Raw genomic sequence first — 60948 nt, 5'->3', positions numbered from 1 at the left:
GTTTAGTCATTACAGTCCAATAATTGTGAGGTTAAGGTGAAAAGTCTAGGTTGTAACATCAAATATGAAAATCCTTGCTGCAGTCCAAACACCCCTCTCTAAACATCTGAACAGTGTTAAGCTCAGTTAACACTGTTCATTTTTTAAATGTCTTAGAAGTCAGTGGAACTACACAGATCCATTGTCTTCAAGATGTCACTTTCCTTGTTCTTTCTGAATAAAACGAATACCTTGTGGTCACAAAACAAGGCTATTACAGCAGCATTTGGATAAAGCAGCTACAGTTTTTGGCCATTTTGGTCTCCTATTATTTTCCACTACATAGAATTTTAATAAACATTTGGTAAAACTAAAAACACACTTTATTTTATTGCTGATTGAAGTCAACAGAATTGTTTGCAGCTATGTTTCTGTTACAATTTATCTGATTTTGCCAGAGTTAAGACCCACAGTCGTGACTGTATTACCCTCTAGCTGGAATAAATTTGCATAGCATATATGCAAACTGGCCCTAAATAATATCGAATATTATTTCAGTGAAGTCAGTTTCTTTCTGTTGTGTCCCGTCACAGCATTTCTCTCTGTGTGCAGTAAGCCTATCGCTGAGAGTCCCTTTTTCTATGGAGCTCAGCAACAGCGGACTTGGACAATGTGTGGACAGTCAGCCAAGCAGTCAGCTTAAAAAAAAAAAATGAAAAAAGTTGGCTCCGGCTGAAGTTTTCAAGGTCACTGACCATCAACAGCCTTTCCAAATTGTGTCCCCCCTGGCTGCTCTACTGATGAGATTTCAGTCTGTGAAAAGCATTGCAGCAACAGCTCCTGCAATAGAGTCTAAGTCTGAGCAGCAGTCCCCTCTTTTCATTTTTCAAAGACAAAATTCTCAATGATTATTAGCTGTACATGTGTAGTTGTCATTTTAATATTGATACAAAATCTTTTTTTGTCCATAAATGAAACTAGTGTTATCAGAACATCTTCTATTGTGATGATGAACCTGTGAGGTTAAGAGCCGCCTTCATTTTTGACCCTAATTATGCCTAATTAAAAGGATGCTAATGCACTGTACTTCAGCACCGTGCTTTACATAGAAGAGCCTCAGGATCTTCTCCCTTCATGTTATAATTCTTTTAATCTTCAAACTATGTGAAGGTTCTTGGGGAAATGAGCAAATGTTTGGCTTTTTATGTCTCCCACAAAAGCTTTTCTTATTACCACTTGCCAGCCACTTTCTGTGATGATGGTACATATTAGATTTACCTTTTTATGTGTTTTATGATTGTAGCCCTTGCAGTGATGCAAACAGGCACTCTAACTACCCAAAAATATTACTTTGCTACTTGCAGGTTTTCTTACACCAGGATCAAGGTTTGGAAAATCGTGTTTGTCGCCCACATTGCTCCTCTAGGAGGTGTTACATCCCAGCTGCTTCAGATTCAGCCTTGAATTCACATTTGGATCCTCATTACACTAAGTGTGCAGATGTAAGACAATAACTCTCTGCCTACGATATTTTGTAAAGAAATTAGATTACCATTAATGTTAAAATTTGTACTTCTGTCTAAGCATTCATCTGGTTATATGTCAGCTGGGTTTTAAAGGAAAACTTTCAATAGATTTAGAAAATTAATTGGTTTCCTGAGCAGAATTAGCTGAGAAGATTTAATACCAATCCATTACATTTGTAACAGACATTAGCATAGCATTGGATCGCTAAAATATGCCAAACCTGCCCAATAGTTTAAAAAAACATGTTACGTTTGGTGTTAACTTTGTAAAAAGAGAAAGAGATGTAAAAATTACACATTTAATTATTATCTGATCAGATGACTGATGTTTTCCAGAGAAATTCAAACATTCAGTTATTTATGTGAAGGCTAATGCTAACAAAAATGGGACTAAAGCTGACGTTTGGCAATATTTTTATATATCCATAAAATAAAAAGCATATAGCCTGCACGTCTAATAGTGTATTATTACTATACAATTAAATAAGGTAAGGTTCGGATACTTTGTATCAATATTTTGAGTATAGCTGGGAAGCCCTAAATTCAGAAGAATCACATGGTAATGGTTGGGAAATCACGGGCTGTATACCGTGCTGCCTTACATTCATTCTTTCCACATATCCAGTAGATATAAATATTATCCTGCAGTCAATACTGTATCCACAGCACTCTGTTGTTGTATGCAGTTGTATACCTACTGAACAGCCACTTTGTTAGGTCTCATGCAAGGGCTTAACCAATCTTATATGTCTATAAAAACTGCATTTTACCCTCTTCCTCAGTTTTTCTGCTTTTGCAAGAACTAGCACTTTGTCAGTGTAGACTGTGTTGTCTTTTGACAGTAGAAAGGCTTTATTTGAAATTTTACACGCCTCCTCTTTCATCTTAGCTCATCACTCAACTTGGCGAGCAGACTTTTTGAGCAGTAGCGCTGTCGTCTTCAGCTGTCATTTGATCCGTATGTGCCCTAATGAGTAAGAGGCAAATGTGTCTGTGATGCCTTTCCCCCTCCATCACACCTCAGTTTAACGAGTGTGAAAAAAAATCACCAGTCAATTATCTAAATGTGTCATAATAAACTCACAACATGGACCACTCTATTTCACAGTTTCACACATTATTAGCAGCAAAGTTGTTTATCCAACCGTTCAAAATGCTCTGACCCTTGTGCTGATGATAGTGTCAGCATCCCACATTTGACCGGGCATTTATTTAAAGATAAAGCGCCACTACATTAATCATTATGAACATAAAGGCAGGTGAAAAAAATGAAGGCAAAACAAACAAGTAAGGTCACTGAAAACCATTTGAGAGCTACACACCATTTTTCAAATCATATTCCCTCCTTTTGTGTTTCAGCGATGGTGGTGGAAAGCAAAGTCTCTCTAAAATGCTGGCCCAAAATCTCCAATTCAACTCAGTTAAAATGTGGTCACTGTAAAGGCCGTAGGATGTGAATCACATTGTTTTTGTACTATAGAACTACTCACTGGCACCTCGCACGCTGTGAATGGGGGCATTGTCATCCTGGACGAGATCACTCCCATCAGGAAAGAAATCTGATAAACGTGATAATGTGATTTGCACTGATGCTTCCCGCCAGGTTCAGACTGCACATTGTCCTGATCTCAAAGACATAGGGCACTGGCTTTGGACTGGGACCAAAAATGGATGTCATGCACAACAGTCGGTCATTTGATCTCATAAAGAGTGTAATGGATGAAAATCACTTCATTCTGACAGCAAGACTAGCATTTTAGATTTTTTCCCCCAAGTTTTTGCAGTGGTTGGATCCCTTTTGTGAGGTGACCCAGTAACTGTGTACAACTGTAGACATGACTATGTATGAATTTAAAATGAGGGAACAGTAGACAGACAGTATATATGTGATAGAGACCTCTTCAGTTGCCAGAGTACTCTAGAACCAAGTCTCATCTTAGTAGCCCTCTTGAAATGCCTCCTAGTACGTTTTAAAGGAGTTACATTTTATGGGCTTATCATCTATATTAGCATTATTGCAAGGATTGCATCAACATAAAACAGACACTTTTTTAGGTACATGTGTTCAAATATCACATCAGTCAATTTATGTGTAGATAAGGTCAAAGCATCCTGTTGAAGTTTGAAATGGTGAAAAAAGGTGATTTAAGTGACTTTAAATGTGGCATGGTTATTGGTGCAAAATAGGCTATGGCTGGCCTGAGTATTTGAGAAACTGTTGATTTACTGGGATTTGCCCACAAAACAGCCTCCGGGGTTTACTGAGAATGAAATATCCATTGTGCAGCCGTTGTCTCGCGGGTAAAGCCTTGTTGATGGCAGAGGTCTGAGGAGAATGGCCAGAGTTTTTTGAACTGATAGAAGTGCAACAGTCACTCAAATAACCACCTTACAACCAAGGTTTCCCAAAGAGCATCTTGGAACACACAGCACATCAAGCCTTGAAGCAGATGAGCTACTGCAGCAGAAGACCACAGCGGGAGCCACTCCTGTCAGCTAAGAACAGGAAACCGATGCTACAGTTCACACATGCTTACTAAAATTTGACAGCGAAAGATTGGAAAAATGTTGCCAGCTGTTATGAGTCTTGATTTCTGGTGCAACATTCAGATGATATGGTCAGAAATTGTGAAAAACAAAATAAAAGCTTTGATCCATTCTGCTTGGTGTCAACAGTTGAGGCTATCCCCGCCCATCCCTTTATGAACACAGTGTGCCCATGTTCTGAAGGTCGCTTTCAGCAGGATAATGAATCATATTAAAAAAATCATTAAAAACCAAACCAGTTTCTTGAGCATGACAGAAAGTTCAGATGGTGTCCACAATCACCAGATCTCAATCAAACAGAACACCTCTGAGATGTCTTTTTAACTGCAGCCTCATTTAAAAAGGTCTTGTGAAAACACTAAATAGAGCATTTTATTTTCACTGTCATTTCAAATTTAAACAAATGACTTGTACTTACTGTCAAGTGAGCCTTAAGGTAAAAGTGTTCATTTTCTAGCCTTGATGAAGGTAATCTAGTCTCTTAATGGCGTCTCAGTAAGTCACTGTTAGGCACAGTAAATACCTCATGAATTGCTAATACAATTAATTGAGGACTTACCATAACTGAGGAATGATCAGTTCTAAAGCTCTGAGGTTATGGGGGTCTGTGGTTGTGTCTGTGTATCTGTGGTTCACTTCATTAGTGTCACTGTTTTTGCTCAGGGAGACGTGATTGAGAGTAGTGACAGCACAGCATCTCTTTTCATTTGACATTAGACAGACAGATGGGCTCCTCTTGCTGTCTGGGCTGGCAGCCTGATGCCGACCGCCAGCATCCATCAGGATCGGTTTAACATCAGCCCTTTCCTCGCTAACCTATATGGCCATGAGAAATGGGCCAAAACTGCCCTCAGAGCAGCCTCTGGGGCCTCCATGAATCCCAGCTTTCCTAATTCTGAAACCCAGCTCTTCTATCTTTCCCTGGGATGCACTGGGTTAAATCTGAAAAAGAAGGAAAAAAAAAGTATGTACATTGAGTGAAGCCTAGACATATTTAGTGAATGCAGTGTTGTGCACAGTGACATATATCTGATCAGATAACATGAAACACTGACACGAACATAGATTGCAACTATGGGCAGAAGAAGAAAAATAACAGGGATGAATCATATGGATTTGATCACGAGGATCTGTTATATTTATTAAAGGGTGACCCTGTCAATTCATATTACTTTGCTCTTTTTTTTTAAAAAATTGAAAAGTATGGACAGGCCGCTGGGCTATAATAAGCGCAATCTCTTTGTATGGTTTCAATGCAGGCTCCAGGTTTGAAACAAGACACAACAACAATGATCTGTGTTGCCATTCAAAAGAGGGAACTTCAAAGAGACTCATTTTCTCTTGCCCAGCTGCACTGTGGCTCGCTGCCACAGGCCAATCGTTATAATGAGTCTGAAAAAAAAGAAACATTTTGGAATAGACAGCTAGGCAGACTCGCACTGCAAGCTACTGTACAGTGTCTCAAACTGATCATGAGATGCTATGATGAACAAAACACAGGGGCTTTAAATACTGCCAGTAATAACTGGATTAATAATAGGCTACTAAATGTCACATGAACATCAAATTTTTAACAGTTAAAGAAAATGAGCTTGTTTAGACAATTTTTGCAAGTAAAACCTTTTCTGTTCTTTCTTGGTATAACAAGATGTTTGATTTATGAGAAATTAACATAGTGTGAAGATAAGAAAAAGCTCCATTGGTGTCTCTTTGGGAAGATTCGCAGCCGTTCATGAGAAACAAAATGATGATGATGTGTTGTAGCTGGAGAGGAAATGGTATAGCAAGAAATGTGGAATATTATCAGGGAAAGTCATTTCAAGAGTCTGGGAAGCTTCACGGGAGTGGACTAAGGCTAGAGTCAGTGCATCAAGAGCCACCATGCAAAGACGTCTACACAAAAGATGCTACAGCTGTTACATTCCTAATATTGAGCCACTGCTGAGCCAGAGAGAACATCGCAAGTCCAAAGTTCTTTTTCAGATGAAAGTAAATTTTGCATTTTATTAGGAACTCAAGGTCCTGGAGTGTGGAGAGGCACAGAGTCCAAGGTGTTTGAAGTCCAGGGTGAAGTTTCTGCAGTGATTTGGGATGCCATGTCATCTGCTGGTGTTGCTGGTGCATCAGTGTTTTATCACGTACAAAGTCAACACAGTGTCTACCAGGAGATTTTAGAGCACTCTATGCTCCCATCTGCTGAAAGCTTGCCAACACTACTACCAAATAGTTTGACCAACTAATAATGTTACTAGGCTTGATTGGCCAGCCCACCCGCCTGATCTGGACCCTGCAGGGAATTAGGTATTCTCAAGAGGAAGATCAGAACCTCCCAACCCCAAAATACAGATGAGATGAAGGCCACTATCAAATCAATAACACCCCAGCACTGCTGCAAGATGCCTCCATGGCTGATGCAGTAACTCATGATGAGAGAGCCAAAACCAAGCACCGACTGTATAAATAAACATACTTTTCAGAAGTTACAGATTTCCTTTTTTTTGGTTGAGCTTAGGTAATTATTTGAGACTCTTAATTTGTACTTTTCATCAATTATAAGTTATTTGAATCAAAATTAAACAAACAAAGCTTGAGTTATTTGACTAATATGTAATGCACATACATTTTAAAAAATTTACCTATTTGGATTAAATAACAAGCATAACTTGTTCACAATGTTTTTTTGTTTTTTTGTTTTTTTTTAATGCAGTCGTAAACAGGGGCAGATCTACTGGTGGCATGGGGTGGCACGTGCCACCCTGAATTAATCTCTTGCCATCCCCCATCATGACACACAGCTCTCCCTTAATTTTAACCTTTATAGGTTAAAAGCATCAGCAGTACTGTCTCTGTATTTACTTGGTATTGGCTCACTAGCAACATTTGCAGTATTGCACACCACTACAAGGGAAGGAAAGAAACAAAAGCAGGAAGTAAAATCTCAATAAGGCTCATAAGAAAAGTAACTTTCAGAGTAAAACAGGTCACCAAATGACAAATTAAGATGGTCCAGACAATGAACACAGAAAGCTCATGTATTATAGTATGAAAATAGGGAATAGAGAGACAACTGAAATCTTGAAACAGACAAATATTGAAAGCAAACAAAAATGAAAAGCACTGGCATATTTACCTAAAATTCAAACGATGAAAGACGATAAAATGTCAACAAAGTCTGGATAATAAATCTGAGCTCAAGGCTTCTGTTAATGTGAAAGCCTTTAAAGAAAATTTGTTCCACTTCAGGTGAATAAAAGAGAATTTCAGCCAAAGTTTGCAGAAGTGTGAACGTTGAAAGTTGTTGGAAGTGCAATTTATATAAAAAGTTATGGAGAGGAGGTTTGACAGGCATTCATTTCTGACATCATCTTGCTATGAAAAACTTGATTTCACTCATGATATTCTGCCAGAACTTCCAAAACTTTGAATGAGATCAATACAAAGGCCAGCACCAGAAAAGTATTTAGAAGAATCAAATCAATAAGTGTTTCTCTAAATGGCGACTTCTGAGATGAATTACATTTTAAGACGTCTCAGGCAAGTTCAGGGGGTTAAAATTAAAAGCCATGAACAGCTTGTGTACCTCTTTGAGTTTAAATGCATCACTTCAGGTTTCACAGATGTTTACTGCGGGGGAAAGATTTTTATGAATCTTATCTTAGCTGCACTTTTGTCTGGCATAAAGGCAGCTCCCTCTTCTCCATGTTTGTGTTGGGATTTCATGCCTCGCATGTGCTCATTAAGCTTTATTTGTCATGCCGCGAGCTGTGAGCCCTTTAAACACCTGCCCCTTGCTCTACCATTTTGCTGTGATCACAAAATTTGTTGATACTCCTGCTTTCTGGACAGCCTCAGTTACAAACATGCATTTGCGTAGGAGTTGACCGACTGCTGCTTACATGCTTATTCTGTCTCGCTGGGTGGTGGGATGATGCATGATGTGAAGGGCATGTATGTGCCTCTTTAAGCAGATTTTGAAGCTCTCTTCTCTGACCGTCATTCTCCAACCCAGCAGCAGCCAATAGGAAACTGGAAATGAACCTTCTTCTTGTGGCTAGTTCCTTTAGGGTTTGCCACAGTGGATCATCTGCCTCCATCTCACCCTGTTCTTCTGCATGTCCTCATTGATTACATCCATGAACCTCCTCTGTGGTCTTCCTCTTTTCCTTCAGTTGGCAGCCATTCAGCACTCTTTGTCAAATACATTCATGATCCCTCCTTTGGAGACCACGTTTGGATGTGTGCAAACGGATAAACCTGAGCTGTCATTCTGAAATATTCCTTTCTAATCTTATTAAAACTGGCCATGAATGAGGACTGCAAATTTATAGTACCAAAAATTTAATGGGAAATATTTTGTGTTCTACAGTACTTTAACCAACTTTCTCCCTTTCATGTTGCTTTTAATATAGCTTCCTGTGACACCCAGAGCTCTGTAACAAAGCACTGTTTCCCAGTTCAACACGTCTATACTTGAAAATCTATTTCAGCTGCACCCTTCCTGAATATACTGCTTCTCCTTGCACCCCGCTGGTTTTCAAGGGTGTTTGTCCCATGCAGATTTTCTGGGGTCAAGACCAAAGCTTCCCCAATGGCTTTGAACTTGTTCCCAATTCCCTCTAAGTGGCAGTGGTACTTGGAGTTGCTTTACTCAGAATGAAGACGTCAGCAGTAGAGCATAAACAGAACTGACAACAATAGCAGCATTCAACTGTTGTGTATAATGCACTAGGTAGACACAGAATTGCGTATCTTTTGGATAATTATACATCCCCTACTTCACTTTCAATTTGTGTCCAATCCCAACACAAAAAGAGTTGCTTCCTTTTTGTATGTTTATTTGCCATTTTCTTTAAAATTTAGCTGTCAGGTAGAACAGACGGCCCGCTAAAGGGAAGGTTTTTGAATGAGGATAGAACCTACATCAGATTCTGGTCACAAAAGGCTAGGAGAGTGGTTAATAACTACCAACTACTGGGGAAAAAATGGTAGCTTTAGTAAAAATGGGTCACAAAAAGTGTGCAACACTAAAAACCTTGCAGTTGTTTTGGTCACGATAGCAGATAGCCAGAGGCACCTGTGGTTTGCATGCAATCACAGCAATCTACCAGCAACGAAAGGAATCGCAAAAATGGCTTCAGTGCAGCACCCTGTGCCAAGCTTGCTGTATCACACAGGTGTGTGATTTGGCATGCGGCTCAGGTGTGTGATAAGCAGGGTGGAGACCTCAAACATGCTCCGCCTCTCGAAAATAAAAACACACCCACCCACCAAGACACACACACACACACACACACACACACACACACACACACACACACACGCACACACACACACACACACACACACACACACACACACCAATACATACCAATACAGAGGGGAGGAAAGAAAGAGACTCTGAGCAGCCGAACAACTACCAACTGGTTGGGAAATACAGATTTTTCCTCAAATCAATTCAATTAAATTCAGTTTAAACTGCCATGTAAAGTAAACCCAACAGTAATAAAGCGAAAATCCCAATGATCACATGACCCCATATGAGCAAGCACTTGGCTACAGTGGGAAGAAAAAAATCCCTTCTAACAGGAAGAATCCTCTGGCAGAATATCTATGTCTCTATCTATCTATACAGATTTATTCAGTTTATTTCATGATGCAATAAATCTCAGACTAATTTAAATCACAAACTCTTTAACTGTTTATACAAGTGTTTTAGCTCTCAAATTGATTCGTGTGTTATGTGTTTTTAATTTTTATTTTGTAATCTTTTAGGGTTTTGTTCATCCCCTGTTGCTTCTATCACCATTGTGCCTGCAGACACTAGTGTCAGCTCTACTCTTCTTCAGATTTAAATTCCTCCAGACATCCTTGCTATACACTGCTCAGACATTAAGGGACTCCCAGTAGATTCCAAACAACGGCGTTTTTTTGGAAGCAAGCCAAGCGGAGGCAGCCGTCTGGGTTTCCTGTGCGTCTTTTATCCCGGATCAAACAATCAGACATGAAACATGTGGGAGCGGTATGTCTTCTGGTTATTGCTCCCTTTCTGGGAAAAAGCTGAACAGGCTATAATGATTATTCAGACTGTTTCTGCAGACATGCTTGAAGTGACAGTCCGACTCATCTTGCAGCACCTGCTGAGGCAGGGTTGTATATATTTAGGAGCAGGTGATCCTTGTTACCCCGATGCGCTGCAGCTTTTTGGCTTATCATTTCATTTAGCAAGCGGGCAATTTTCACATAGTTATTGCAGCTGTCATATTGTCCATAAATTCCCTGACAGAAAGGAAGCATATTCATCCCTGCAACTTACTCTGATGGACTAACTATCATTGGAGCGTGTTCAGTGTGGTAATGAGCCAAGAGCTGTTTGTGCTGCAAGCTTCCTGCTTTCTCAACTCTGCGGACAAAGAAAGCACATATATTTGAGTTTAACTTCAGGTGGGTGAGGGTTTATAAAATGTTAGCATTTATAAGCAGAAATCTCTGTCGTCCAATCTATTGATAATTGCATTTACCCCCTCAGGTCCCCTGTCATTCATTCAGTCTAATTAGCTCTCCTGAACCTCTAAGCATGGCTGTGACCTCTTCATCCTGAAGAGGCTGACTTCTGCCTCATCATTTTGACTGCTGGCTGACAACCAGCGCCGACCAGTGTGGATCCTTCCTGGGCAAATACGTGCCCCCGATGTTTGTTGCAGTTTAAAGAGATTTTTCTCAGGAAAATTAATGACTTATCAGATCTATTCTTAGTATCCCAGGAAAAGTCCATGTAACCTGCATGTAGTCCACATATTTGTGCTTAAACAGACCTGTAAAACTAGCTGCCACTGGCCAGCCCTCCAGAATGCACCCAATTAATTGGTGACTCATTGACAAGCACGCTGCTATGGAAAGACAGTTGTGTCTAGTGATTTCAGTTGAACAATGGGCCTATTTAAAGCTGACTGCAAGGGTTGTTGTAAAGGAGAATTAATGTTTGAATTAATCAGCGCCTAGCTTTGCTTTTCTTCCTCTGTGATTTAGTGTCAGCGGGAAGAAGCAGGGCACAGAGTCATAACTCACAAATTAATCATTTATAATCATTCGTTTCACTTTCTGGCAAAGTGCAGTAAAAAAAAAAAGTGAACATGCGTTGATAAGATTTGTAAATGGCATGTTTTCGGACCATCCTTTATCTTTTAAAATAAAGTTATGGCTTAGGCTTTACTGCAATACTGCGGTATAAGCCAGCTCGAGCACTCACAGTAGCTGCCTACAGTGCTGGTGTTCACACAGGTTACAAGTGAAGCCCAGAGGACATCTCTAATGTGACTGTAATCCTCCATGGCCTCAGCGCAAATCTCACTGTATGCCTACAGGCACCCAGTGGTGATTTTTATATACACATGTAACATCCTGCAGGGCAGGTGTCCCATTCATAAGCGCCCCTACCTGCTTTTAAACAACTCAGGGGAGAAAGTCTTTTAAATGACGTCACACTGAACATTTCCTACCCCCCAGAGCTTTGGGCGACGTATCAATTTAGTCCACACCCTGGAGGGTTGACTACTGATGCAATGTGATGAGCTTCTCTTCTGTTATTGCTCTCATCTTTCACAGTGCACCTCTCGCTGACACTTGCCACAAGCTGTGTTTTAATGGGGCAGTTCCACCGAGATGAGATGAGTGGTGCTCGACTCTGACCAGAGCGGGGTTAAACGAGAGTAGGCCGGTGCTAAGCGTGATTTCACCATCACTGACAGTTTGAGTGAAAATGCACTCATCTCAAGCATGAAGCATAATTACGTTTTCACAAAAAACGGTGGCACTTGTATCACATACTTGTTTTTAATTTGAGTTTTGAAAAAAATCAAATCATGGAATAAAAAAGAATGCAATAATTACTGTGGCTGAGGTTAAAAAGATTGATCATTTTAAGGAAATGTGAGAAAGTGCGCTAGAAAAAGACTCGTTAAATAAATCACAATGTGCATGTTCTCGTCACAAATTACAGGAAACAACGTAAAAACCACGTCCATCGCGTATTCTGTTCTTCACGATTTAACTTGACGTCATTTCCTCTAGAATGTTTTAACATGTTTATCTCCATGAACAGAAATAATTTAAATGACATTTACTTTTCATGACTTTTTTTGATGACTGCTTTTGATAAGTAGTGTAAAACGGCAAATTAGTTTTTGCTCTGACATCATGTTAGCAACTGAGAAACTCAAAGCAATAGACGTGTAAAAACATCTGTATTATGGAGATTTACTGGGATAGTTTTTGATAGCTAGCAACTGGCCAGTTGCGATATTGATCCAGGCCCAACATTATTACGATGATATAGGAACAACACCACACTGAGACATCAGCTGAGAGATATATGTGCTCCAGCAGATCCTGGGTCTTTCAGGGTTCTACCTGCCTCCTCCTGGTAGAACATTCCTGCCTCACATCACACCGGAGGATCCAGGAGGTATCATACTCAGATGCCTGAACCACCTCAAGAGCCTGCTTTCGATGGTGAGGAGTAGTGACTCTACTCTGAACCCCTCTCGAATGCCTAGTCTCACTAGGGTAAGGATAATGTTATACGCCCATTGCAAGCTTGAAGTAGTCTTTAGGTTTTAGCTATTTTGTAACCAACAAGTTGCAACCATGAGAGTGTGCAGTAAACCAGATTTCTTAATCAGATCCACCACTCACTTGTAAAGTCAGATTTCAAAATACCAGCATGGTATTTGTCAAAATCATCAAGATAGAGCTTTAAAACATGACTTCATATACCAGTGAGTGTTGCCATGGCAGCCACATCCATTTTTATATACAGTCTTTGTGTGTAATGTGGTCTAGGACTACAACCTTTGACAAAATAGTATCTGCAAAACAGAAATGCATTAAGATAAACTAAAATTATGGTCCACTAGCCAGTGAATTACAGGTCATACACAATCACCAGCTGCAGTAGTAAACTCTGAAGTGTATTAAGGTAAGCAAATCTTATGAAATTAAGATTAGTTTGTTAAAATATGAATGTGTTATTTGTTCTTTAAAAGGTCACAGAAACAGCATGTGAATGTTTTCATCCTCTTATCAGATAATATTCACTTCCTTCTGCTATCTTCCTCTGCAGAGATACATGGACACCTCAAATTAAAACGTAGCCAACTCATTCAAAGATGCCAAGCTACAGCTTTAGGAGCTGTAAACACAATTATAAATCTAGGGCTCCATCTGTTTTATGTAGCTAAGTTTTACTCAGTTAAATGAACAATTTCTTCTGGTCTGAACATCCTGAAAAGTATCAGTTTTCCAACCGTTTCCATCTCTTTTTTCTTTGCTGTGTTAGTTGGATTCTTTCAGCTACAGGGCTTAGCTTCTATTACACGAGTTCAACACTAGTCCCATCAAAACTATAACGTTATACTTTTACATTTTGTCTCAGAGGGTCCTCTGGGGTCCGACGTGGCACGAACTTGCCATCTCTGCGGACCGGCTCGATTAGCGGCTGACCTTTCATTATCGTCTGTACATCATCAGCGAGCTTCGGGGCACTGGGGAGAGCTGGTGCACCAAACTCCAGATTTCTTATTGATCTGCGTTACTGTGAAGCATGCATCAAAACGGCACAGGAGGAACTGACTGGAGGAACCAGACAGTGAAGAGTAGCAGGGATAATGATTGGTTACACAACCGAGGCAGGGACAATTTAAAAAATAAATAAGTAAAAAAAAAAAAAAAATCTGTATCCTGTCAAGTTTGGTTACAAGTTAAAACTGAATGAAAACAAAATGTACTTTTTCAGAGTGTGGAAGCAATTCTCCCCAGAGTTATGGCTCATTAAGTCAGCCCAAGCCATTTACAGCTACATAAGCAACAAAGATAAAGTTTGGAAAGTTTAAATTAAACATTTTTCAAGTGCCTGACAATCTGCTTCCATATCTGCTTCTCAACTACTAAAATACAAAACAAAAAAAGCTATGAGTGAGGGACAAATGGTTTTATTTCAATTACTGGCTAACAGGTCAGAGATTGTACAATAATTTGGATCGTCCACTCTTGAAAACTTCTATTTCATTCATTCTTATTGGTACAGCTGCAGGTGGTGACACACTCTTTATAAAGAGCCTTTATGATGTGCGAAGTTATTCATTTAAGAGTGCATTACTCTGCGTGTGAAAACCTCTACTTGAGTGGCACCAAACACTCTGTAAGTGTTTTAATCCACTTAAAATGCTGGCATCGTACATTTACTGCAGAAAATGATGGCCCTGGTTTTAATCAGAGGCGTAAAACGGAGCTAATAACATTGTGTTTCTTTGACTGATCACTAAGCAAGAGAATCTTTTACAATATAAATTACACCGTTAACAGCTCGTAATGAGCTCAGATCATTAAAGAACTGATTTGGAAATCCTCTACTGAGCAGAAGAAAAGAGGGAAGGAGTAACAGATTTATTGCATTTTCGTGGCATTGTTTACAGCAATCCTTCAGTGAAAGGAAAACTCCAATGGAAACAATGAAAGCCTGTTGGAGCCACTTTGATCCTGCCTTCATAAGGACTCAGCGCAGCCTGAATATTCTGTGTGAGCTTTCACACACAGAGACAGCCGCTCTTTTTACCATTAGCATCAAACCATCAAGTGCTGTTAGAAGCTTTCTATTGGAGCAGCATAACTGGCATTACTTTGTACATTTTGCCCATTTTTCATTGTGAGGATGTGTACATTCAGCTGTTGTTATCAACAAAGCAGCGATATGACCTTATGTATGTTATCGCCTTACCTTAGAGTCAGGTCATGTAATGTGGCGTGTTCCCAGAATTTACAGGCTTTTTTAGGATACATACACGCTACAGCTCAAAGTGTCCCAGTTCTGATGTTTTTCTTTCATGTGGCCCAGTTTTAATGTTTTCTGATCAGTGTAAACAGCAAAATAACTGCATGGAGTCGCAGTTTTCCAGCTCCAGTCTGGACCACACGGAGGTGTGCTGCACAACCAGATCAGCTTGAATATGAAAACACAATCAAATGTCAGCATGGTCATGTGCAGGGGTTTCTTCAGATTCACTCTGCAGCAGAACACATCCAAGGTGAACTATGTGAGAATGAAATTTAATAGCAGAGTTGAATTTTATTTTCTTTTTTTGGAAGCATTTTATTTAGTATATTTGTTTAAAATATTTTGGGGTCACAGAAATATTACTTTGTTAGCACTGTAGCTAGCTGGTGATTGATGATAAGGACTAGTGATTTAAATTTAGTCAATACCCAGCAATCCGAGAAAGATTGCTACAGTAAATTGCCCTAAAGCAGGATCAGCAGAACTTCAGACCTCCTCTTAATTCAGTAAAATCTCTCTTTTAAAATCCATTGAGACGACATTTTTAGTAGGGAAATTTATAACAAACAAGCCAGCATCAACTAGTGTTGAAGATAAATACAAGGCTTCCAGCTGGTAAAGCAGAAAGGCTAGCTGGATCTCACCATGCAGAAAACAGCAGGGACACATGCAACAAAAACTGTGTGGGATATAAAACACCAAATCAGAGCATGTTCTAGTTGTAACAGGACACTAAATATTTCTACCTGAACTGATCTCAAAGTCAGAAATTTGAGCTTAACAACTTGTGAACATTCATAGAAATTGGCATAAATGTATATTATTTAAAGGTAAGTGTTAACAGTTTATTTTTTAACAATTTTAAAAGGAACACAAAATGATATCCCCAATGACAGCAGCCCAAAAAACTCAAGCTGTGAATTAAAAAGGAAAGCGTGAGAACTTCTTAAAGTAAGTGTGATTTGAAGATACATCCTCACCCTTTGACAGGGATCTCCAGGTTGAAGAGGATGAATTAGATAAGTAATGCACTTAATGTAAATGGGCTGTATTTATATTTCTTAGTTTGACATCATGCTGTAATGTTTACTGAGGTATGGTCAGGTATGGTACAGAGCCTCAGCTAATAACTATGAATTCTGGGACAGGTTGGGCCACGAAGGATACACCTGACCTATCCTTCAAATCCGGGGAAATCCATTTGTAGGCCGCATTTGGAGCAGCCTTCGAATTGGGACGCTTGACTGTGACGTAATCGGCCTTCAAATGCAGCCTCCGAAGGATGCAGCCTATGAATTGGGACACACTTATGACCTCAAATAAATGTTAGCATCATCATGTGACTGTTAGCATACAGATGTTCATCGTTAACATTTTCATCACGTCTTGGTTTTGCTAGATTTTGTCATTAACCAAAGATCTTAAAAGTTAAAATGTTAGAGAATTTAATGTGATTGCCAAAAAAGGAACATAAACACCAAATTTCATGACAATTCATCCAACTGTTTCATTTTAATATTATTGTCAATGATTTGGTGTTTCAGGATCTGCAAAACCATAGGGATCCCTGGGGCTATGGATATTTGTGTTAACTATCAAAACCCAAGTGGTTTACCAACTGCAGCTAGCTTGACTACAGATGTGATAAATAGCACTGAACTGTAGCATATTAAAGCGGCATGTTTTAACTTTGAAAAACCGCCACCATGCTGAGCACAGTGTGGTATTCCTGATGTTAGGGTGCAATTAATTGAGCCAAAATAGCTCATAAATGTGCATGTTTGACACCATGACATATCAGCCACACTGTTCCTATAATATTAAACTAATAAAATAAGTAAAAATCACATTAATTAAGTCATATAAAATCATGCCTTGCTTATGAAGAAGTGATATTATAGACAGCAACTCCAGATTTAGGGGTATGATTAAGATTTATTTCCTTTTGAAAATATACCCATAAATTTGTCATATGAAAACAATTATACAACCTTGAACATTTTATCACAACAGGATCACACAAGTTAACACCCACATCCCTGCATTACAAAGAATTGCCCTTAATTGAGTCACTTTTTTTTGTTTTCTCGAAACATTTAGAACAATTTCAACAACAACGGAAAACCCCCCTTAAACAGTACAAGATCCACTACAACTTTAAAATTTCCATCTATTAAATACCCAGGACCCTTTGGTACCCCCTGGGAAGCATCCCGACACGCTAGCTTGAAGTGATGCGCTCAAAGAAAAATGCGAGAGGAAGGGGAATTCAACCCATAAATCTGCGAAGCTCAACTGTGTCTTGTCCCAAAGAGGGCACTGGCCAGTAAATCTTTGCCATTGTGTCTAGCTTTTATATCATATCAGGGGATTTGTCTGGCAGAAAAATCTCCAATGATTTATTATGTTATAAAATGGGTTTAACATGCCATTTCTATGGCTAGAAGCCTTTCCAGAGCAATAACAGAATTGTCCACTGCTGTTTGTCAGGAAAAGCGTCTTGTTTTGCTGGGAAGTGAGCTCCAAGGGAAAGACAAAACTCTGGCCTCACATTATAACTACATTTCTGTAAGTTTAGAAAAAACTATCTAATGTTGAAGTCATTCCAAGGAGGACAATGACCCCTTTTCAAAATGTAGCTATGCAGCATCTCTTTTGAATATATTAATTGTCATTTTGCATACAAACATAGATAATCCTCTGTTTTACTCAACAGTGGCGTTGGTGTCGTTACAATGACCGAACGAGAAGAAAAAGGCCTGGAAAAATGCTTTGGACCCCATCATTCGCTTTAATTGTTCCACCCAACAAGAAAGGCAATGCGTGCACATGCACAAAGAAACACACGAATGCAACATGCGCACACAGATGCACGCACACATACAAGCACGCACACATGAACACAACACACACCTTTCACACTGCAGCTAAGATGGGTATTAGACAATTTAGTCCTGACATGTTGCAGCGATGATAGCTCTACTGCCACGCAAAGACGTCCCCTGTCACTCCCGGCGGCTCCCTCCTTCACCTTGATGTCACGGTGAGTCGACAACATCATTACTCATCACATCACCACTGAATCACATGCCTAGTGCAACACTATATCACTCCCATATTGATATGTTGGTTATAGTATTATATTCAGTGTACTGTATGAGAACATTATTTCATATAAACACGTCCACGGTTTCATATATCACTTTTATGGTCACATGTCCACTTTGTCACAACGTCACCGTCATATCGACACCCACTATAAATGTACATGACTTTCATTTGTCACAAATCCACTGTGTCATAGAAAAAACTTTTTTTTCCCTAACTGATATGTGTGCACTGTGCCGTTAACACCGTTATGGTGTGTGTCAGTTTGTGTTGTTTTCAGATCATTTTCATGTTGACCCTTCGTGGGCCACTTGTTTCCGTCGCCTCTGCTGAAGCCCCGTTGGATTTGCGAGGGACATACTCCATATCAAAGTTGCTCTTATGCCGTCCTTTCCCTCGGCTCCAGGCAAACAGAAACAGGAAGCAGAAGATGACCACACCTAGGAAGGACAGGCAGCCCATGGCTGTAGATATAATGATAGTCTTAATGTCTATTGTGTCTGTCATGTTGTACAGTGCAGTCCCGTTCCCCGATGTGCTGTTGGAGTCTGTCAGATTATTTGTGCTCCTGTTGCTATAGTGAGATCTATCCCCAATGCCCAGACTCTTCACAGCTAATGAGGCCGACAGGCTAGCATTGCCAGCGGGGTTACTGGCAATACACCTATACACCCCGTTGTCATGCAGCTCTGCTGCCTTGATCTCAAGGGTACCATCTGGTCGGACCTCCACCCTACCACGGCTTTTGGCTGTGATATAGCGTCTGTGAGGTGTAATCCAGACCACAGAGGGGTGTGGCGCTCCCTCTGCCATGCAGCTCAGACGGGCAGGCTGGCCTTCGTCAGCCATCAGCAGCTGTGTGGTGTTGGGTCCAATCCGTGGCTTGGTGCAGGTCATGTACTTGGACACCAGAGGCTCCTTGAGGTCCTGGAGAGTTTGCCCTGTGAGGTTCTGAGGTGCGCTGCACTTAGGCTGGACGTCCAAAATCTGCAGAGAAGGGGGCTTGTGGCTGTTGAGCAGCCAAAGCAATCTGCAGTCGCACACTAATGGGTTTCCACCCAAACAAAGCCTCTTCAAGCTGTCTAGAGAGGCGAACACTCCCTTCTCCAGAGAGTCCAGTCGGTTCTCTGACACATCCAGTAGTTGTAAAGATTTGAGGCCCGCAAAAGCAAAGGGCTCTATAGAAACCAGCTGAGCCCCTTGGAGGCGGAGCTCCAGCAAGTGTGGGAGTTGGCCCAGATCTCCCTGGTGGATGTGCTGGATGCGGCAGTAGGACAGGTTGAGATGCGTGAGGTAGGGCAGGTTGTGCAGTGCTGTGCCTGGGAAGGCAGTCAGGTTAGTGTTGGTTATGAACAATGTTGTGAGGTTGAGGCCATGCAGCGAGAGGGGAGGCAGTGTGTCCAGCCAGGGCCAGAAATCAATCTCTAAATGGCGGAGACGAGATAATCTCTTAAAAGAGAAAGGCTTAAGAAAACTAATGCTCAGGTAGCGCATGCGCAGCTCGACCAGGCTGTGCAGATGTGCCAGAGCGTCACTAGGTACGACCGTCAAATTGGAACGTTCCAGTGTCAGACTTTGAAGTCCGAGTAATCCAGTAAAGGCCCGCTGAGAGATGAAAACCAGCTCGTTATCGCCCACCTCCAGTGATGTCAACCTACGCAGATCTTGAAAGGCATGATCCAGAAGAACCACCAGTCTGTTGTGGCTGAGATCAAGGCGGGTGAGGTTGGTCAGGCCTGACAGCACACCGACAGGAACCAGTTGGAGAAGGTTACTGCGGAAGTTGAGCGAGCGGAGCGCAAGCTGAGAACGAAATGAACCAGGCTCGACCGCACTGATGAGGTTGTCGCTGAGATCCAGGTCTTCTAGTTGCTGGAATGAAGAGAAGTTGTCCGGCGTGATGACGCGCAGCTTGTTCTTACTGAGGTCTAGGACACGTGTCTCAATGGGGATGCCTTCAGGGATGGTGAGGAGGCGCTTACGGTGGCAACTGACCGATTTGCTTGGAGCAGAGCAATCACATCGGGCGGGGCAGCTCAGAACCGAGCTGGCCAGGAGAAGCAGCAAGGCCCCGCCCAGAAAGAGGTGGCAGTGGTGCGGGGCTGGGTGTCGCATGTCTCTTTTACCCACGATGCCCTCTTTCATGGCACAGCTTCTTGTGCATACAGAGCACCATCACGAACAAGCCCTGCAAGACATGAACAAGAAATGTGTTAAATTACACTTACACTCAGGCTGCACCCTCTCCTCCGCCTTCGTGCATTTTTCAACCTTTTACAACCTTTTACACTTTATGTCTACTTAAGCTGCCAACTCTGTTCTCCTTTAATGAACTGTCCCTTTTCCTGGCGAGGTGGATATGAGGGAATTAAACTCCCAGCAGGGCGAGACACAGCAAGAAATAGAAATATCAGCCGCAGAAAAATGTGAATGTTCATCACTATGTTAGCACAAAAGGTTGCAGGCTAACTGGAGATGTTTTACGAGGATGGAAGATGTTTCAGCCCGATGGCGAGAAATGTCCCTCGTTAGAGTCCACTGAGGCTGAATGCCCATGTGGATTTGTTGTTGCTGCATGTGTGTGAGTGTTGGTTTTGCAGCGTGCGTGTCTGAGGGGGTGGGTTAGGAAGTGGAACATGTGGCAGGAGCTCAAACTAAAATCCAGACTAAACAGAAAATGAAATGACAGCGTGTGCTTGCTGCTATAATTAAATCTACAGAGTTTTGCCAGCACATGTAACCCCAACACAATGAATGGAAGTATATATTATATACAACTCTTTATTTAGCGATCGACATATTGAGTCAACTCACTTATTGTTAAATATTGCACTGAACACATTGTGTTTCTATAATTTTCACTAAGATGTTGTGACAAATGGCAGTTTCACATGCTTTCTCTACTTTCTTTTCTGTGCTTATTATTTTTTCGTTATGGTGTATGCATTTGTATTGCACTTTGTACTGCTTAAATAACCCAGCAATACTTGCTAATTTCATTTGTAATTAATTCGAAAAATACATTTTTATTTTTGCAGCACAGTAGACTAACACCTCTGCAGCCACTGTGCACGTGATTTATTCTCAGCTCGTGATTATACAAAAGGTGTTTACCGTGGCCACATTTGCTGCTTTGCATAACAGTACATGCAACTGTTTCCAGTTAAATCATTTTGAGTTCATTCAAACCAAATTCTTTCAATTATGTTTAAGGAGACAAATGCAAAAGTGGCCACTTGCACAAGTTTTTTTTTCCACATGGGTGAGGTGATTACACACTAATAATTTTCAGAGGCTGCTTTAGTGAATTTTAATACGCATTTTTATTCATTTGCCCTGCGAAATGTGGCTCTTAATTTCCATTCCTGCAAAGGCAGGGCTGGAAAGGAAGAATAGATAACAGCAGGGTAATGAGGAGACGGATGCAGAGTTCAACAGTAAAACGTTATCTCTAAGAGCCGAATCTCTCCATGGCTCGGAAAGACACAGACTTTGACAGAAAAAACCACCAGTGAGCAGCCACAGGTTGTTGAATTGACAGATGGCTATGTAGACAGAGAGGCTGACCATAATTGCCTCATTACCAGTAGTATTTGCATTCTGCTCATGGCTATCTTTGCCAATTAGGTGTGCAAAACGTAAGGCACATCTGTGAGTGGTGGAAATTTGAATGCTCTGTGATAAAGGCAAGGAAAAATGGGAGAAATATGAAAGGCGCCTTTAGAAAAGCTTTTCGACTGCTCGCAGAGCTCGCAAAGCAAAATCCTGCCAAGGTAAGCAGATGATGAGCACACAGACAGACACGTACCTTACTTTGATAGTGAAGTGAGTGACGTTCAGAAAATAGCTGAGATGAGGCAGAAGGAGCCATGCACACTCACTCATCCTCTTTCTTACAGCACTCACCCCACCGCTCAGCTCATCAGCCGCACCGCTCGCATCTCCATATCTCTGCCTTTCTTTCCCCTTTTCTTTCTATTGCTGTTTTATCTCCGTATCCTCCTGTTCACACATCTTCCACCTAACTCCTTTTCTCTCCGTGGTCCTGCCTGGCAAAAGCCCCAGTCCGTTCATCAGTCCCTGCAGGCTGGGTTTTTATCGATCGCGGCGCAGACACATCAGATGCCAGGAATGTAGCCTTTAACAAAGAGCAGGCCGTTGCCACAGCAACTACAAACCCTTACTCCCATCCGCTCTGTGTTGTCTGCCAATCAAATTAATGAAAAAAGGAAGGAATAGAGTAAGGGCGGGGGGTGATGTTTTTCCATATTCATTTAGTTTTCGTATTGAGACAACAAACTATTTGAATGTATGGGTAGAAATTCAGGTCCGCTGGTAGAGCCAAGCTCACTTTAAGGTGTTTCCAAGCTGTCGTTCCGAGCGCCTCGCTATTTGTCGGCCTGTCTTGTTGCCCATCCATCTGGTGCTCTGGTAACTATCTATGTCTCTCTACCTTATTATCCTTCCACATGCCTGCTTCTTTCTTTGTGTATTTATCAGTCTGCCCTTACCCGCCAGCTTCTCTTCCTCCCTGCTTCTCTGTTTAATAATTACAGTCCACTTGTCTTTTGCTGCAGTGGGGAACTGGCCTGCTGATGTGTCGGAGAGTCGTGTGTCAGGCGGTCCTGCCACGGCTCTGCTCTGAGAGTTAGCCTACAAACGCAAACGGCACCATCTCGTCAGTAATTAAAGCTTGTATCAGGAGTAAACTGGCTATTGTTTTACGCTTTAATTTCTCCACAGTTAGAAAAGGCTTTAAAAAATGAAGCAGAGGAAAATTTTATGCATTTTAAAGCAGAAATTGTGGGGAAAAAAACTGTACAGTTACTATATTGCTTCATGAATCAAAATCTGTCCAGGTTCCCATGCGGGCACTGGTGCAATAAAGGTGATTCCCACAAGACTCCAAATCATGTCCTTGGATTAAAATACTATTTCAACATTTGTGCAAGCGCATAACCTTGAAAACTGATGTAGCTTTGATTCTTCTAAAGACCAGCAGTCTGTTTGATGTCCCCACACATACCCAACACCACTCTGCCGCTCACCGTTCTAGTTTATCTCCACAGAATAGCTGAATGGATAACTGACAGGAATTATCACATTTTCTAATAACCATCATTGCAAAATGGTAAATAGTAGTAAACAAAAGTTAAATTAAACTTTATCAGTTTTCTACAGTTAACAAAATATTCATTTTGAACTTTTAACTTGGTTAAACGTTGTTTTTTAAACCAACCATAAACTTTGTTTGGCTATTGAAAAATTTGTGACTGATGTTTAAAAGTATGCGTGAGTAGATGGGGGTAGTGATGGTTCCTCTCTTAGCTCGGGGCACTCTCACAAAAGAGTTTCACATCCTGGTAAACAAAGGTTTAAAAAAATCACAGGACTGTGGTCATTATCAGTCTCACTCATTATTCATTGTTTGGTTATTTCTGGCAAAGTGTGTGAATCTCTGAAGTGCCTGCAGATGGATGAGGATGTACTTAGTGATCAGAAAATACTTTGATAAAATGTGGCAGTCTTTAAATACAAAATCCATTTAGTGATCTGACTATTGACCATTGCATTAAAAATTAATACTCTGAACTCTGAAACATTGCCAATATACACACACCGACTTCTGCGTTACATATAGCATATATTCAGCTGCTTGTGAATGCAAATATCCAATCAGTCAACTGCATGGCAGCAAGAAAGCAACAGTAACTCAAATAACCATGTTACAACCAAGATTTGCAGAAGAGCATCTGTGAACACACATGTCCAACCTTGACGCAGATGGGCCACTGTAGCGGAAGACCACACTGGAAGCTGGACACTCAGACTACAATTTATATGAGGTTATTAAAACTGGACAACACAAAACTGAAAAAGTGTGTCCTGGTCTGCTGAGTTTAGATTTTTACTGCAACATTTGAATGGGAGGGTCAGAATTTGGCATAAATGGCATGAAAGCGTGGATCCAGCTGCCCTGTATCGAAGGTTTAAGCTGATGGTGGTGTGGGGGATTTTTTCTTGGCACATTTTCGGCCACTTAGCACCAAATAAGTCTCATTTAACAGCAGAGCCTCCCTGAATATTTTTGCTAACCATGTGCATCCCACAGACCTCAGTGTACCAGTCCTTCCAGCAGGATAATGCGGCTAACAGATCTGCAGCAACTGTGCGGTACTACCACGTCAATAGGGACCAAAATCTGTAATGTTTCCAGCACCTTGTTCATGAATCTGTGTCGCAAAGAATTAAGGAAGCTCTGACGACTGTATGGGGTCCAAACTGCCTAACAAGCTATAACTAATGAAGTGGTCTGTGAGCGTATAGTCCCTACTGCCTACATAAACACTAGAAAACAAATTACCAGTGGATTTGTTTCTTATCACCTTTGACACTGTAACTGTTTTTAAGTGAAACTGCAAGAGAGCATTCACTGGTTAATTGCATTATCCTCCTCCGGATCACATTCGAAGCCCTCTATGTCACGGAAGCTTCTTCTATCAGAGTAACTCCACAGCCACTCAGATCACCACACCAATTTCTAGTGGGACTTCAACTGTGATATAGCACTGCTTCTGCAGACTCCTTTAACCATTAAAAACATCGATGGTTTTTTAGACATATTGTAAAATGCTAAATTAAGTTTGCTTACTTACTTACCCAAGACACACAAATAAAATTCTTAGAAAAATACAGCAAATCCTGTAACTGTACCCCACATCTTTTTAACATTGTGGCATAATTAAACAAAATAAGTGAGGCCTTTGCTGAAACAATGGTGTTTTCTGCAGCAACAACTTTGTTCTATACTGAGTAGCACCTGGTGCGAATTAGCCAGAGATTAACTAGCTTGTTGTGATGAAGGCTCTGTGTTCCCAGCAAAAAGCTTTTCAGACTTCCAGGCGATGACAGGTGGTGGAGGGAGTGAAAAGCAGATGGGAAAGAAAACCCATTTCCAACATGTTAAAGAGTCATAGGAATAAAAGAAGAAACGTGCTCCTAAAACGAAAAAATACAAACAAGACTGAAAGGAACACATTTGTACTGGGTTGCCAGTTATTAAACATCTAACAGCACATTTAAAAACGTGAGCTCATGACCTTTTAAAACAGCACCAATATGTTTATATTAACAGTGAAGAATATTTATGTATAATATAAAACAGGTCTTTAGTAGAGCCCACAGATGATTATTACTTCTTCCCATTGCCCTAAGCCAGTGTCTCAGGGAGGAGGGAAGGGAAAGATATTGATACTGATGCAAAAGATGATCATGTTTAGAATTTGCAGGTGTTGAAATTTCTGGCTGGAGGCATCATTCAAAAGAGCAGTAGCCTGCTAACAACAGTGTAAACTGTACACAACGTTGTTTTTTAACTATGCAGGTGGATTTATATGGCCGATACTGTTGAATGAAATTTCAGTGTTTCATTATCTTTTTTAAGCAATTAAAAAAAACACCCAGCTTGTGTGAAAAGTTTTTCTTGTTCCTTTATGGGCTTAATAAACACACACACACACACACACACACACACACACACACACAAACGTCTGGTTTGCTATCCTCGTGGGGACATCCCATTGACATAATGCTTTCCCTAGCCCCTTACCCTAACCCTAACCATTAAAAATGAATGCCTAACCCTAACCCTTACCCTAAACCTAACCATAACCTAATTGTAACCCTGACAGTAAAACCGCATTTTGAGTGTGAAAATTGCTTTCAACCCCGAGGGGACCTGGATTTTGGTCCCCACGGTGCAGAAAGTCCCCACCAGGATAGTAAAAGTCAGATTTTGGTCCCCACCAGGATAGTACGAACCCGTACACACACACACACACACACACACACACACACACACACACACACACACACACACACACACACACACACACACACATGGAAGAATTTAGCTAGGTTACTGAAGAGCCAGATATATCAATCTGGATTTGTGCAGACCAATACATAGAATGAACTGTTGGTATTTAATTTTTATTGGCTGGATAGATATGTTAGTGGATTTGGTGCATTAACTCTAAACTCTGCATTTTCCCAAATACAGCCAGTAACAACTTGGTCCCGATAGATAAGGAACACTTGGGAGAAAAACTGGAGAGATTGGGTCTCTTGGCTGACCTGAGAACACCTCAGTGTTTCCCCAGATGAGCTGGAGGAGGAGGTGCTCGAGGAGAGGGTGGTCTGGGTGTGTCTGCGTTCACTGCTGTGTCTGTGATCTGAACTCAGATAATGGTTAGATGGATGGATGGATGGAGGTGCAAAGTGAACTTTAAGCTCGCCACGGTGAAGAGTGCAGGATGTGATAGACAAATGTAACACCGAGCCTGTGTTTTTTCAGAAGGAAAAGAGAAAAAGGAGTATTTTCCAACTCATAACTTTTAAGCTACACTAACTTAATACTATGGACGAATTGAATGGAAAATGAAAGAAAGCACTTTCGCTTTAAAGTACACACAGATCTAAATATTTAAACTGTGAAAACATTTAATGAAAATTCAGCAACTCAAAAAATTCTACCATTACCAAATTTTGAAATCCAATAATCCTGATGAAAAACGACAGCAACAAATTCCTAATTATACATTTGAGAGTAAAAAATAGTCTTATAACAATGAGTCACTAAACGGTGATGACACAGAACCTATTCTACGAATGCTCAGCTGTAACTGTGCTAAATGTGATTTTTTATTTTTTAAAGAGAAAAAATAAACAATGGAACGCTCATTTGACTCACAGTTGTACCTGACCGCCTCCTCACTGAATAAACTACTGGTTATTTTTAATAAGAGAGACAGCCACATCACGGTGCAGAAGCCTCCAGCATGTAAAGGGTTAAAGGGATGATTATTATCCTCTGTTATAATCATAATGAGACCAGAACTATAATATGAAAGCATTTACTGCGTCGAAGTAATCTGCACATCACTGACATATGACTCAACACTGCAAGTGGCCTATTTAAATCTGTGGCTCTGACAAGCCTGACCCAGGCTGACATACAGTGGCACACATACAGTACCATAGATGCAGCTTCTCACTTTGAGCTTTACAATATTTTTAGAAAGAGTTAGAGCTAACCTTGTCACGTTCAAGATGCAAAATATACAAAAGCCCATAGAATTCTGGGTAAATTGTAATAGTAAGGCGGGTCATTGAGAAGGGCAGCCTACAGGGTTGAACGTTTTGGGATTTGGTTCTGAATTGGATTAGAGTCACAGTGAAACTGTAGAAAATCTGACAGCCGAAAAGGAGCTGTAGGGTGATGCATGAGTCACTGTGAGACGGAGAGAGAAAGAAAGAAGGGGGTAAAAAAAAGAGAGAGGGGAGAAGAACATAAAGCAGAAATGCATGAAGAAGTGAAGGAGAGTCACGCTTACAAGATTAGATAAAAACCCTTGTTTTCCTGAGCTGACCGTGACTTCTAATGTACTTTTTACTGCGTGAAGCTGGAGAAACTGATTGCAGCTCTTCCAGGAGATCTCAGTAATACTCAGGCAATGTTCAGCGCACATGTTGATTTTAATCTGTGGGCTCATCTGTCAAGATGAGCACCATTAAATCCCTGTTCATTATCGCACCACTTACCAAATCTGCGGCCTTTGACAGGAGCAGAGCAAACGCAATTTACACTGGGAGGGACTTAATTGGACCGTACCAAAACATTTTATTTTATACAATATCTGTGGCCGCAAAACTATCTGTGGATTAATAATGCATTTTATTGACACAGCGTGTCCATCACTTTTCTTTTTGCCCTCAGGTGTGCAATAAATCAATGCGTTGTGCTGCAGTTTTGTGAAAAGCACCATTTGCTGGACTGCAACTTTGAGCTAATGATGTTTGCACAGTTAAGCCAGTATGTGTGGCTAGAGGTAGCTATATAACATTAAAGGCATGTGTTGTCTTTGTGGTTACGGTGCATAATAATCTGCACTATAAATCCTCTCTCCTCCTCCCACAGGCTTGCAAACGTGAGTCTGTTGTTGAATTCATTTACATGGCTGCAATTATTTTGCAGCCAGCTCCTTGGAAAGAAGCCATTATCATTTTCTTCCCACTACAACCCCTGCAATGGACTTTAATGCAGATTTTACTCTCGCTTTTGCATTATAAAAAGCTTGCATTTCTTTCAAGTTTTCATTTGTCACTTTAGATCACCAGAGTCATAAAAACTGTGCGCTTTTCATTCATTCTTTTGCTTTCTCGCTTAAATAATAAAATGTTCTGCTTTGCTCATTTCCAGATGTATGAGTGGCATGAATAATGGAATTATTTCACATGGGAGAGTTCACATGTAGCCGATTATTATCAGCGGGAACATACTCTGCATGATAATTGACCCGAGAGGACATGTCATCGAACCAGTCATCGTTTCTGTGCATATCTGATGCACAAACAAATGTGCGTGCAAACAGTGATGATGATTCAACAAGCAACTATGCTGTGACACAGTGAATTAACAAAATATTAGGACTGCATATTCTACTAATGCCATTAGACAAAGAAAGAAACAGGGGAGCTAGAGGACAGCTGAGATTTAGCAAAAGCAGCAGAAAGGCATTACTGATGCTTTCTGCCTTCGGTGCAGCCTGAGCTCGATTTAATGATAATTCGCTGTGTATTCACCACAAATACTAACAAGCCAAATGCATTTTCTATTCTGGGAATTGTGTCACTCTGCACACCCACTGACCACCCTGCAGAGTGCAAAATGTCAGCAGAGTTTTCAGGGTGCTGTTAGGATTCGGAAGTTGAACTGTGTTCTTCTCGGCTAATTAGAGCCTGTGCATCCAAACTCTGCCAATTAAACAGCTTCTTTCTGCACCACTGGCCACATTTCCTCTGAAGCTGTGGCTTGTTGAGCCATCACCAGCGTATCCTGTCTTCCACCATGTGGCTTGTTGTGTGTCTGCTGTGCTGCAGGCTCACAAGGGATGTTGCTTTACCCCACAGTCTCTGGATTTAGAACAGTCCAGTTAATACTTAGTGAGTGTTTGCTCATACTGATAGACAGAGGGAGGGAGTGTGCAGTGCCTTTGCACAACAGCTTTTAGAAGTGCGACTAAATGCAAACAGTAATGTGCTGTAACACAGCGTCCATGCTGTGGACATGAATAATGTGAGCATTGTGTTCCTCCACCGGCTGACGTGCCATCTATGACACACAAAAACCCTGTTTGTAAAATGTTAGTCAAAACTGAATTCTCAAATGTGCACCAGGCCACTAACTAGATCAAAGAAAATAATGATGATGGACAAAACAAATTGAAGTTACTGAAATTCAAACAATACAATATAATTAAAACAAGTTAGTAATAGCCAGCTTTTATAGGCTTGAATGAACTACATTGGTTTAGGGCGATCTAAAGAAGTATATGGTGTAAATTTTGTATGTGGAACTCCACTGTTTTGTACTTATTCTACTGTATTTTTAGTTTTCAGTTCATAAGAATAAATCCAGAATGCCAGAATTAGCTCATCTGGCTTACAGTTCATCACAATTCACCGGTAAAACGACAAACATGACTTCAACCTTGAGCGCAATTTGGGCGAAGACCAATTACACAATCGTTGCGTGCAAATTTGATTAAATTCTGACAAATACTGAAGGAAGAGCTGTGGTTTTTATCAACTGTGGATGGACAACAGATTCCCATACTGCCTCTTTATATAATATTCTTTAGATGACATATCATAGAGTACAGCAACTTTCAGATATGCTTCTTCTTGAAAATATATCAAATTTACGTTTCAGTCTAATCCTTGGAAAGTCACTTTTATGTAAAAGTGTATGTAGCATTTTCCACATCAGTTATGCTGGCACGTCTGGGTCAGGCCTTGGCATTTTAATATATTCCATTTAAAATAGCAAATTTGAACTAAATGCCATGAGATTAAAGTAAAAGCAGCAGCAGCAACAAGCTTAAATAAAGATAGAGAGAAAGTGTATGAATGTTGCTTTTGTCTTATTAAGATCATTTAAGAGTCCTTTTGATTTTCAGCATTCACATGAAATAATTAAATTCAGTGATTTAGTCGCCATCGCCCTCTCTGTTTTACTTTTTTTGGCATTATGGTAAAAAAAAAAAAAAGGAAATAAGGAAAAGGTTTATGCTACCTATTCATCATGAAAGACAGACAATGTTAGCAACTATCCGATAAAGCCTAGTCATAAAGGTCCAAAGGCTTTTTGCAGTATTTTTGCTGTATGTGCAAAATAACCCACTGTTTAAAAGCTTTCGCTTGCATTGGTTATATATATATGAAGGAGATGGATGTAGTCACTGTGACCTCACCTATTGCTAATTAAAATCCACTTGTGAAGCCTGGATCTTAGCACTTTTGCTACCTTAATTTTGATATTTTGAAACCGAATGTCACAAATGAGGTGACTTGTCATTCACAAGGTAGTAATAAGGGATCTTAACTCTAAATGGGACAGTAATTTACAATTCAATTTTATTATTTTATTATTTTTCAGCTGGTTGCACTGCCCCCAAGTGGCTAATAAATTATCTCACAGATTTCTGTTATTATTTGTTCTGGCAGAAGAATAATCTGCATGAAATAGAAATGAAATTTATGACTGAGAGGAACAGTGATCATTAACCAAGGCTTCAGGGACACAAGCCTAGAAACAGCATCCAGCAGACATCCATCCATATGGAACGATGTATTCCCCTGCCGGTGGTCGCCAGCTAAGTGAAATTGGTCGCAAAGTTGCTGCATCAAAAACCTCCTTGCTTTGATTGCAAGTGGTTGCCAACTGGTCTCTAGGCTGGTCGGACTGAGGCCGAAGGCTTCCATTGCAAAATATACTTAAAAATTGATCACTGAGCAATCAGGCAGCTGCGGTTCAGGAGGTAGAGAGGTCGCTACAAATTGAAATGTTGGTGTCTTCTCTAGTATGCATGTCAGAGTATCCTTAGGCAAGATATTGAACCCTGAGTTGGACCCAATGCATCCACTGGAGTTTAGAAGAAAAGCACTTAGATGCACAAAAAGATGCTTGTGTAAATGCCTAAAGAGGATTTGAAGTAGAAGAGCGCTATATAAGTAGCAGACCATTTGCATAATGTCCCGAATAATAACTTTTCAGACTCTTGTCATATCTAAGTAAAACTATAACACAGCAATCTGGTATAACAGACGTGTCTGACAAAAAGCAGTTCCATTCTGCTTTTGAAAGCAATTCATTTTCAGCCTTCTAATGTACAGTCAAACATGTCAGATACATGGAAGAGCTTTACTTGATAAATGAGCAAGCCCTTAAGCTTGCTCTTTTAAATATGAGTCATTCGCAAGTAGTTTTTTCTACTGATTCTCAAAGCTTTCTCTCATATGCTAAAAGACCAAATAGTCCATTAAGGTCCTTCCTGAAATAATGAAATAGTTAAGTAGGTAATCCATTAGCTGCTTTCCAAGTGATTCAGTTTAAAATCTCCTTTTTCAAATGTGTCGCACAGACACTCAATTCTGTAACTAATAGTACTGTAACATCAATATTCATACTAGTCTGTGCGTTAGTCTCTAGCCATTTTATATTCTACCTCCGTTGCAGAAGGGCAGTCGCACAGTAATCATACTGTGAGAAGTGATTGCTTCAAATATCTCATTGCTTCATTTCAATGGCTGCTTAGGTTTCCAACAAAATAATGATCTGATTATCCACGCCGTGTCCACCGGCATTATTGTCTCCTGCCTATCCTGGCAAGAGTTTTGTAGACTAGTAGATTTTTCTCACCCTCTCGCTCTCTTTCCTTGTTGCTTAGAAATCCGAGTGTTACTTGAAGGACACTCACCATATTACGTTTCTGTCTAATTTTAGTCTTGGGAGGTAGAACTCATCCATTTTTTATGGTAGACGTATACCACTGCTGGTTCATAGGGGCCTTCCTCATTCACAGAAACAAGATTTGTCTTAACATATTACACCAGAATGTTTATGCTCTCTATTCTAATCATCTTATCTCCTGCAAACAAGTCCTGTGTAATGTGTTTCACGACTATATTACTGATAGGTTGTGGCACATTTGCAGGGAGGCTTATTGCTGCTGGGGTAGAGGTTAGGATTTTCTTCTGTTAAACTTGTGTGCAATCCCAACGACCATATTTAAAGAGAATCACATATAGTTCCAGGTTTTACTCAACCAGAGAAAATCTAAAATCCTTTTCAAAACTTTTCATTCCAGATGACACTAAACCGCTACGTCAGAGAGGTGCTGCTACTTTAAAAGGTCAAGTTTTACCTTACACATATCGCTTACCTCTAAAAATAACGAGGGAAAAAGAGCCCATCGTTGTTAGATGGTCTCTTGTTGTCAACATCTTTATGTTTGCCACAAAACTCATGGGAGGCATTTGTACTGTCCTAGTAGGGGCCTGTTGCAATTATATGGTGCCCGTATCGATCCCAAGTATTGATTCAAGTCGGTCGCTGAATTTAAGATTCAACAGATGCTTCTTTGGATTTCAGAGGAAATGAGAACAATGGAAAGTTCTTTCATTTGAAAACAGCAAGGCATCTCTTTAATAAGGCATTTTTATTTACCTTAAGAAGTAAGCTACACCTTGTCTCTGTTGTGTTCACTAAAGCTTTCAAAACTGAAGCCTGCATGCTAATGAAGCAGCCCATTTAAATTCAGCTCATCCTTCATTGTTCACTGTGGAATTGGTAACGTGTCGGTTTATAAAAGTAATTCTTATCATGTTTCACAGTTTCAAGAATATTTGCTGAATATCTGAAAATCAAATCTTTGAATGAAGTTGAACTATTAGCTTAGCATAAAGGCTTGAAACAAGGAGAAACAGCCATCCTGTGTCTAATAATGTACACATGAGTCTGCATGCACTCCCTCATAAGGCTCACTTTAAATTAAATATGCAAGATTATTTAACAGTATATGCAGCCAGGGACTACACCGCCAAGGTCTCCATCAAGGCCACAAGTCAGCTGATCAAGTACCGTGGGATCTTCATACAGCGATTGCAGTAATGAAGATGTTGCACAGGTTTGTTGTGGAGAAAAGAGCTGAGGAGCTGTCGTTTCACTGGTCGATACACATTCCCACCTTATCTGTGGCCACGAGCTGTGGGCAGTGACGAGTAAGATCACGGATAAAAGTGGCAGGAATGAGCTTCCTCTGAAGGGTGACTGGGCTCTCCCTTACAGATAGGATGAGGTGTTTGTCCATTCAGGGTGGGTTCAGAGTGAGATGTCTCTTGGACACCTCCTAGATGACTTTTTTCAGGCATGTCCCCACGGGGGAAGACCCCTGGGAAGACCCAGGACACACTGGAGATATTATGTCTCACGGTGTCTGGGGAACACCTCTGTTTCCCCCAGGTGCATGGGGAGAGGGGGGTCTGAGAGTCTCTGCTTCAGCGGCTGTAGCCATGAACCCACGGTGGATGGATAGATGGATGGATGGGTGGCCTTTCTTAGAGCTCCACAAGTGGACATTTTTCAAATCTCAAATTTTAGCAAGAAAAGATAAAACCCCCAAATCCTGGGAGGCTTTCAAAAGGCTAAGAGCTTCGTATTTATTATTTTTACACAACAGCTGAATCAATTTTCTAACACACCTCTTAGAGAAAAAGCTAATTTGCCAAAGTCGGCATGCTCCTTTGATTTGGTCTGTCCCCACCTGCACGCACTACACTTAAAAACATTCTTACTTTTTTTTGTGGCTAGTCTCAAAGATTAATTCACTCGCAGATTCAGTCTTCAGTCTTTGCGAATAAAGGTCAGCAGCTGACAAAGATATAGTTGCATTAGACTGCTAAAAAAAAAGATGATTAACTGTTGCATTTTTTTTTTTTTAAAAAGGGCATTTTTTCTGATACAAAGATGTGGGGATATCTAAGTTTTCCTTTCCAGTAAGCACAGTCCCTCGAAGTGACTGCATACCCAATTTTCTTTAGTATATGTTAAGGAATACATCATTTCAGCTAATAGAAAACATCTTTATTTACACTTGGTATCTGAAGCCAAAGCAAGACATTCCTGCCAGCTGTATAATTAATATAGCTTTAAAAAAAAAGGCTCATTTTCATTTCACTGCCAGAGGGTTTGTGATTATAATTTGCTCTCATCCCTCTTTTTTTTTGTCTTGGAACTTACACTCCCCTCCTTCCCTGGAATGTCTCCTCCACTTACAAACTATGTCAGCATGGGACCTGGTATTTTCTCTGTGTTCAGCTCCTCATATCTAGGAAGTAATTTTGCCTGTTAGCAATTATTAATAACACAAATCAGATGAAAGCCCGAATGTTGAAAAGCTAGTTTATCCGACAGATGTTTGAACTCATGCGGACGTTTAGTGCCAAGCTGCAGCATGTTCTCACTGGCTTCGGATCAGTTTGTATTTAGGCTGTGAGTGTTAGAGAGGAACATGCCGCAGCAGCATCCTTTTCATTCAAAGCCTATTTCATTAACTGCTGTTTACACGGCAAAAGGTGAAATGTGGATTTTTGGTGATCACATATTCACTGCATTTGTTATGCTATTAGCCTAAATGTGAATCAGTTACTCTGGAAAAGCTGCTCTCACAGGATTTTGATCCCAGCGATGCTTCAGATGATTTCTTTTCACCTGAGGAACAGGCTGTCTGTCAGGACGTTAATACGCTTCTGGCTCAGATCCAAACGATACTTAGACAAAATACACAGAGCAGCAGTAAATATTGGCTGTGTTGATATCAGTGAGTACCGGAAGCATGAACTTGCTCCCAGACCTTACGATCATTTTCCTAGAGAGCCGTTTAGTTAGCGTCATCTCTTTTTACATCAGACCCTCTGTGAGGGATTAGGCAGTCCTCACTGGCATTGAATAACATGGGAGGATTAGCACTTTTGCCTGTCACCAAATCAGTCTGACGGATTAGCAATCTCCACTGCCACTCCAGAGAATTCACTCCTGCTCTAAACGTATTCAAGTCAGTGTGACAGCCAAGGTGACATTGGAGTGAAAGGGAAAGAGTCATTTTCGTCAAACTCTCTGACAGAGTGTGGCACTGCGCTGTGCATGGACAATTTTAGCCTTCACAGGCATTTAGTGGGAATGGGTAATCGACAGCATGGGCGTTAGCAGTCAGGTGAGCTAGCAGATCTTTGACTGAGTAAACTGGTTTCTTTTTTCAAATACAAAGACGTAATCTGCCTGGGCTTTCAAAGTTCTACAAACTCTGGTACCTTTTTTTGGGTTATTTCATGGCATAGCTTCCAACTGCTTTTTGTAGATCACATAGTTGTGCTGGTGTCATCTGAGTATGACCTTGACCTCGGAGTGGGGTAGTTTGAACCTGTGTCTAGAAAAGAGTCAGCACCTCAAAGTCTGAGGCTGTTGTTTTCACAGTGGTTTTCACCTGCTGAATGAGAGTCACTACTCCAAGTGAATAAGTTTAAGTATCTAAGGATCTCTGGTTTCACGAGTGAAGAAGAGGTGGAGCATGAAATGGGCGGATTGAGTAATCTGAGGGTTGAACTGGACCACTGTGGTGCAAAGAAGGCAGAGCCTGAGGACAAACCTTTGGTTTAACCAGTTGATTTTCATTTCAACCCACACCTATGGCCACATGTTCTGGGTAATAACCAGAAGAATGAGATCAAACAGTTGAGTTTCCTTTGTAGGATGGCCAGAGATGCTTGTTTGGACATTTGGTGGGGACTGGGGCAGCTGAAGTGCTTCAGGCATCCAATCAAAATGCCTCTTTGGCATCTTCTTCAGGTCCTGGGAGGCAACCTGGGGCAGAGCGCGAACTTGCTGTAGATGTCATATATATCTAATCTGACCTGCAAATGTGTTAGGACCACTCAGGAGTAACTGGAAAGTGGGGCAGGAAGTTCCATCTGGAACTTCTTGTTCAGCCAAGAAGAAGAAAAGGTATGGCTGGACCAACAGATGGCTATATAGATGTGCATTTAAAATTTCAGAAAATAGAGACAAACACCAAACGACATCTTTTTTGTGCCAACAGTGACATCTTTTAAATTGGATTTATCCCACCAACAGAACAAAATGCAGATATTCATTTGAACTTGACACGACTGACTAATTATCTAATAATTACAGCCCTATTAGAAATCTGCATGGATTTCTCATTAATTCAGGCTCCTCAGAATTGCAGTTCTACAGTTAACACTGGCTAGCAGAAGCACGAGAAGGTTACCTGCTTTCCCAGTCTCTCCTTTAGGTGAAACTGTTCCTGCTGTGCACTATTTGTGGATTTTTACCACAACAGTGACAGAAGCCCGAGGCTGCCTGTGACAGAAAGAGAAGCTCTTCTCCTGTGATTTGTTTACAGCGGATCCGCAGACTTAATGTAAGAGCATCAAATTATTGTTTGTGTGAGCTCACTGGATGCTTTCACACAATATTACACCTGCCGCATAATTGGCTGCCTGCAAACATAGCCAGAGACTGGCAAATGTGAACTCCTTGGGGAATGGAGCAGGTTTGGGCCACATAAATGTTCGCTAGCACACATTCACATGCATGAATATTCCAAAAACACTGCACAAAGTCTCATATCCACTTGAAAGACTTGTTACTAAGTGGGAAGGGAAATTTTCCACTGCTATGCAGTGGCTAGACTTCGTACTGACTTGAAGGAAGAGAGTGTTTGGATAGAGCTGCTATTATATGTTTAAACAGTGTTTCATTCATGTACTCATTTAAACGACTGGTATCCCAAAAAGCACTTGGGAAGCTAGTAAAAAAAAGACCATACAGCTGAGACAGATGCAGAGAAAATAATTTAGCTTGAAGCCACGCATTTCTGTCCCTCGGTGGACTCTGGGTGTTTGCATGAGCTCAGCCGTCTCAGCATTAGCAGTCTTACAAATTGCACCATTCAGAAAAAGCAAGTATATGCCAGAAAATCAATATAAAAAGCTGCAGACAAAGTGGCCTCTATAGCAAAGCCCATGTTTTACACAGGATGGAGGACTACAGGTGGCACACATCCCTTAGCATCTTATCTATTTTCTATCAATGGAACTAAAAGGAACAGAATAAATAGTCGCAGCTGCTCAAACTACCTGAGACACAACTCAGTGTCTACTTTTTAATTTTCTAGGCCTGAATTTAGATCACACAGTAGGTTGTTTTAGACAAAAGGATGACGGGATAACAGGTTTGGACAGTATGTTATGAAGTTTGTCATTGTGCAACAACTAGGACTGTAAGTGCCTGCTAGTTATACACATAGACTGCAAATAAAATATAAACACAGCCTCCAGGTCTGCAAAGTGAAGCCAGTGCAGGGGCGCCTAAAATCTGCATTGTATCTAATCACCAGAAGGGGGCGACTACTGAAAAGATTTCTATTGGAAAACAACCCTTTGGTTCTCTTGATCTATGACCTCAGCAAACATTTTTCTAATAAGTTTTCATGTTTTACTAAATGTAGCCTGATGCTTATTTTTTAAATTATGTTTTTAATTAGAGTCAAAAAGGACAATCAAGCAGGTTATGCTAAAGAGCAGACCTACGTTCAACCTACTAGTTGAAACCACATGGGCGTGCAGTGTTCCTTGGATTCTTAGTGCAGAAATAAAGAACTTGACCATAAAACATCTCTTAAATCCAAAGGAACAAATCATGAGTCTACAAAACACTGAAAGACCCAGAAACATGAAAACAACTTCACTTATCAGTGACCGTGGCCATGTTTCTGTCAGAGAGTCTCTTTCAGTGTCTGTGTACAGCTTTCAGTTGTAAGTCAAGAAAAGACACAATGTCTAATGGCTTTATTAAGTAGAGCCATATAGACTAGACTTTTATTATGAGCCAAAATGCTTTTGAGTGCACTTTACAAGTAAACTTATGACCACGTGGACTTCTCAAGGAGGCAGATCACCGAAGCAAAGATAAAATCCCCAAACTCAGACAAAGTCTTCCTCATGCCAAAATTTGGTTTGACCTTTTATAACAAGACCAAAATATAAAATATAAAATATGCAGTACTATAACTCAGGTTTAAGTAATAAAAGTTCATCAAAAAAAATGTTGGAAATATTTGGGTATAAGGTGGCATAACTGTTAGCCATCGGTACTGGCTACATATAAACACTTCTCTGTTTATTTCTCTAAAACACCCCAAGACAAAAATCAGACTATCCTTGGCCTTATATAAGAAGCCAACAGAACTGAGTATTGATTACTTTGTGTCAAAAGTACTAGAGAGAAGTAGTTTTGCAAATTATTATCCAAGAATGGCAAATCAGTGCAGAAATGTTGAGTGCACTTAGCACATGCTATCAGAGTGCACCCTGCTAGTTCTCTTCCGCTTCAGCGATCCATTAAGGCTGATAAGTGGCCGGAAACATTAAAGCGACTTTTGTCATTCACAGAAACAGTATTTTTACGTTTTAGAGAGCAATCAGGAGCAAACAGCTTGATTCGTTTTCTCTCGCCTTCTGTAGAGCAACAGGTCATGTGTTACATGGTGGGTTTGGCAAGAGCTAGCATGCAGATGAGAATGAGGCAGCCTCATGCAAAGACCTTCTATTTTTAGAAGGAGAAATGATACTAACCTTTCTTCCCTATGAAAGGAAATTTAGCTTCATTTGATATTCCTGTTAAAGACAACTGAAGGGCTTTTCTATCTCATAGGCAAGTCACCTGCTTAAACCATGAAATACAAAGCAGCAACTGGTACAACGAAAAAGGAAATTACAATACTGTGTTACAAAAGAATTCCCTTAATGTACTTTACAACAGATTAATGAGATACTGTACAACTCTGCATATGTCTCAGAGCGCCTGCTTACTGTTCTCTTGTGAGACCTGCGACTTGAGGAAAATGTAACGGAAGCACCAGAACCTCTTAAGTAAAATATTCAGGCAATTATTCTGCCTTTAATGACTCCCATAGTGAATAACTGAAAAAACTGTGCCTCCAAAGAATGGAGAGATGGATCTGCTACCTACAACGTCCAAAACCTTCTTGGAGTTTTGATCATGGAATCAGCATATTGATGATGAACAGATGGATGATGGACGAATGGATGGATTCAGGGTCACAGGGAGGGCGGGGCCTATCCTAATTGTCACAAGGTGAAAGGTTTAGTGCACCGTGGACAGGTTGTCAGTCAATCACAGGCCAAATAGAGAGAGAGAAAACCATTCATGTTAATATACTGTGAAATCACTCATTAACATGACATGTGTATCTGTGGGTGATACTCCAAAGACTAGCAGGAAGACATATATGCAACATTCTTGCTTTAGGGTGACAGCACTAACTGGTGCACCCCTCTGTTGTACAGCACATGTCCGGGGCGACATGCATACAGTGCGACCGCTAACTGCACCCAAGCATGAAACTCCAATGCATCCTCAATGTCAACTGTGACTGTGAAAATGCTGTGTTGAGTAATTAATAAATCAGCGAGGCATATGAAAGGACAGTATATCAATGCTTTCTAAAGGAAACCCCCATGAAGAACACTGTGCCCTGCAAGAGCACGAAACAAAGAGACAGTGAGACAGGAGAGCTGAGATGCTAACACAAACTGAGGCATATTTTGGGCTTGGATCGTTAAGCTCAGTGTGTGTGCAGGCCAGTGGGGAGTGGTGATAATTGTACTCAGGCACGGTACAGGGCAACTACTGTGAGTATAGCCCTAAATGCTATTTGGGTTACCACCAGTGAATGCAAATTATCTTTAAATTGCAATAAAATGTATTTTTGATGATTAAAAAGACTTGTAATGAAATCACATAAAGAAAAACCGGTCTAAAGTTTGAAGCACAGCAAACAAAGAGATATTTGGGGAAGATACAAGGTAAAAGGAAATAATAATGAGTAAGAAGGTAGCTACATTTGTATGGGCAATGAGTTTCAGGGAACACATGGTTTAAGCAATAATAATGAGTTAAAGAGAAGCTGACAGCTTTATAAGGCTGAAATGAAAACGTGCCATTACTTGTGCTTCGATTCAAAACTCTCAGCTCCACAGTGGCGAGAAATGAGTGTCATTTCATTCCAGCTGGTAGAGCATTTACTCATTATGTCAACAATATGACACTATATACAGTTTTTCTCTGAACACCTGGATTTTATGTGGGATTTATTCATTTTTTTCAGGTGTTACAAAACCGAGGGGTTCACAGTGTTATTTTACAGAAAGGCAGGTAAGTCACAGTATTTAGCAAAACATAACTTTTATGGTTTCCTGAAATTTGGGCTGTCTCTGTGAGATTGTTAAGCCTGTCCACTGTGTGAAATAAGGGACAGTCTTCTGCTGCAGTGGATCCATTTCCAGCACCGCTATGCTAATTAATCCCCAAAGCAGCTGACAAACACGGCGAGAAGGGAGGCTTACACATTTTGCGAGATTAGGAAATTGCAACAAACTCGGGATGTTCTCTCATCAAATTGTCACTGTCCCAACAGCAGCTCCGTCTTCGCTCAGCTGCTCCAAAGTGTAACATTCAGACACCTCCGGAATATTTGTTCTGCCGAAAAAAACGTCTTTCAGCAGACACCCTGTGCTCTTCCTCAATTACACGGTGAAATGCTTAGATTTATTCCGGTGTGTTTGCCAGCTGGATTGCAAGACTCTTACAGCATTACAGCAAATGCACTTATTTTGGCAAACAAGCAGAAACAACAAATTACTAAAAATTAGCAGAGCTTGCTCTGAGGCTGCACACACAGCAAGGCATTTATACATAAACTCAGCCATGTTATCCCTTCAAATCTCAGTGTGGTGTTGCAGAATCTGGTGTGCAAGGCTAGGATTGCTGTGTTTACAGTCAATTTGCCCTAACATGGAATATTTTTACAATTTCTAATTAGATATTATGTCATAACTAAATCTTAAAATGTTGTTAATTTGATAACAAAAAATATTCAGAAGTAGTTTAGTCACAGTAAAGTGAATGCAAAGTTGCGTAAAACTTTAAAATCATAACTTTGCAAAAGGCATTTTGTAACCGAAATCATTAAAAGTAAAATTTCTTGCAGTTGCGGGATTTATTTGCAATGACGTCATAATTAGATTTACCTTCACTGCAGTTGAAACAGTAACTAAAAAGCCTCACATGGTGACAACACCTTCCCCAAAATCTGAAAACTTCTGATCTCATTCTGATGTAAAACAGGCTCCGAATTTTTAAGAGAGGGCAGTTCAAACTTTCTCGCTATCACTCACTGTCTCACACCATGGCTTGGCTACCCTTTCATATTTTTTGCTGAGGCTTTGAGATGTCTGCTGCTGAGATTTCTGCCACCACGGCGGTACAACGGAGGCGAACGGAATTCGAATGAAATTACTTGCGCTGCTCCTTTGTCATCCTCATCTCTGCCTGTCTTCCACTGTAAATAAGTTTTCTGCTCAGTTGGATGAAGTGAAAATTATTGATGAAAAGTTATCTGTGGTTGTCACTGGCATCTTTGATGTATTCGGGCCCACATCAGTAACAAGAACTGCTTCAGCAACAAAAGTTTCTGAGACGCACTCCTCCCTGTATGAGCACAAATATTACAGGTGAGGAAACTCAATGAAAAAATAAAACAAATCTACTGCTAAATAAAGGTTGACACGTGAACTCCAGACAATGTCGGGAGAAGAAAGACAGGAAAACTACACGAGGTAGTCTGCAGAGCGTTCTCACTACTGAAAATACTTTTTGGTGAGGATGCTGCCTGGGCAGAACGTGCAGCAGGCACCACTCAGAAAGACCACAAGCTAGCCGTGAATATATTCGCCTATTTGCACATCAGTGAATCACACAGACTTTCAGTTCAGCGCTGCAGTGCACGTGTGAACATAGCTACACTAGACTGTAAAAAAGTGCATGATGCAGCTACAGAGATGTCACCCATTTTGGAGGCTCTTGGTGTGCATTTATTTTTAAAGGAGGTGATAAGTGAGGTAAACATGCTCATGTGGTAGCAGCTGTCAGTCACAAATAGCTAGAATGTGCTTGCAGTTATCACTAAATTTACTCTAAATGGGAGCATAATTTACAAAATGAACATCGTGCTGTATTACATAAAAGTAACAATTAGTTTTTGAGACCATAAATTCATTGAGAAAATGTCTACTGAGTTCATAAATCAAATGATTAATAGGGCAATTTTTTCATAGACTTGCATACAATGTGATGAGTTGAGAAGGGGTAAGCCTCCTGCTGGAGATTGGAAAGATTGCAGAGCCAAAGGCCTTTTCTATATTTCAAATACAGCCCATACTTCTAAAGCAAAAAATCACCAAGCCAAACTTATAATTATCCCAATTGACAGGCAGCTCTGCACATCTCTGCGTTAGATGCAGAGAAGGACACAGTTATTGCAGGCATGTGGTGCCAATGCTGTCATCCTGAAAAGCCACTGAAGCTGCGGCTTTGGCCGTCAACCAGCCAAACAGCCCCCACGGCAAGGAGTGTGCTCTCAGACAGAGGATCAGCCAGACCATTGGTGTCCACGCAACAGGACAGCTGAGAGGCCACGGGCTCCACAACTGGTGCTACACTGTGAATATAATGGCCTCTCTGTTCTTTCAAGTGCTTTATAATGACAAGCGGGTGAGTGCATTAAGACCGAAGCTCTGTGGGCCAATCGTATTGACAGGGTCGTTACTACAGTATAGCAGGTGCTCCCCAGGAGCACCGATCTGTTCTCTACCACCGAACAAACAACCTCTCTGTATCAGCACTTACTGTTTTTTATTTGTGCTATTACCGAGCGCTCAAGCAAAGCCATCTCGCGTCCTGTCACAGAGGTGGATAAAGCCATGTTGACCATCTGAGACCGGAGCAATATTTGTTCTGAAATGTGCAACAGCAGGCGGTCTCGTTCCCTCTATCACACATGACAGGCAATCAGCAGCTGTTTTTATTACCGAGCATATGATGTCAGGAAATCAGTTTGATTTGTGTTTGTGTATCACCTGGTGTCATTTATTACGCCCGTGAAGCATAATGTGAATAGTGTCTTTTTATACCAGACTTTTATTTTGCTATTCATTGAAGTCTTTCATAAAGAAATCCACTGTGTAGATGCTGCGTTATTCTTACTTCACAGGGTGGTGTTTCATTTATTTTCCTGGCTGCTGCAAAAGCATCAGAAAATGCAACATGAAAGCAAAAAGATTCAGCATTAGCTTTGCACATCGTTCATAGCTGCATTTGTGTTCTGAATCCCGAATTCAGGGCGGTTAGAGCAGTTTATCTTTGCATTAAAGAGTCAAATCTCCTGATTTGAATCAAGCTCCCCCTCACCTACCACTGCTCTAACTTTCATTCTCCCCACCTGGTTTGCTTAATTTCATGCTGTAGAGTTTGACAACCTGAAATGACATTGCCTCCCTCCCTGCTGACTTTTGCCATCACTTCCCCTCTGTTGTCCATTTCAGTGAAGTCTTTAGAACCCATCTCTGCTCATTTCAGCTGCATTTTGTTTTGCTTTCAAAGACTCCTCTGGGCTTTATACTCTATCACCTGCACAATGTTCTATCTATTTTGCCCTAATGCGTTTCTATCATTTTTACTGTACATGTGACTAAAGTGAATTTGCAGTGACAGAGATGGAGGGAGGCAGTGGGGGAGAAGGGGCGGGGGAGCTAATGATAGAATATGGGCCAGATGCAGGAAGAACTCCTGGAGATGCAGGGTTACGGACCTCACTGTTGAGAATGAAAAGAGATGAGGGTGGGAGGGCTCGCAGGCAGTCTGATATTCTCATATCGAATCTGGCTGTGGGCTTATGTCACACTTAATTCCTCGTCTCTCCTGTTGGTCCCTGCTGGAATAAGTCAATTCAAAAAGCTGTGAAATGATCTAATCAGTTTGATTCCTGTCATCATGAAAATCTAGAGTGTTTAAAAAGTGTTATAAAGTAATTCAATTCATTTTTAACCCAGTTGTATTTATACTCATAAGGTATAGCTGTTCAAGAACATGAATATCTCATCAGCCAATCACATGGTTGCAATGCAAAACATTTAAGCATAAAAACATCTGTGTTAGTTGAGACGACCTGCTGAAGTTCAAACTGAACATCAGAATGTGAAACAAAGGTGATTTAAGTGACTTTGAATGTGGTGTGGCGGTTGATGGTAAATGGGCTCGTCTGGGTAGCTCAGAAATCTACTGGGATTTTCCCAAAGAACCATCTCTAGTGTTTACAGAGAATGGTCTGAGAAGAGAAGAGAAAATATCCAGTGAGCGGAACTTCTTAGTGAGAAAATACTTTCTTGATGCCAGACGCCAGAGGAAAATGGCCACATTGCTGACCATTAAGCAAATGCAACTCACTGGAAACCAAGGTTTGCAGGAGAGCATCTCTAAATGCACAACATGTCAAACCTTGAAGTAGATGGGCTGTAGCAGCAGAAGACAACCACAGCGGTTGCCACTTCTGTCAGCCAAGAACAGGAAATTGAGCTCACCAAAATTCAACAGAGAAGACTGGAAAAACATTACCTGGTCTGATGAGTCTCAATTTCCCCTGCAACACTCAGATGGTGTAACCAACATGAAAGCGTGGACCCACCGTGTCTTGCATCAGCAGTTCAGGCTGATGGGTTTAGTGTAATGGAATAAAAATATTTTCTTTGGGCCCATTAGCACCAACTGGGTATCATTTAAATACCACAGCCTACCTGAGTATTATTGCATCCCTTTACGACCACACAGTACCCATTTTCTGATGGCTGCTGATGGCTGGATAATGTGCACAAAGCTCAAATCTGGTTTCCTGCATCAGATCTCAATCAAACAGAGCAGAGGCTGTGGTGGAACTGGAGATTCACATCATGCACATGCAAATCTGCAGCAACTGCAATTATGTCAATGCCAAAGTCTCTGAGGACTGTTTTCAGCATCTTCTCGAATTTATAACACAAAGAATTAAGCTACTTCTGAAGGCAACCCAATACTAGCAAGTTGTGCCTAATAAAGTGTCTGCTGTTGTATATAGAGCCAATTCACACCGGTAATAAATCTTTATTTGGTGTGGAGATTGTGCAGACTAGCTAACAAATTGATTATATTGTATATAACACGGGCACACCCATTAAAATGTAGCTGTTTAACATGACCCAGTGGTTTGAAGCTTAGGAGCTAATGCTAACAGCAGCTTGTAAACTCAGCTAGCATGATACACTGTGATTAAATGGCATGCTTTTCTTTTTTTCTTTATTGTTGGAAATGTTGGGATTAACTTGGTTCTGAGAAAAGCCTCATGTGTATTGTTAGTGTAGTGCAGAATTTTGGCACTTGAATTTGTATTGAATATAAAATTACTTTAAAAATTAAAAGGGTTCACTGAGTACCTACTAACCTACAAGCAGCTAACAAGTTTAGAGAATTAAAAACTTTGGATGGTGCAACATAAAGTTGAGGCTGTTTCTACCCAGGAGAAACACTGAATACTGAAACTTCTCATAAGTTAATATTTCTTATTAGCTAAGCTCGGAAAAATTCACAGGTGCAGGAAAATATCACTCTTTGCACCAAAGTGTAAATGAACGCACCACTTTATAAAAAGCTGCTTCTACAAACTGTGCTCATAAACAATCTAGAAATAGTTATCGTGGAAGTGTCTAATGTCAGCCTCCCTCTGTGTTTGTGACAGTGCCAGAGGAAGGTTGCCCACACTAACCTGAAGAACTCTTTGTGCTTTCCCCCCCAATTTTACTGGCATCTCTTGCAAGAGTGTGTCCTCCAGAGACCTGCCTGTTGCAATGTTTTCTCATTTCTCAATGGAAAGGATGTGCACCATTATTTGCTCCTGACATTGCTGAGAGCTGAGCGCATTTATATATAGCAGCGAGAGTGGCAGATACTTCTAAACATTTTGACTTTTAGCACCTCAAAGGTGTTTTCATTCAATCGTCACAACAATCTGCAATGCTACAACATGTGTAGAGTATACACTGACTTGCATTAAGGCAATAAAAGATTATACGTTAAGATTGCAGGATGGAACTACAGTGAGATCATTATTGGCAAGAATGGAAGAACAGCTATCGATTATTGGTTCCTGTTGTCTGGAATAAACTATGTAAGCATTCCTGAAAATGTTCCGCTGTAGAAAAGGAGGAACTTGATTTTTACCCATCACTAGTTGCCCACAGCCTAGAGTAGTTAAACAACTTAAAACAAACAAACAAAAAAAATCTGCTAGGTTAAGTTTGGGCATGGAAACTACTTGCTTCTGATTAGGAAAGCTTCACAGTTGGTATTAAATTAACCCCTTACAACATTCAGAATGCAGTATGTCACAAAACTTTGTAGCATCTTCTAGCTCACCATGGCAACATTTTTGTATATACCTATTTAGGTTGTGCCTATAGGAGTTTGCATACACACAGGTCTTGTTTAATAAGTGAACAATCTCTTGGAAGAACGTGGGCTGTCAAATCACAACACAACATATTTTACACACCACGTATTCTGAGTAATTTCATAAATAATACAGTTATACAGTCCCAATTACTACAGTACTGAGAAGGTTACTAAGATGCTATAAATTACACTCACCTGACACTTCATTAGGTACATATCGTTAGTACTGGGTTGGGCCCTCTTTTCTCTTTCAGAGCTGCTTAAATTCTTCGTAGCATAAAATCAAGAAGGTGTTGGAAGCATTCCTCAGAGATTTTGGTTTTTGGCTGCTGCAGATGTGTCAGCAGCACGTTCATGATGCAAATCCCACCAAAATCCCAAAGGTGCCATATAAGATCTAAGACTAGGATATGGAAACTGTGAGGGTGGACTGTTGAGTACAGTGAACTCTATGTCGTGTTAAAGAAACCACCTTGAAATGATCTGAACTCAGTGACATGTTCTCTTATCCCCCTGCAAGATAACAGACATGGGCAACAATAATAATCAGGTAGACTGTGACATTTAAATGATGCTTAGTTGGTCCTAAGAGGCCCAATTTGTGCCAAGAAACTATCCCACACACCTTTACACGATTTTTTCTTTTTCTGGGCCATCCTGTGTAAACCCCAGAGGTGGTTATGGAGTTTCCGACATCCTCATAGAAACTCTTCTGGTCACTTTGACCAATTCTACATATGTAAAAGCATTGAGTTGGTGCCAGTTTACTCATGTATTCAATTAGATATTTGAGTTTCAAAGCAGTTTAACAAAGTAGGTAAATCTAAAGGTTGTTTTTTATCTAAACAGAAGAAACCGGCTGTATGCTAAAACTACCCCAAAGCTAATATCGCTATGAACAAATGAACACATAATGATGAAGTGTAAGAGGATAAAAAACTACAGACAATCAAATTTCTTCATGAATAATATATTAGTCTTTAAAATGCCACACAGCACAGCTCAATGATGATTTTTTTTTAATGCTGCACTTCCTATACTAATGGCAACCCATGTGCACAAAGAACACCCACTACAAGCTGGACTCATGTCCAACTGTGTGTGTTTGTGTGTATACAGCGTAGGTTGACACCAATAGTGTATATTGATTTTCTGATAAATGGCCCCGATGCTGCAGGCTTTCATTAAGAATCAGCTTCTACTGTTGTCTACACTAACAGATATGATGCGGTTTGATTGATCACATACTTTAAAGCTGATCAATACTACACTGGTTGTCTGTGGGAGGGTCATAACCTTAATGGACCTAAATTACACGAAGATGGTGTTTTTATGATCCCTTTATTTATTAGGACTGATGATTACAGACTATTGTGGATAATTCTAATTATTATTAAGGTTATTATGATCATGCCAGTGGTTATTCTTATTACTTTTCCTTTCTGTGCTAAATTCTAATACTAAAATTAATTCATCTTTACCTTCGTTTCTTGAGGAAAGTCACGAATCCCCTCATTTCCCTTTCATATTCACACATTAATTTTTGATATTGAATACCTGCAGAAAGTAATAGCTGTTGGCAGCTTTGAGACATATTAGACTTCAGCACAGAGAAACTAGTGTGGTTGCAGCCCTTGTGTGTATTTATGTGCAAGAGGAGGCGCAAAAAAAGCCCATGCAGGAGGAGGTGCAATATACACCTGAGCAAAAAATAGGCTCTTTGAGTGTTGCAGCATAATACTGCTCCTGCGAATTAACCACGCATCACTGTTACATTTTAATCATGCACTGGAGACGGGGAACCTTGAGTTTGTTGAAACTGACGCCTACAGAAACCAGCATCTGCAATGCTAATCACACTCCAGCAAAAGGGCCCCACACACTGGCCTCGTCTTGCCTGTCAAACAAAAAATTCGTCTCCAATAACAACCGAGCACTCTGAAGCTCGCTGCATCGCTAATGTGTTGCTTAATATGAAAAGAGTCCTCGCTGTCCTCTTGCTTTGGACACATCTATATTCAGTAGAGGAGTGGGAAGTCATGGCTCTTGTCATTATTCGCTGATTTATCTGGGACTCCTTGGATTAGACAACTATTTTATACACTGTTTAATAAAGTTAGGTCTTCTCAAAGTACTTTAAGATTGAGTGTGATTATTTCTGATATATAGCCATTTAGCACGGGGTAGTTAAAAAAAAGTAAACTAATTTGTGTTTTAAAGTGCTGTCTCTGATATTCGAAACATTTTATCGCATCTCTCTGACTAAACATTTGGGGGGCTTTTATCTAGTTTCCACTTGTTATAGCCATTTCCTTTTTTTCTTAAGAAAAGTTACATAACATTCTCATATTCTACACCTTTGCGTCTGCAGTATGCGTGCTAGGCACCCTTTTAAAATATACTGTATTATTATTGTTATGAACATAAATGTCACGTTGCTTTATCCTTTCTAGATTTTTAACCTTGCCACTGGGGCTAAACGTTAGTGCTTAAACTCTAATTTAAGAATATATTTTGCTATGAAGATATTAATATAAAACAGCAAGAAAACTTATTTAACTCGACATATCTTCTTCCTTTTCCAGTCAGATTAAGTGAGAGGAGAGTCTTCCTCCCTGACTGTGAAACACAGTGAACATGAAACAAACTCAAACATTACAGAGCAACCTGCACAAAAGGACCTAAGTGAATTATATTACTTACAAGGATTTTATTCAATGCATCGCAAAGCACAAATAAAGCTGTGCAGAATTATTTATTGAAGCCCATGAAACTTTTCCTATAAGCATTCTATATATGACAATTCAGAAGCTGAAACGTTTGCATTTTATTGTAGTGTTACTGGGAAACCTTATTGACCTCATTACATGTTAAACCCTGGAAATTTAAAGTCTGCTTAATATAATGCATATGTGTGTTAGTTGGAGGCTCTGACATCTGGGATTGAAAAGTGTCAACTGAACAATATTTAATCAATTATTTATGGTGTAGATAAAACTGATTCACATGGTAATTATTAAGTAATTAAAGTTTCTGTCTGCAAATCTGCCTTGCATTAATAATGTTGCCTTTCAGCAGCCATCTGTTGTTTTATTGTTGTCATAATGGGTTATTTCAGGACGATCAGTTTAACGTGCACTAATATCCTGAGAATGTGTTTGACACCTATGGGGTATATTGATTTTCTGACAAACTGTACACATACTGCAGGCTCTCATTAAGAATCATCGTGATTAACTATACAATTACTTTAAAATTCCTCAATAGTAACCTGGTTGGCTATGGAAAGGTTGAAACCTGAGCACGTCACAGTAACAGATCACCTGATAGCTGGATAATAACTATGAATATAATTTTTAATGTTTTTTATGTTCTTTTTATCACTGTGGATTATCTCTAAAAGAGCGCATTAATGGGAAGGGCAAAGAAGTTTTTGTTAATAGAAATGATTTTACTCTCTTTCAGCTCAGTCTCTGAGTTATTGTTACTTTGGGAAGTACAATAAATGGGCTCTCAGTGAAAATTACATTTAAACTTCCACATGGATGATATTTAATTCAGATTCAAGATGAAACAAAAAAACAAAAATTCTCCTGCCTCTCCATGATGAGAGATTTTGAGAACAAAACATATTAGACCTTCAACTGACCAAGTGACCTCTTTTATGATGCCAGTTATACATTCATGTGCACTGTTGTTATATTTTTAATCATAAAAATTCCTCCTATAATGAATCAAATTGTCTACTTTTCCTTTAGCAACCAGATTAGATAGACAGGCCCTGCCATTAGGGATATTTGTATATTTTTGTAGTGCACTTATCCAAAAACTGGTACTGATCTGTGTGCAGATGAACAGTTGGTGGCTTTTGGAGGCAGGTGCGGTTTCGGGCGATACATCCCCTTCTAAACCAGCCAAGTATGGCGTAAAGATCTGGTGTAACAGTGATGCCAAAACTCCTTTTCTGCAAAAATAATTTTTAAACTATAATCGAAACCATAACTGATTAGATAAAAGCATTTTAGTATAAATGTCATTGGAAACCGCAGACAGGTCCATAACTAAATGGCCAGTGACGCAATTTTTGTCATTTTTCCACAGTCGATTTTAAACGATATAACCAAGATGTGGTTAAAGTGAAGACTTTCACCCTTAAGTGGTTTAATTAAAGTGTTGCAATAAATGTGCAGGAATTACAGAGTAATGGGCCAGACTAAGATAATGTTAAATATATGGATTTAATAATTGGATGAAAATCATTTGTAGCTAATGACTGCCTGAAGTCTAAAACCTGTGGACATTACTAACTTCTGTAATCCCCTCTTTTAAATACTCTGGCAGGCCTTTACTGCACCCACCTTCACTTCCTGCTTATTTGTGGTTCAGTCACTGTAAAGCTGCTGTATGGGGCTGAGGTCAGGTCACTGACGTGGTCATTGAAGAATATTCACTTTCTTTGCCTCTTGGGCTGATTTTTCTTTGGCATGCTTTCAGTTATTATCCATTTGCACTGAGCATAGAGTACCTTCTACTTTTATCAGCAGTCACATCATCAGTAAAAATTAGTGACCCTGTCAGCCTTGCAGGCTAACACAACATTCACGCCATCACGTTTGAACAATGATGTGGTATGCTTGGAATGATGAGCTGCTTCTTTCCATCTCCATACTTTTTAATTCCCATCATTCTGGTGCAAATTAATCTTGGTTTAAGCTGTAAAAATAATTTTATTCAGAACTGTACAGGCAGGTTCAGTTCTGAACAAAGCCAGAAGGATGCATCAGTCAGCAAGTTGGCATGCAGACTGGAGCAGTCAGGGATTAAACCTGCAATTAATAGATCTCATGCTCTGCCTCCTGAGCTACAGCCACACCAACCTCAGGTTTTTTAGTGAGCTGGTCAATTCATTCCTTATCCCCAAAAGTTGATTCTATTCATCTGGACGCGGCGTTTTTATTGGGAGAAACATTTTGTCACTCATCCAAGTGACTGCAGGTCATTTGCACAATGACTGAAACTAGCACCACTGGCAAACAAAGGGCTGTGAGGTCAGTTTCTTTATCATTTATATTGCAAATTGTCATAACAATTGATCAGCACTCACTGATCAAAGACCATTGATCAGTGGCCATTGGAATAGCTGCAGTTTTTGGAATTTCTTTTCCTGGATGACTGAGCATGCATCAAGACAAATTCATTCCCTACTTTTAACTATCAGCCACTGAATGTTTTTTGCTTTCTCACTGATGGGCTTATTTTATTTTTTTGCCTAATTATGGCCTTGGTCACTTGCATGAAGTTGCTACCAAATGCGAGTAATACATTTAAAATCATAATGAGATTTTAATCTGCTTAATTTATGACGGCATAAGGAGACCGGCCTCACATGGCCATGAAACTGCTTCTCAATCAATTGTTAATTTTGAGCTTTAATGGAATCTGGTCAAATAAAATTTACTTGATTGGTTCATTGGTGTATATATCTATATCTATCTATCTATCTATCTATAATATATTTACTTGTATTTCTCTCAAAATTATTGCTTCATGTTTATGATGCCAAAGAATATGTTTTTGCCTGTACTTAGACTAAGACAGACGTTTTGGTAATAAATGGTGAGATGCTTTTTAAATTATTGTAATTTAAATCTGGAGGATTGAGAAAAGTGGGCTGACTTTTGCATGCTTAAGGATGGAGGGAAATCAGCCACATCATATCTGTAGGTGTAACTTTGTGATTACACTGTAATCTATTTTTGTTTCTAATGTTATATTTTATTTTGTTTTTTCTTCTGTCCTTGGTTTGCATGTGCGTTTCGTTTTCTTTTTTTGCCTTTTTGAAATCCCTTTTATGTTTTATTTATGTCTTTTATGTCTTGCCTTGCCTTAGATCTTGTTTCTCTTATTTCCTGTTAGATCACAAACAATAACAGAAAAAAAATCCTTGTCACACTTGTTGCAGCAGCATGTAATCAATCCCTATATTCTTCCATTTGGTTTAAGTTGGATTTCTAATGTAATCCAACTAATGCCAATAAAGGGAATCAGTACAAGTAAGACAGAGCTTAACAGTCAGCGCATAAAACCCAAACACTGGCATTGCTTTTCTCCATTATTGGCACCATCTGAGGGAAATAAAAGTGCCAAGAATCAGCCAGGCGGTTTGTGTGCAGCTACGCGGGTGGGATGTTAACTCATTAGTTTGCGCACCCACAATGAGGGACAAAAGCAGGGCGGGGGGGAGGGGGGGGGGGGTTGAGCTTTGATTGGTAAGGCTGTGGAGGTCAAGAATACAGTCATGGTAAGTATGACCAGCTGTGGATTACATTGAAGCAGCGTGAAGGTTGATTGGGAGTTAAGTCAGGAGAAAACGGTGGTGGCGCGGTGATTTCCTCAGATGAGTTTTGTGCACTTGGTTATTACCCAGAAATCCTCCCGTGTGACACAAGACACAGACACGGCAAGCCTTGAAATTTCCTTGCAAGGGAACAGAGGAAGAGATACGAGAAAGGGAAAAGGAAGCCTGCCAGGGTTGGAGAAAATAAACAATAGAAGGTTGATAGGGTGGTAGGGGAGGACAGAGGGGCGGAGGCAATCCCACCTTACCCTCTCCCCCCCTCCCATTAGCTTATCTCATTTCCCCCCCCCCCCAACCCTTAACAAGGGATAGTTTTCTCCTCGTCTCTCATCTTTCTCTCTCCCTCTCTCTCTCTCTCTCCCTCCGTTCTTCACTATCTCCCGGGACCAAACACACCCCTGACAGGTTGCCATGGAAACGCCTCACACACACAAACACACACAAACGCCCACACACTCACCCACACTCTCTCTCTCTCTCAGAGACACACGCTCACCATCACTCTCTCTCGATCTTGCAGCGGTAACGCCTGTATTCCCCCCCAACCCCTCCATTAGCATCCCTCTTGCTTGGAGACAGCAGGGGCGGCACTTGCCGAAAGCCCTGAGGTACAGCAGTCCTCCGTGCACCTAAATTCATTTGTTACAAGAAAACTTCTAAAAACGGTACTTTGGTGAGCACACTGAACAAATGCATACATGCTGTGGCCTTGGATTTTGGAACGCAAAACTATTGTTCCCTTTTTTAAAAATTTTTAATTTAAAAAAAAAGGCTTACAAATGCATTTCTGGTCATTTCCCCTGAACTATGCTCTCTATTATGAAGATAACAATGGCCAGATTCAATTTGCACACAATTACTGTAGCCATGCCATCCTCAATTAATGCCCACGGAAGTCAGAGAAGAGCCAGTAGCTGGAGAGTCCCTTGGCTGAGCATAACTCATTTATAATTCAGTCTTATTTCTCATACTTAAGGTCAGAACAGGAGCGTGTAAAGTGAGGGTTTTTTGCAAACACTCATCCGCATGAAGGGATATCTACACTATATCTCATCCCTGCAGGCTTTTAGGGATCCTGGTCCACTCTGAGGGGGGTACAAAAAAAGGACTGTGTTCCTCAGTGTGTTCCTCTGCTGCAGGGCCACACTGACTCACAGCAGAACACCAACTTCATACAGAGCTTGTGTCATCCCCCGCCGTGCAGCACAGGAGGGTTTTTATCTCTCCACCTTGTCAAGTGTGTTGGTGTCATCATGTCAGACAGTGTATAGATGCGATCTCTTTGCTGCAACAATCTCAAATGGGAGGGAAAGAAGTCACATCCACAGGCGTCACCATTCATGCAGGCGGTGGATTGTCTTTTTAAATATATATATATATTTATTTTGAGTTTTCAGTCATACGGTGTGATACATAAAGTGTGATCACAATGCAGCATCCTTTCTTCCCTCAACACCTACATCCCTCCCAAAACAGAGGCAGAGCTTTTATCTCCATTCACCACCACAGACCTCATGGGGACCTCATCAGCTCTCCTGTTCGCATGTATTTATTTATTTATTTATTTGAATAACTTGCATCCTCCCCCCTGAAAATATTCTCACACCTCCTGCCCGGAGAGGGACTACGCCTATAGTCTGCTGATGAAACCAAGTGTCAATATCTTTTCTTTTTTTTTTCTTTTTTTCCGCGAGTTATCCCCCAGTTAATGAGTGAGTCGGGAAAGGTTTTTGTTCATGTTCGTCACGGATTGAAGTGAAATATGAATTTAAGCTTATATATATATATATATATATATATATATATATATATATATATATATATCAGTGTTACAACAATTTAATGGTCGATGAAGTATCACGAGTCTTACCTTTTACCTGCTCCGCCACATGCCAAAATCCACCTTCACGTTTTACATCACTGAGTGGGAGTCCGAGGCGCGCACACTCTTAACACAGACTTGCACAGACTGTGAATGCAATCCTCTCTCTGAGTTGGTCTCCTTCCACTCTGGCTTCCATGGAAAAACTACCTTAAAATAGCAGACTTTTTTTCTTTTTGTTTAATGTGGTTTCCTCTCCGGTTATCACGCAGCTCAGTGTTTCTGAAGTCGGCTCCAGGTTTAACGAAGCGTCGGCACCGCGCTGGATCACGGAGAGAGAGAGAGAGAGAGAGAGAGAGAGAGAGAGAGAGAGAGAGAGAGAGAGAGAGAGAGAGATGCGTCAAGCCAGCAGCGTGTACAGAGTGACATTAAATGTTGGCCTTCAGAGTAAAAGCCTGAAAAATGCTCTCTGATGTACAGTTGTGCCAAACAGCTGTCATTTAGTTTGGTTGAATCGTGAATACATTTATAGGTCAGCAATCTGAAGCAGTTTAGTCTCGACTTAGATCATTATTGATCTGGATCATTAAAACGTACAGGACAGTTTATTAGATACACCTTTTCAGCTTTTGTCTTTGAAAATGCTTTAATTTTTTGTGATATGGTTTCAACAAGGTGCACTGTAAAAAAGAAAATGTTGAGAAAACGTAAAATTTCAAGGCAACATGATGCAAGAGATTTTTGAGTTTTCTCAACTTTTGCCAACTGTTGTTGACTTAACTAAGATTTACAAGTTCTGCCAACTTGGATCTTCTTGTTCACCTAATTAGGATAATCCTGTTAGTCTAACGAAGAAATTCTGGTTTCAATGCCATGTATTTCTGCCTTCACCAAACACAGATATTCTTGTTGAGTAATCATGCAATTCTTACTCCAGTGAGTTGAAAATTTACCTATATAAACAAAGGAAAATGTATGTTGTTATTATACTTGAAAAAACACTTAATAAATAGATATAGAATAAAACAAAGCACATTTCAATGTTATCTAAAAGCTTATTTATTTTGTTCAACAGTCTTTTCAGTACATTTCAGAATGTCATGGGTAGTAGGGTGAATTTCTGTTAAAAAAAACAAAAAGAAAGAAAGAAAAGAAATAACAAACAAACAAAAACATGTTGCCAGTTTCTTTTGGGTGCTTTGAGCACCCCAGCAGAGACGTTAAAATTCCAGAGTCCAGAACCAAAAAAGAAAAGTGTCCAGCAACTTAATAATTCACGCACACACACCCTGACCGTCTTGTAAAAGCTGAACATAACTATTGCACATTAAATAGGGTAGTGCTACAAACGATTGCCTATGCACCCAGACATTGACATTTTACACAGGCTTACTATGATGAACTATGGAAGTTAAAAGTTATTAGAAATGTTACCATCAATGAAGAGGAAACTAACACTATAACAAATCTTTTACAATACTACAAGACAAATTTTCACCATATATTCTCAACAATACAGATTCATCTGACTAAAATTTACATTTCGAATAATGATTTATCCACTTCACCTTCATATTGTCCGACCAGGCCAAAATAAGATGGCCTGAATTGCTTCAAATGTAAAACTCATCTGCTTTGGATAATCAATGTTGAGGGCATACAGAAGGCCAAAGAGGTATGCCAGGGCAGTAGAGAGATCTGGAATGTTATATAGCACAATGTCCCCTTCCAACACAACTGCATGTTCTCGCACAGACGTATCAGCATCGTCATCTTGTAGGATGGTGAGGATGGCAACTGATGCACCGTTCAACACTGGTTCCAAAATGTCAGTGTCCTGAAGAAAAGTAAAATATGAATTATTGAAAGCTAAGAAAAACTAAAGACAAAACAAATTTCTAAAGATTTTAACTTTAACCTCTATACCATGCTGGTCGTTTGACTCATGGAGGTTTTAAGAAGAAAAAGCTTATTTTCTTTTAATTAATGCCACCTTGTGAGTTTTGTACAAAAATATTTTCTGCTATGGAACAACCACTAACAATGCCCAGCTGCTGCTCAGCAGAAAAAAAGGAGTGAGAGTTATGACAACTGCAATCCCCACTATAAAATTATCTGGACTGCACTGAGAAAGTGTACATTTCCATTTTGGATAAACTCATCCTCTAAAAACATCTCATAGCAATTAGTTTTACTTGCATTACTTTTTTGTACTTACTAAGCACTTCAGGAAAACCTCTGTTGCATCTTCTCTTGAGGAAAATGGGCAGGCCTCTCAGTGCCCGTTGGACACAGTGTTGGATGTCTAAAGAGTATTCAGTGGAAAACAAGAATTTCAATTAGTGAAGTAACATGGTGTACTATACACAATGCAAAATCAGAACTCTCATAGTAATGAAAGTAAAGCACAGGTCAGACCCAGCAACACGCAAAATGTACAACCGCCACCCCCCCCCCCCCCCCCCAAAAAAAAACCAACAACAACACCATGTTAACAATTTTACTTTCATTTTACAAATTAAATAAAATACTGCCAAATAAGAACAAAGCAATGACTCATGACATTCATTTTTACTGACATGTCCACTGATGTGTTTTGTTTGAAGCCAACATCTTTTTCAGTTTCTGTTAAGAGAAAAGTATACTCTCTTCTAAAAATGTCAGATAAAGGAGCACTTCACTCACCTGTTCATCAAGTTTATCCAGGAGGTCTTCCATCTCCTCACCAAGAGCTCCCTTCTTAGACCAGTACAGTTTCAGCAGGCCAGGCACAAATTTGTCAAGGGATGCATTGAAGGTCCCCAGGAGGTCTTTGCTTGTGATCCGATGAAATTTTCAGATATCTAAACAATACATTCACCAAAATATTGTCATTTATTCAGCACAGAAAATTCCTGGGTAGCTGTCTTGGACAGTCTGCACCATGTTATATGCCTGACTATGTTATCAACAGCAAAACCTACTTCAAAAATCTCTCATGAATACGTCTTTTGCACAGGAATAGAAACACCCCCCACAAAACCCAGTATCAATATGAAAATACATATTATGTTCTAAGTTGCACCAAAATCTGTGACCAATCAGATTCTGTGACCTGCCTTAGTATTCTTTCCCTAACAATCTCAGACTATAGAAATCCTATTTCTAGCACAAAAAGAAAAAAAATACATGCTAAGTCAAAATTATGAGATTGCCTTTCTGTTTCACAATATAACACTGGCAAGGGCCTTGACTGTAGTGGTAGCACAAGATAATAAAGTTGGCCAATGCATTACCCCAGCAAATACCGTACTACTTCAACATAAGTATAAATCATGCCCAATTAGAATAATAATTAAATTATAAATAAATTAGGACAGTCTTACCTCCTCAGAGGAAAACAGCGCAGGTCATCTCTCCTGGACCTCAGATACCATAGGCTGACACTCCACGACCTCTCTCCGCCTGAGAGAAAATGTTTGCAATAATGAAACATTTCAATATAATGTAGAGAGAAAAAAACTAGAAAAAAAAGTTACAGATCGGACTCCCCGATCCTTACTGCGCATGTGCAAAGTCGGACCGTACAGATCGATCTACCCGTGGAATTGTACATAAAATCAATACTCCACCAACAAAAAGGCTCTCAAAACAATACAATACTTTCCACAGCTTTGAAGGATGGGTCAGGTGTATCCTTCGTGGCCCACCCTATGCCAGAATTCATAGCGCGGCCCAGCCGATTCTAGTTTCAAACAATGGCGGCAGCCACTTAGTTTTAATATTACTCTTATTACTCTTTCTGGGTCACAAAGTAAACTTTTAAGATATTTTCAGGCGAGAATGTAGCTGTGTAAATTTCAAATATCTCCTCAGTTTATTAAGACAACACATTTTTGCAAAAATGCTTCTACGTTTTCGGAGACGTGTGTTACCACCAGCTTTGATAGCTAGCTGGGGATTCAAGGCTCGCTAGAGCAGCGAGAACAGCGAACTCCTGGCATATCATTTTCAACCCCCCAGCGCGGTCCTTCGCTAGCTTAAACATGATATATAAGTCCCTTAGATGACTTAAATATGTTATTGTTTGGCTTTTTTTCAGTGCTTTACTCGTTCCACCCTCCTGGGTCCTCAGGAGGATGCAGCCTAGCGCTTGTAGAAAATCCTAATAACAGATGTCGTTAGCTTACCTGCTAGGGCAAATGGCCGGCAGCTCCCGCACCTGTCCAAAAAATGGTCAAATAATACACTCCAACTTCAGACCAGGTAAAATCCGTAATGGTCGAAAAATTGTAATTTTCATCCAACTTTGGCCACGTTTGTTCAAATTTTCTTAGCAGGTTTTCAGTTCAGAACACATCGACAAACCACTATCACACAGTCTGCTCAGGCTCGTTTGGTCTAGTTCAAACTTATTCAGACCACATGTGCCAGTCATGTACGGGGTTTCCCACTGGTTCCCAACTCGACTCAAAAAATCTACTCAAAAGTTGATAATCTTTGTTATGCTCGCTAGAAAATCTTAGTTAGGACAACAATGGAAGAAATTTGTTGGGCAGACAAGCTATTTTAGGTTGTAAATGGAAAGTTTTATTTCTAAGTCAGTTTAATTTGAAAACTTTACTCAAATCAACAATTACTAGTTATCGTTTTTACAGTGTGCCGGAAACATTTTGGTTCACATTGATGACATTACAGAGTTTTGGTAGGGTTGTCTTTGCATATCCATGATGTGAATCTCCCATTCCGTTACATCCCAAAGATGCTCTGCTGGTTTGACACTGTATTTTCTATATTTTCATGTTCAAGGAACCAGTTTGGGATGATTTGAGCTTTGTGACATGGAGAGATATACTGCTTGAATGAACTGTCATAAGATGGGGACGTGTATTCACAGAGGGATGCAACAAAACTCCAACGTGCCAAAGACATGTTCTTCAGAGGTGCTCGTCTGCACGACTTGGTTGTAATGAATGATAATTTACTTACTCATCCCTTCCTGTCAGCTTGGCCAAGTCACGTATATCATCTTTCTTTCTCAGTCTGATACACACTTTGAATTTCAACAGCTCATTTTGACCATGCCTAAATGACTAAATGGATTTAGTTTCTGCCATGTGACTGAGAACATAATCAGCTGTACCTAATAAAGTGGCCAGTGAATGTACATATTCAATGTACAAAAGACAGATTTTATTACAACGTCCTTCCACAGAAGCAGCTTTTATTTGAACCTGTGGTGGTTTTAATCTTGTTCATCTAAAGCCAATTTGCAGTCTTGGTTCAGCTGTTATTAAAATGGATCTCGTTTACAGTTGACTTAGTAGCATTGTGATGGCAGGAAGCATTGCATTAGTGCTAAGTGGCCAGATGATAATCTGGGTAATCACAGAGGATGTTTCTGGGTGCAAGACTTAAGGAGGCAGTGCATGGAGGTATAAAGCACACGGTGGAAACTCCAACTTTGTTTTCAAAGCAAGATCAGGCAGATGAAACAGAGCACAGCACCAAATTAAACTTTGTTTAGTGAGCAGTAGTCCCACAAAGTGGAAATTGTTGCCTTGTACAAGATGGCATGATAGATACAGGATTTTTTAAATAAATAATGCGAGACTCCATTCAGCAAAAGTCAAGTCAAAAGAAAGCTGTGTCCTAGTGGTCTCAGAGGGTGAGGAGGCCACTTCTGAAGCGCTAAAACAAGGCTTAAGGTGGACTAAGATATGCACATAGTGGATAATGGAAAAGGACAGTATGTTTTCCATCCTATAGACACTACTATGTGCAGCTATTTGTCTACTCTGAGGAAGTTATAATAAGAAGTTATTTTGGAAGCTGTAAACAACAGTGTATGTCAGATAACCACCTTTCCCCCCCAATCCCTCCGTTTCCCACCTTAAAAGAGAAAAAATACTTTACTTATCCCTTTATCCAGCATAGAAGACCAAAGTGAAATAATGCATTAAATGAGGAAATTATTGATAAAGTGCTTAAACACTTGGAAAAGCTGTTTGCTTTCTATCAGCTGGGCTTTTCTTATCAAAGCTATAGTGGAAGTGAGATGTTACGATCTGTTTTCTTTTACGTGAAACATAATAGTGGTAATGATGCAATATAATATGCTTAAACATCAACCTGTCATGTTAGAGGTTAAAATCAAAACTGGACTCATTTATAAATCCAGGATATTATCAGGTATTAAAAATAAATGTTGTGATTCCAGCTTTTAAATAGTAAAAATACATTTTATGATATGAAGAATTAAAGAAGGATTTATTAATTCATCCAAATATTCCATTCTTTGTGCTCAGGGCACTCAACAGAAGAAGATGGAAAAGAAGAGGCACGATGATGACGATGATGACTCATTCTTGATGAATCAGATCAGAATGTCACATTAGCATCAACTCCAAAGCTCTCTACACAACAGGCACTAATCAATGCTCCAATCAATTTCTGTTGAAGCAAACAGACCTTTACATC

General features: G+C 40.2%; 1 protein-coding gene across 2 annotated transcripts; it reads right to left on the bottom strand.

The window, feature by feature from the left end:
* Positions 1-16843: 16843 nt before the first annotated feature.
* lingo2b (leucine rich repeat and Ig domain containing 2b) lies at positions 16844-54797 on the bottom strand. 2 transcript variants are annotated; one of them, XM_063499900.1, is made up of 2 exons: positions 54538-54797; positions 16844-20176 (listed from the first exon to the last, which is right to left on the bottom strand). In XM_063499900.1, the coding sequence occupies exon 2, from the start codon at positions 20131-20133 to the stop codon at positions 18265-18267; it is 1869 nt and encodes a 622-aa protein (XP_063355970.1). In that variant the 5' UTR covers positions 20134-20176; positions 54538-54797; the 3' UTR covers positions 16844-18264. The 2 variants fall into 2 exon arrangements, with proteins under 2 accessions (XP_063355970.1, XP_063355971.1); XM_063499901.1 differs by lacking the exon at positions 54538-54797 and adding an exon at positions 21797-21892.
* Positions 54798-60948: the final 6151 nt, after the last annotated feature.

The sequence above is a fragment of the Pelmatolapia mariae genome, linkage group LG16_19 (assembly GCF_036321145.2).
Source record: "Pelmatolapia mariae isolate MD_Pm_ZW linkage group LG16_19, Pm_UMD_F_2, whole genome shotgun sequence".
NCBI lineage: Eukaryota > Metazoa > Chordata > Actinopteri > Cichliformes > Cichlidae > Pelmatolapia > Pelmatolapia mariae.
The sequence above is the reverse complement of the archived record's forward strand: the minus strand, read 5'-3'. Positions and strand labels throughout refer to the sequence as shown.

What these genes read in the sequence shown, in the direction of transcription:
- lingo2b (XM_063499900.1), bottom strand. Translation starts at nt 20,133, where the DNA reads ATGAAAGAGGGCATCGTGGGTAAAAGAGACATGCGACACCCAGCCCCG.